The 72,089-nt window shown below is 33.9% G+C and overlaps 1 protein-coding gene, 1 long non-coding RNA gene and 1 other non-coding gene across 4 annotated transcripts; all 3 read right to left on the bottom strand.

The window, feature by feature from the left end:
* Nucleotides 1-17,751: 17,751 nt before the first annotated feature.
* Nucleotides 17,752-17,858, bottom strand: LOC121218757 (small nucleolar RNA R71). The gene has a single exon (XR_005915234.1). It is a non-coding gene; the product is annotated as a small nucleolar RNA R71 (small nucleolar RNA).
* A 9,877-nt stretch (nt 17,859-27,735) lies between these two features.
* On the bottom strand, nt 27,736-28,626 carry LOC107900232 (uncharacterized). The gene is made up of 4 exons (XR_005914930.1): nt 28,427-28,626; nt 28,125-28,325; nt 27,945-28,053; nt 27,736-27,817 (listed from the first exon to the last, which is right to left on the bottom strand). It is a non-coding gene; the product is annotated as an uncharacterized lncRNA (long non-coding RNA).
* A 17,942-nt stretch (nt 28,627-46,568) lies between these two features.
* LOC107900616 (vesicle-associated protein 4-2) lies at nt 46,569-49,400 on the bottom strand. Of its 2 annotated transcripts, XM_016826280.2 has the most exons (8): nt 48,985-49,400; nt 48,574-48,644; nt 48,327-48,408; nt 48,063-48,181; nt 47,504-47,584; nt 47,322-47,399; nt 47,043-47,162; nt 46,569-46,944 (listed from the first exon to the last, which is right to left on the bottom strand). In XM_016826280.2, the coding sequence occupies exons 1-8, from the start codon at nt 49,226-49,228 to the stop codon at nt 46,885-46,887; spliced, it is 855 nt and encodes a 284-aa protein (XP_016681769.2). In that variant the 5' UTR covers nt 49,229-49,400; the 3' UTR covers nt 46,569-46,884. The 2 variants fall into 2 exon arrangements, with proteins under 2 accessions (XP_016681769.2, XP_016681770.2); XM_016826281.2 differs by lacking the exon at nt 47,504-47,584 and having other exon boundaries at nt 48,985-49,398.
* Nucleotides 49,401-72,089: the final 22,689 nt, after the last annotated feature.

The raw sequence follows: 72,089 nt of genomic DNA, 5'->3' as shown, positions 1-72,089 counted from the left end.
TGAAAATGGATGAACCGGTAAGGGTTTCGATTGATTTCACTACGACAATTTTAGAAATGTATGATGTATCGATGATCAAAGTATGAATATTCATGATTATGAAAAGTATGATTTAAGTGATGTTATGTTTATGTACCATATCTTACCATGTGATGATTTTGCTAAGTTATGTGTTTAATCATTAGCTTGTGGCCATGGCTAATGTTATGTTTATGTCTTATGTGTTATGCAAATGAAATGGTAAGTGTTCAATATGAACCAAAACATTTATGTCTGAAACTATTTGAAATGGTGATATATGGAAAACATGATATGTTATGAAGGATGATAAATCCAATTGGATCATGCCCAAGTATAATGGTTATGTATGTTAAATTCACATGAATTATGTGCAAGTATGCTAACATTTATTATTGTTAGTGCTTAGGCTTGTGCCAAGTTTATGATTGGATTATATCATGCTTAATCTTAATGAAATATATTGAAACGGTAAGTGTTTAATTGGTAATGTGCTTATGTTCATGAAAATGTGTTATAAATCAAAGTATGTAATTTCTTATGAAATGGTTTATCATGTAATTGATTCCAAAAGAGCTATGTTTAAATGCACTAGCTTGTAGTCATGGTTGATGTTATGCTTATATCTTGTATGTTATGCATATAAAATGGGTGAGGAAAGGTAATGAAATGATAAATTCATAGTTGAAATGAAATTTGATGAAAAGGGACTAATGAGTTTGAAATATGTACTTATATGTGAGAAATTTACGTATGCTATGGATGAATATACCTATATCATGGATAAATACACTAAGGGTGAGTTTGGATGGGCGGTGCGTTTACCTGTGGTTAGTGTAAAAACAGCGGTGGCGGTGAGATTAGATACTGTAGTGATACTGTAGCGTAAGATAAAAAGAAAGCTAAATGCACTGCACCGCACCCAATCGCCGATCCAAACCCACCCTAAGTCGGGAATTGATAATGTCGTTTAGGCTTATGATAAGCATTGGGAACGGAATAGAAAGTAAGTAAATTGAAAGGTGTATAATCTTATAGAAAGGTTGATGATTATATTTTACGTCCCATAAAATCCTATCATGGTATGAATGATAAAAATATGCGACATTAATGAACTTAATCATTTGTGAGTCTATGATCATAATGGTTATATAGATTTACGAATCTTATGGCATTGGCTTAGGTTTATGTTTATTCTATAAAGTTTATTATGGAAATAGATTATTATGCTTAAAGTTTTTATGAGTTTACTAAGCATACATTGCTTACGTAGTTATTTTCCTTTACTTTACAGATTATCGAAAGCTCGATCGGGTTGGAAGCTAGTCAGAGATCCATCACACTATCCATAGATTTTATTGGTAGATTTTGATGCTTTGGTCGTGGTTATAATGGCATGTATAGGTGGACTTATGTCTAATGTTTAGTTAATGATATTGGCATGTAATGTTGCTTTGAATTTGTGAAACTTTCGTTATTTTGATGCCTTTATTGTTGGTGTGCTTTTGGCACTTTGATGCTTAATGGTTGGTGTTTATATAATCAAATTGATGCATGGTTTTATGGCCAAAGTGGTAAGTGTTGGCATGTTTTCAAAGTGATCATTTAGAGCATGTTTTGATATGGAATTTAGTTAAGTATGTTTGTTGAATTATGACCATTTGGACACAAATTTAGGTATGTTTGATTGTTCTAATTGAATTATGACCTTTTGGAATATTGGTTGTATGGGTAGATGCCATATTGAATTAGCCTTGTTATGCATATTCTAGATATGTTTGAAAGCTTGATTGTATGTGCAAATGTCTTGTAGGTGTGAGCTTGAAATGGGTGAAAGGAATGGCTTGAAATTTGTCTATTTCTTGTCCATACGGCCTAAGACACACTGCCACGCAACACGGCTGTGTGTCTTCTGTAGGTTTTAAAGGTTGTATTTTGAATGTTACACGGCCTGACACAATGGCGTGTGGTTTGGCCGTGTGACCCGAGTCAGAGAGTTATACGGGCACTAGTTGGGAAACAGCCGTGTGAGTCACACGACCATGTGACCCCTGTAGTTTAAATTTTTCTAACTTTTTCCTTAATGTTTCAATTTTTTTTGATTTAGTCCTAAACTGTTTCTAAAGTGTTTCTAGAGCCTCGAAGGTTCGATTAAGTGACGATATACATGTGTACGAATGGACTATGATATGTCTTAATGAAATGACTGGAAATGTATGTTTTTATGTTATGGTTTTATTGTAATGCTATGTAACCCTATTCCGGTGATAGATACGGGTTAAGGGTGTTACAAAAGTAACAACTTGATCAACAATTTTTTTTAGGTATGAGTTCCAGTATGGGAACAATTAAGGACTCATGAAAGACCTGGGTGAAGAATGTAAGTAATGCAATGAATGTGCTAAGGGTTAGGAATGGTCACAAAGCAAGACATGATGTTTATGGTATGAAGAAGAAAAATATTTGCCAAAGTTAAGACAAAGAGTGAAGATCAATGAAATGTTGGTGGAATTACTAGATGCATTGGACTGAGTCAATACAGGTAAATGAAGGTTAACTTAGTTAGTTCTCATGAACTTTCCTCTGTGTATTGTGTCACAAGTAAGCAGATTTGAGTCTGCTCCAGGAAGGACAATGCCAGGGCTATGGCAAATGAGTGACGAAGTGGGCTATTATGCATACAGAGCAAGTCTGATGGCTTGTTCGATTTTAAGTTGTTGTAGAAGTCTTTTACATAGAATAATTTTAATGGACCAAGACATCAAGTCCATCATGGTTGCAAATAAATTTCTTGTGTATATTAATTGAATTTTCTCACAGTTCACACTTATATATTTCAGAGAAAATTCTTAATTCAAACAATTGTAATTGAATGTAATATGCATGAATAGATTTGAATTTCATATGCACTTAAGTTGTTAACACCCTATGTTTAGATCTGGATCATTGGGTCGGGTCTGGGGCATTACAAGGAAAGCAAGAAACAACCTTTACAGAAACCCATGGTCGTAGGTGCAAAACAGGAGCCTTTAGTACACTTTAGTACTGTGTCCAGGGATGGATCCAGGGGGGCACGGGGGCGGTCGCTCCCTTGGAATTTTTAGATTTTCTAACTTTATATATAAATTATCATGCATTTTAGGTTTGGTGTCCACATTGTGTAACATCGTTTCCCTTGGCCAAATTGTATTCCATATAATTCTCCCCTCAAGCCATAAGGTTATAATTTATATAAATGATAAGTCTAAATTATATAGGTTTATTTAGCACCTTTTTACTTGGAATTATGCCTATGTTGAGCATTCAGATAGCTAATTGTGTAATTTTAGTTCATATTGAGACATTGGGCACAATTTAAGTAAAGTTGGTAATTTTATAAGATTAAGTGTTAATTTTACATAATTTCACTAATTTATGCTACATGAGAATTTCTTTCTCAAAATGTTGTAGTATGGACCATTAAATTACTCAATTTTGGGAGCAAGTAAGGTAACACATGCAACTGAGATAACTATCCAATATTATGGACGAAAAAGTTGATGAATTAGGCTCATAAAAGTTGTCTTGATCCAGCTTGGAAGATGGTTGCTGAAGAGAATAAATTTTCTTTTTAATTGGGTTGCCAAACCACCCAAATTGGGGAAGTGAAGCCCAAATTTGGCAAGACATCAAGCAACCCAATAATCAGCTTTGGAATAATTAAAATTAAGGCCCCTACATGTATGAAAAATTCACAAATCAGCCCCTAACTAATGCCTTGATTGCTGTCCAACTCCATGCCATGAATCGAGGGAGAATCAGATAGAAATCAAGCAACCATCAACCCCTCATCCCACAAATCACAGCCGACCATGCTTAGGAGATTCTCTAGGGATGTGCATGCTATTTTTAGCAAACTCCCATCATTCCTTACATCTCTCAACATTATACATTCTCTCATCTTTCTCTTCTCTCTTCCACGCCTAAAGCTCTCCATTTTCTCATTTCTTTTAGCTAGCATTTCCTTGAGAAAAAATTTCTTGACCAACCACTTTGAGGAGCAATTTGCAAAGGAGCAACCACAAGAATTGGAGGAAGCCACCACGACCTGTAACAGCTCGATTTTGACCCTAATCGGACATAGTGGTTTCTGGACAACAAATCTGAGTCAAAAAATATTTTAATATTATTTAATGTGTTTATTATGTGTGACTTTGCTTGTGTGAAAATTTCGTATTTTAATTTCATGGTTTAAGTGTCCGATTAAATAAAAGGACTTAATCGCGTAAAATGAAAATTTGAAAGTTAAATAAGGATGTGCCTAATTGTTGTTGTCTTTATAAAATGGAGGATTTCTGATGCAATAAGGCCAAAAGATAGTTAGTGAGTGGCATTTCGAAAAAACAACCTTGAAGAATATGTTATATAATATTATTATTAAAGGTTAATTTAGTAAAACAATAATATGATAATATATGTTATAATTAAAACAAAAAAACAAGCCATTATCATCATCCATTAGTGCCGAAACTAAAGAACGAAAAATTAAGGAAAAAAACAAGCTTCATTCAGCTAGGTTTAGGCTTGATTCAAGGTATGTTTTACTTCGGTTTTTGATAATTTTTACGTTTTTGAGATCGTTGCTTTGTGTACTACAAGACCCATGCTTGAATTTTTGATATTGATGATTATTTTGTGTTTTTCCATTTATGATAGCTTGTGATTTTTGATGATGAATAATGAAAGATAGGTGAAAGATTAACATGTTTTATCTTAGGATTTTTGATGAATTTGAACAATTAGGGCTAAATTGTGAAAATAAATTTTTAAGGGACTAAAATGTGAAATAAATGAAATGTGTGGACTTGTATGAAGCTTATGAACATTCGACCCTAGCATAGTATGTGCGAATTTGGTGTATTTTGTGTTTTATGCAATAGGGACTAAATTGCGATAAGTGTAAAATGTTAAGCACAAAATGGTAATTTTCCCAATTTTGTGTTTTGACTAAATTGAATGGAATAATATTTATACTAGTTCATTTTGAATATATTTAGATCAAGAACTATAGAAATCGGAGTTAGATCGAGGAAAAACTAAAGTCATCGAGTATTAGCCCGATTTTGATTTTCACTGTCCGAGGTAAGTCTATTAGCAAAATAATGTTATTAAACTAGAATATATATATGTAAATCTATCATACATTTAATAAGTTGAATTAACTTTGTTAATTTCATATTGTTAGCCGAATATACAAGTTGAAATTGGTAGGTTGAAATTTTATTGTACAAATACTGTATATGTTAGATAAGGTATGTTTGAGTTTAATAAGATGAAATTAATAGCATAAATTATATAAATATATGATAATGTTCGAATGTATAATACAAATTCTTTGAGTTTAACTTAATGTTATAAATTGTATATATATATGTGGTTCGAATAAATGATGCAATGTCTTTGAATTCAATGCAATGTTATGAAATATATATATAAGAGGTTCGAATGTAAGCTACAAGTTTCTTTGAGCTGAACTTAATGTTAGTAATTATATATAATTATACATGTGGATCAAAAATAGGATTTGAGTTTCTTGAGTTGAATTTAATGTTATGAATCATGTATATGTGGTTCGAATTTAAGGTTGCTATGAAGAATTGAATATAAAACAATTCTTATCGATATATAGTTATTGAGAAAGATTTATGTGAATCATAAAGAATTATATGAAAGATTAACTTTGTATCTAAGTTATTCTGGCTCTGTGCCTAGCAGGCTTAATGCCGGTAAAATATTTTGGACTTTACGTCTAGCAGGCTTAATGTCGGTGAAATATTTCAGACTTTATGTCTAGCAGACTTAATGCTAGTGTTCTGAATCAGGCTTCAAGCCTAGCATGCTACATGCCGATGAATCATTTTAAATTATGTGTTTAGTAAGTTCTGTGTCAATGTAATAACAAAAGGACTATGAAATTATAATAATCAGGTATGTGGTATTTTATATCTTATTTGATATTAGGTAAGTACATTGATTGATTGTAAATAAAATAAAAGATTGATGTATATATATATTCGATGAGTATACATATTCAATTATGTACAAATGGCAGGTACATATTAGTTAAATGAATATAAGTGATAAGGTAAGTTGATTATTTGAGATGATATATTATAAGTGATTATGGTTTTGAAAGTTATCATGTTTATTAATAGTTATAAATCGGTTTTAGTTGTTAATTAAGTTGCCATGGTGATTGTATATAGATATACATGTATGTTAAGGTATGTTCAGTTTAAGAAAAGGCATATGAAATCAAAGGTGTAATCAAGAGATGTATATTACATTTATAAAATAAGTTAATTGCTTTTTAATTTATCTAGTTAAATTATTTCTATGCTTTTGACTTACTAAGCTCTTAGTAGCTTACTTTTTGTGTTTGTATTCGTTTAGTTTTGTCTTATAGATTTTGAAGTGTTATGAGCTCGGGGATCGTCAATAAAGTTTATCACACTATCGACTAATTATAGTATTTTAAGCTGAAATATCCTTGGGACTCTGGCATGTATAGACTAGGTTTGAAGTTTCTTAATTTGAAAGTATATATGTATTAAAGCCATACGAATATGGCTTAGTCAGCTTGTTTTGCTTGGTTTTGGTTAGAATTATAGATTATGTATATTTTGGTTATGGTTAAGCATTATATGGAAATGAATTATTTTCATATTATATATAGATTAAATGAATGTTCAAATGTTTAAGTGTGTTTTGTTTGGATTTGTGTTTGATCATGAATATGCAAATAAGAAGATTAACTCGTGGGGTTGATTTTAATTGATGGTATGTATGTATAAAATAGGATATGAAATGTTTATTTTGTAAGGTAATGTAATATAAACTTTTGGAAGTGATTTAGGTATAAATAATTAAGTGTATGCAAATTCGGTTTAGGTATATATATATTTAATAGGTAAATTTTGGTTTTGTGGCTTATGACATTTTAGGCTAATATGATGTTTTGATTATGTATATATTCGGTTTGGGTACAACTTAATGTTATGTATAATTATTCATAGTTTAAGTGTGTAATCATTTGATATATATAATGGTGATTTACTAATATGTTCGGCTATAGTGATTAGATGATTAATGATAATAATAAAGCTTGTATGTAAACTTATTTGGCTTGATATGTATATGATATAAGAAAGGCAAAGTTGAATTTTTACGTGTGGTTAATGAAAAGAATGCATTAGATTATTAAGTTTAGAATTTATGCAGGGGATGATTTCGAATATGACATATGCTGAATATGTATTTGTAATTATTGTATATAAGTTTTGTGAAATTGATATGGACATGCACATATGTAAATCGCAACTATAAAAACATAAGTTTAATATTAGATGCATATATAAATATATGTCACATCATGATGTTATTTATAAGATTAGATTGATAAGTTGTACTCGTATTATCTTGAATTCGACAAGTATGGAAGATGTTCTATTGTTTAAATGCAAGATGTTTGAATAAGTGAAAAACTTTTGTTTAGTGCTGATTTGTACATTATGATTTCGTATTTAAATCTGTTTGTGAATAGCTAAAATTGTTGAAGTTATAAAAGTAGCATTGTTCTTGAGTGATTAAGAATGTTCAATAATTGTATTTAATCGTGCTATGTTCGATAATGCCTTGTAATTCTAATCCAGCAACGGATACGAGTTAAGGGTATTACATTTTATTAGTATCAGAGCTACGGTTTAGTCGATTCTAGGACTAACGTAGCGCGTGTGAGTCTAGCTATACATGCCATAAATTATACTATGATAGTGTGATGACTTCTGACAATTGAAAATATGTTTTTTGTACAATAATGGATCCCGATCGAGCCGTAGCCGATAATGTTGAAAGTATAACGCCTGTTCCCGCGCAATGGACAGTGTCAGTTGATTCTTGACCTACGTCGAGTAGCCAAGAGGGTGAGGCTAAACAAGCCTTCTATCAAATGATGAACGATTGATTTACTCAGTATATTCGAACTATCCGGCTGTTCAACAACCCCCACCCTGAAATAATCCATCTTCGATACCTGTGATGCCTCCGATGGTTGATCAGATGAGATTCAATATGCCCCCTATTGATAAAATTAGAAAATACAGGGCCGAGCAATTTATGGAAACATTTAATGATGATGCTGAGCGGGCTGAATTTTGGCTAAATAATACTATTCGTGTACTCGAAGGACTGTCATGTACACTCGACGAGTGTTTGAAATGTGCCATATCTTTGCTACGCAATTCTGCCTATCATTGGTGGAACATTTTAGTGTCGGTTATGCCTAAAGAGCAGGTCACATGAGAATTCTTTCAGATTGAGTTTCGCAAGAAATATATCAGTCAGAGATTCATTGATCAGAAACATAAAGAATTTCTTGAGCTTAAGCAGGGTCATATAACTATTACTGAATACGAGCGGGAATTTGTGACACTCAGCAGATATGCCCGAGAGTGTGCTTCGACTGAAGCTACAACGTGTAAACGATTTGAAGACGAGTTGAATAAAGATATTAAATTGTTTGTTGGTATACTTGAAATCAAAGAGTTCGTGGTATTGGTCGAGCGAACTTGTAAAGCTGAAGAGCTGGGGAAAGAGAAAAGAAAAGCTGATTTTAAATCTAGAGATTCTCGTAAAAGATCATCAGGTAAGACTTTTCACTCCGCATCGAAGAAGTTTAGAGAGGATTATAGCCGATCTAAAGCTACTGCAGGCTTTTCTAGATGAGATCGAGATCGACCTCCTGTGAGTTCACGAGCCACTTTAATTGCTAGTGTTGGCAATTTTTGGCAAAATAGGTTTGAGTTCAAGCATTGTGGTAAATGGCATCTTGGAGATTGCAGATTGCATGATCAGTCTCGTTTTAAGTGTGGATAGAAGGATCATTTTATCCGGGAGTGCCCAATGTTAGCCTAGCAAAATACTATTCAGAGTGTCGGACCAAGTAATATGTCAGTGCGAGGTAGACTAGCCAGGCATACTGGTAATGTAAGTGGCAGTCAGAGAGGGACAAAAGATACGACAGTTCGATTTGAATCTCGTGCACTTTCAGAGCATATGCTATACGCGCTTGCGAGGAGGCTTCTTCTCCAGATGTCATTACCGGTACTTTCACTCTCTATGATACTAATGTTGTTGCATTGATTGATCCTGGTTCGACTTATTCATATGTGTCTGAGACTTTAGTATCCAGTAAGACTTTGCCTGTTGAGTCTACTGAGTTTGTGATTAGAGTATCAAACCCCCTGGCTCGGTGTGTTTTGGTTGACAAAGTGTGTAAGAATTGTCCGTTGATGATTCGAGATTCGTGTTTTTCGGCTGATTTGATGTTGTTGCCATTCGACGAGTTCGATATTATTCTGGGTATGGACTGGTTGAATTTACATGATGTTGTGGTTAACTACAAAAGAAAGACTATTGATTTAAGATGCCAAAATGACGAGATTATTCGGATTGAATCTAATGATCTGAATGGTTTACCGACAGTAATATCCTCGATGTTGGCTCAGAAGTGTGTAAGAAAAGGTTGTGAAGCTTACGTTGCTTATATGCTCGACTCTAAAGTAATTGAAAGAAAGATTGAATTAGTACCAGTTGTGTGAGAATATCTGGATGTGTTTCCTGAAGAATTATCGGGTTTGCCACCTATTCGAGAGGTAGAGTTTGGTATTGAGTTAGTATCGAGGATGAATCTGATTTCGATGGCTCAGTACTGTATGGCACCGACTGAATTAAAAGAGTTGAAAGCACAGTTGCAACAGTTGACAGATAGAGGCTTCGTACGACTGAGTTTCTCTCCTTAGGGTGCGCCAGTTCTATTTGTGAAAAAGAAAGATGGAACGATGAGAATGTGCATTGATTACCGGTAGCTCAATAAGGTGACTAAAAAGAATAAATATCCATTAAATATCCATTGCCGCAGATAGGTGATTTGTTCAATTAGTGGAAAGGGGCTGCTGTGTTTTCAAAGATAGATCTGAGATCAGGCTATTATTAGTTGCGAGTTAAAGACTCTGATGTGCCAAAAACTGCTTTCAAAACGAGGTACGAGTATTACAAGTTTCTGGTCATGCCTTTTGGACTTACTAATGCACCTGCAGTTTTCATGGATTTGATGAATCGGATCTTTAGACAGTATCTGGATCGGTTTGAGGTAGTATTCATTGATGACATTTTGATTTACTCTCGTGATGAGACCAAGCATGCCAAACATTTGAGACTTGTGTTACAGATTTTACGAGATAAACAATTGTATGCAAAGTTTAGTAAATGTGAGTTCTGGTTACGTGAAGTCAATTTTCTGGGTCATGTTGTGTCAACATCGGGTATTAGGGTTGATCCAAGTAAAGTTTCAGCTATACTTGATTGGAAACCTCCAAGAAATGTCTCTAAAGTTCAGAGTTTTTTAGGACTGGCTGGTTACTATAGATGGTTCGTGAAAGGATTCTCTATGATTGCAACCCTGATGACAAAGTTATTACAGAAAGATGTTAAGTTTGAGTGGTCAGAAAAGTGTCAAAAAGGTTTCGATCAGTTGAAAGCTCTTTTGACCAAGGCTCCAGTGTTAGTTCAACCAAAATCTGGTAAAGAATTTGTTATTTCTAGTGATGCATCATTGAGTGGGTTGGGTTGTGTTTTGATGCAAGAAGGAAAGGTTATAGCTTATGCCTCGAGACAGTTAAAGCCACATGAAAAAAACTATCCGACGCATGATCTCGAATTGGCCGCTATTGTGTTTGCTTTGAAAATATGGCACCATTATTTTTTCGGTGAAAATTGTCATGTTTATTCTGATCACAAAAGTTTGAAATATTTGATGACTCAGAAGAATCTAAATCTGAGACAGCGACGGTGGTTAGAGTTGCTAAAAGATTACGAGCTTGTGATTGACTATCATCCGGGAAAAGCTAATGTTGTTGCTGATGCTTTAAGTTGAAATTCACTGTTTGCTTTGCCTGCAATGAATGCGCATATAGCTATGTATGATGATGGTGCGATAATGGCTGAGTTAAAATCAAAATCGCTATTTGTTCAACAGATCCGTGAAGCTCAGAAAACCGATGAGGATTTAATTGCAAAACGGGCTTAGTGTGACTTGAATGATGATTCAGAGTTTCTAGTTAATGATGAATATTATTTGAGATTCAGAAACCGATTATGTGTTCCAAAAAATTCAGAGTTAATTCAGATGATCTTGAATGAAGCTCATAATAGTCGATTATCCATTCATTTGGGTAGCACAAAAATGTATAATGATCTAAAACAACACTATTGGTGGCGCGGTTTGAAACGAGACATTTTTGACTTAGTTTCGAAATGTTTAATATGTCAGCAAGTAAAAGCCGAGGATCAAGTACCTTCTGGATTGCTTCAACCGATCATGATACCTAAATGGAAATGGGACAGAGTCACGATACATTTTGTATTCGGTTTACCGTGGACACCAAGCAAGAAAGATGCAATCTGGGTTATTGTTGATAGATTGACAAAATCGGCTCACTTTGTTCTAGTCCGTATTGATTATTCACTTGATAAACTTGCTGAATTATATATTTCTCAGATTGTGAGATTGCACAGGGTACCTATTTCTATTGTTTCGGATAGAGATCTGAGATTTACATCACGGTTTTGGAAGAAACTGCAAGATGTACTAGGTACGAAACTACACTTTAGCATAGCTTTCCATCCGCAAACAGATGGTTAGTCCGAACAAATCATTTAGATACTTGAGGATATGTTGAGATGTTATATTCTTGAGTTTAAAGGTACATGGGAACAATATTTACCTTTGATTGAATTTGCATATAATAATAGCTTTCAATCTAGCATTAAAATGGCACCTTATGAGGCTTTGTACGGTCATAAATGTCGTACACCATTGTATTGGACGGAGCTTAGTGAAAATAAGATACACAGGGTTGATTTGATTAAAGAAACAGAATAAAAAGTGAAACTGATTAAGGATAGTCTGAAAACAGCATCGGATCGTCAAAAATCATATGCAGACATGAAAAAGAAAAGATATAGAGTTTCAAATCAGGGAAAAAGTGTTTTTGAAAGTCTTGCTGTGGAAGAAAATACTCAGATTCGGTCGTAAATGCAAATTGAGTCCGAGATTCATTGGACCGTATGAGATTAGAGAGCGTGTCGGACCGGTTGCTTATAGATTGTTGTTGCCACCTGAGCTAGAAAAGATTCACGATGTATTTCATGTTTCGATGATTTGTAGATACCGATTCGATCCTACACATGTGATTAGTCCGTCAGAGATTGATATTAGATCTGATATGTCATATAAAGAATAACCGATTTGCATTCTAGCTTGTGAGGTTAAAGAGTTACGAAACAAGAAAATTCTGTTAGTTAAAGTACTGTGGCATAAAAATGGAGTTGAAGAAGCAACTTGGGAACTAGAGGATGCAATGAAAGAACGTTACCCAAACCTATTAACTGGTAAGATTTTCGGGGACGAAAATCCTTAAAGGGGGGAGAGTTGTAACAGTCCGATTTTGACCCTAATCGGACATAGTGGTTTCGGGACCATAAATTCGAGTCAAAAAATATTTTAATATTTTTTCTGTGTTTATTATGTGTGAATTTGCTTGTGTGAAAATTTCATGTTTTAATTTCATCGTTTAAGTGTTTGATTAAATAAAAGGACTTAATCGCGTAAAATGAAATTTTGATGGTTAAATAAGGAAGTGCCTAATTGTTGTTGTCTTTATAGAATGGAGGATTTATGATGCAATAAGGCCAAAAGATAGTTAGTGGGTGGCATTTGGCAAAAACAACCTTGAATAATATTTTATATAACATTATTATTAAAGGTTAATTTAGTAAAACAATAATATGATAATATATGTTATAATTAAAACATAAAAACAAGCCATTATCATCATCCATTAGTGTCGAAACTAAAGAAAGAAAAATTAAGAAAAAAAGCTTCTTTTGGCTAGGTTTAGGCTGGATTCAAGGTATGTTTTACTTCGGTTTTTGATAATTTTTACGTTTTTGATATCATTGCTTTGTGTAATACAAGACCCATGCTTGAATTTTTGAAATTGATGATTATTTTGTGTTTTACCATTGATGATATCTTTTTATTTTTGATGTTTGATGATGAATAGTGAAAGATAGGTGAAAGATTAACATGTTTTATCTTGGGATTTTTGATGAATTTGAACAATTAGGGTTAAATTGTGAAAATAAATTTTTGAGGGATTAAAATGTGAAATAAATGAAATGTGTGGACTTTTATGAAGCTTATGAACATTCGGCCCTAGCATAGTATGTGCAAATTTGGTGTATTTTGTGTTTTATGCAATAGGGACTAAATTACAAAAAGTGTAAAATGTTAAGGGCAAAATGGTAATTTTCCCAATTATGTGTTTTTGGACTAAATTGAATGGAATAATATTTAGACTAGTTCATTTTGAATATATTTAGATCAAGAACCATAGAAATCGGAGTTGGATCGAGGAAAAACTAAAGTCGTCGAGTAATAGCCCGGTTTTGATTTTCACTGTCCGATGTAAGTCTATTAGCAAAATAATGTTATTAAACTAGAATAGATATATAGGTAAATCTATCATACATTTAATAAGTTGAATTAACTTTGTTAATTTCATATTGTTAGCCGAATATACAAGTTGAAATTGGTAGGTTGAAATTTTATTGTACAAATACTATATATGTTAGATAAGGCATGTTTGAGTTTAATAAGATGAAATTAATAGCATAAATTATATAAATATATGATTATGTTCGAATGTATAATACAAATTCTTTGAGTTTAACTTAATGTTATAAATTGTATATATATATGTGGTTCGAATAAATGATGCAATGTCTTTGAATTCAATGTAATGTTATGAAATATATATATAAGAGGTTCGAATGTAAGCTACAAGTTTCTTTGAGCTGAACTTAATGTTAGTAATTATATATAATTATACATGTAGATCAAAAATAGGATTTGAGTTTCTTAAGTTGAATTTAATATTATGAATCATGTATATGTGGTTCGAATTTAAGGTTGCTATGAAGAATTGAATATAAAACAATTCTTATCGATATATAGTTATTGAGAAAGATTTATGTGAATCATAAAGAATTATATGAAAGATTAACTTTGTATCTGAGTTATTCTGGCTCTATGCTTAGCAGGCTTAATGCCGGTGAAATATTTTGGACTTTACGTCTAGCAGGCTTAATGCCGGCGAAATATTTCAAACTTTATGTCTAGCAGACTTAATGCTAGTGTTCTGAATCAGGCTTCAAGCCTAGCAGGCTACATGCCGGTGAATCATTTTAAATTATGTGTTTAATAAGTTCTTTGTCAATGTAACAACAAATGGACTATGAAATTATAATAATCAGGTATGTGTTATTTTATATCTTATTTGATATTAGGTAAGTACATTGATTGATTGTAAATAAAATAAAAGATTGATGTATATATATATTCGATGAGTATACATGTTCGGTTATGTACAAATGGCAGGTACATATTAGTTAAATGAATATAAGTAATAAGGTAAGTTGATTATTTGAGATGATATATTATAAGTGATTTTGGTTTTGAAAGTTATCATGTTTATTCATAGATATAAATCAATTTTAGTTGTTGATTAAGTTGTCAAGGTGATTGTATATATATATACATGTATGTTAAGGTATGTTCAGTTTAATAAAATGTATGTGAAATCAAAGGTGTAATCAAGAGATGTATATTACATTTATAAAATAAGTTAATTGCTTTTTAATTTATCTAGTTAAATTAATTCCATGCTTTTGACTTACTAAGCTCTCAGTAGCTTACTTTTGGCTTATAGATTTTTAAGTGTTATGAGCTCGGGGATCGTCAGTAAAGTTTATCACACTATCAACTAATTACGGTATTTTAAGCTGAAATTTCCTTGAGACTATGGCATGTATAGACTAGTTTTGAAGTTGCTTAATTTGAAAGTATATATGTATTAAAGCCATATGAATATTGCTTAGTCAGCTTGTTTTGCTCGGTTCTAGTTAGAATTATAGATTATGTATATTTTGGTTGTGGTTAAGCATTATATGGAAATGAATTATTTTCATATTTTATATAGATTAATTGAATGTTCAAATGTATAAGTGTGTTTTGTTTGGATTTGTGTTTGATAATGAATATGCAAATAAGAAGATTTATTCGTGGGGTTGATTTTAATTGATGGTATTTATGTATAAAATAGGATATGAAATGTTTATTTTGTAAGGTAATGTAATATAAACTTTTGGAAGTGATTTAGGTATAAATAATTAAGTGTATGCAAATTCGGTTTAGGTATATATATTTAATAGGTAAATTTTGGTCTTGTGGCTTATGACATTTTGGGCTAATATGATGTTTTGATTATGTATATATTCGGTTTGGGTACAACTTAATGTTATGTATAATTATTCATAGTTTAAGCGTGTAATCATTTGATATATATATATAATGGTGATTTACTAATAAGTTCGACTATAGTGATTAGATGATTAATGATAAATAATAAAGCTTGTATGTAAACTTATTTGGCTTGATATTTATATGATATAAGAAAGGCAAAGCTGAATGTTTACGTGTGGTTAATGAAAAGAGAACATTGGATTATTAAGTTTAGAATTTGTGCTGGGGATGATTTCGAATATGACATATGCTGAATAGGTATTTGTAATTATTGTATATAAGTTTTGTTAAATTGATATGGACATGCACATATGTAAATCGTAACTATGAAAACAGAAGTTTAATATTTGATGCATATATAAATATATGTCATATCATGATGTTATTTATAAGATTAGATTGATAAGTTGTACTCGTATTATCTTGAATTCGACAAGTATGGAAGATGTTCTATTGTTTAAATGCAAGATGTTTGAATAAGTGAAAAACTGTTATTTAGTGCTGATTTGTAAATTATGATTTTGTATTTAAATCTATTTGTGAATAGTTAAATTTGTTGAAGTTATAAAAATAGCATTGTTCTTGAGTGATTAAGAATGTTCAATAATTGTATTTAATCCTGCTATGTTCGGTAATACCTCGTAACTCTAATCCGGCGACGGATACGAGTTAGGGGTGTTACATGACTAGTCTTCAGGAAATCACCAAATTCATCAAGAGTTTCTTCTTTTATCTTTAAAATTATTTTTAGTTATTCAAACATGATTGTAAATTGTTTAATTGTTTTTCCATTAATGATGATAAATTAAATTTTTTTAGCTAGAATAATTGCAATGATTTTATTAAATTCATTCGGTTCATGTTTATGTTGTTCTGAGCCTCAATTTTTCATGCTTCCAATTAAAATAATTCATGTTATTCATGCATTAAAATATGTTTGGATGCATTAGAATTAGTTTCTTAATCCTAATCAGGTCGTAATTAATGGACATAATAATTGGAGGGGGCATGCTTAATTTATATCCGACCCAGAATAAATTAAAGGTTTGTAATAATTCTAAAGAACACTATTACTTTGCATAACTTTAGGTTTTTGTGATTAAATTGTTTCAAACCTAGTCCGTCCTTGTTACTTCACATAAATTCTAAGGAATCTTTAGTTAAATATGAACATAGAAATATACATGTTTTTCTAAGTATAAGATTTCGAAAGAACTTATATAAGATTCCAAGTTAATGAATGATCGAGTTGCCATGGAATATTTTTTTGAACATTGTTAAACATGATAAAGAATGAATTGAGTAAAGTGTTGTAGTTATTCTAGCTTATTCATGTTATTGTTATTAAAACTTGTGATTTGCTGCTAAATCGTCTCATTGCATTTAGGTTAATTCATTTGCATATAGTTTATTAATTTAATTTTCACGTCCATCACCTTAAAAATATTATGTTTTATTAACCAACTTGTTAATATTAATTTTGAAATTATTGATTTAAACACAGTCCCTGTGGACACAATACTCTTTTTACTTACTTATGACTTGATAACATTTGTGTATACTTGCACATTTCGTCGCGAACCAAGTTTTTAGCATCGTTTTCGAAAACTATTAAATTAATCATTATTTTTGAAATTATTTCTTGCAATTTGGTTTATTTATTTTTATTCTTATTTAATTTATTTTTTATTTCTTTATTTTCTTTTCAGGTGTCTATGAATATAGGCCGAATCATCAATTTACTCCTCGTAGACCTTGAAATCGAGTAGACATTTAGACAAAGGAGACGAGAAAGACTAGCCCAGAGACAAGCTGCAGAACTGGACCTTTAAAATAAAAAAAAAGTTCAAGGGAATTGAGTCGTTAACTCTCATAATACAATCCTTATTGCTGATGATAGGGATCAAGCTATAAGACAATATGTTGTGCCACTTTTTAATGAGCTAAATTCGAGAATTAGGAGACCGGAGATCGAGGCACCATAGTTTGAATTGAAGCATGTGATGTTCCAGATGCTTCAAATAATGGGTCAGTTTAGTGGAATGCCCACAGAAGATCCGTACCTTCACCTTCGACTGCTCATGGAGGTGAGCAATTCCTTCAAAATAGCCGGTGTAATCGAAGACGCATTAAGATTGAAGTTGTTTCCATACTCGTTGCGAGATAGAGCACGAGCATAGCTTAATCTTTTGATACCAAGCTCAATTTTTACATGGCAAGAATTAACAGAATGCTTTCTGGTTAAGTATTTCCCACCTAGCAAAATTGTAAGGTTGTGGAATGAGATCACCACTATTCAACAATTGGATGAGGAATCCCTATACGAGGCATGGGAAAGATTCAAAGAGTTATTACGTAAATGCCCTCACCAAGGGATTCCATATTGCATCCAGCTGGAGACATTTTATAATGGTCTCAACCAACACACTAGAATGGTGGTAGATGCTTCTGCGAATGGTGATCTCATATCTAAGTCTTATAATGAGGCTTATGAAATCATCGAGAGTATAGCTAGTAACAACTACTAGTTGCCAACAAATCGAGCAACTTCAGGAAGATGAGTAGCAGGGGTGGATGAAGTAGACGCCCTCACTTCACTCTCAGCTCAGGTATCTTCTATCTCTTCAGTGTTGAAATAGTTTACTACTAATGCTTTTAGTGATGTTGTAGCCCAACCACCACGTCAATTCGACAATATTTCTGGTGTTTATTGTGGGGATGGACATTCGTTTGAGAATTATCCATCAAATCCCGAGTCTATTTATTATGTAGGGAATCAAAACCAGAATAAAAGTGGACAAGGACCACAATCCAACTTCTATAATACTTCATGGAAAAACCATCCAAACTTTTCTGGTAGTAATTAATGAGCTGACCGAATAACAACTACATGCAACATAGATCAAATCAACCTCTTGGTTTCAATCAACAAGTTCAGAAACCATCACAAGTTGAACCGTCCAACAATTTAGAGAATTTGTTGAAGGTGTACATGGCTAAGAATAACGCCCTAATCCAAACTCAAGCAACAACACTCAAAAATTTGGAAAACCAAGTGGGTCAATTAGCTACAGAGCTTCGTAATAGACCACAAGGAGCCTTTCCCAGTGACACAAAAAATCCAAGGAATATGGGTAAGGTATACTGTGAAGCAGTTTCTTTACGAAGCGGAAGGACTTTGGAACCTAAATAAGTTGAGGTTTAAGAAGGACCTGTCAAGAGAAAGGAAGATCAACTGTCAATTGAAATTCTTACACCAGAAAAGTAGGACACTGTAAATTTTGAAGAGATAAAATTTAAAATAGTCAATTCTCATAAGCTAACACCTTCATTAGAGGCAGATACAATACTTTAGAAAAGTTGTCCGATCCAAGCTAAGGTTCCATCACCTTCGTATCCACAAAGACGCAAGCAACAAAAATGAGAGTTCCAAGACAAGAAATTTTTAGATTTTCTTAAGCAGCTTCACATCAATATCCCATTGGTAGGAACGTTAGAACAAATGCTCAACTATCTCAAGTTCATGAAGGACATTTTATTCAAGAAGAAGAAGTTTGGCGAGTTTGAGACTGTAGCATTAACAAAGGACTGTAGTGTGTTCCTACAGGACAAGTTACCTCTAAAAATGAAAGACCCTAGGAGCTTTACTATAGCCTGTGACATTGGAGAATCTTACCGTGGTAAAGCTCTATGTGATCTAGGAGCGAGCATCAACTTGATGCCAATGTCTGTTTTAAAATGTTGGGGATAAGTGATGTTCGACCAACAACTGTGACACTCCAACTACTAGATCAATTTTTAGCACACCAGAAAGAAAGATCGAGGATGTTTTGGTACGTGTAGATAAGTTTATTTTTCTTACTGATTATTGTGTTACATTTTGAAGTAGATAAAGAAGTGTCGATCATCTTGAGAAGACATTTTTTGGTCACCGGGACAATATTAATAGATGTGCAAAAAGGCGAACTCACAATGAGAGTTCAAGTTGATCAAATAATATTTAATGTTCTTAAAGCCATGGAGTTCCCTAATCTGGTGGAAGAATGCTCAGTAATGGAGGAGCTAGAATCCTTAGTTTCTATGGAATGAAAGTTCAGTTCTATAGAAGACCCATTGGAAAACACCTTAGGGTATGAGCTATTGGAAGATGAACCAGGTAAAATATGACTTTGATGGAAGCCAGTTTGAAGGACTATGTTCAATTAGCACGATTTGAACCATTGGAGTTAGAAGCTCGAGAATTCACACATACAACCAAAGTTGTCAATCGAGAAACCACCCAAACTTGAACTAAAGGTACTTCCTTTCTCATTTGAAATACATTTATCTACATAATTGCTCTACATTGCCTGTGATTATTTCGGTACGACTAACAGAACACCAAAAAGAGCAGCTGATCGAAGTTTTAAAGAAATTTAAAAAGGTGATCGGTTAGACCATAGGTAATATCCGAGGAATAAGCCTATCCTTTTGTATGCATAAGATTATCTTAAAGGAGGGAGGAAGAGCTAGAATTGTTGGACAAAGAAAACTCAATCCTATTATGAAAGAGGTAGTCCAAAAGGAAGTCATTAAATGATTAGATGTGAGAATTATTTACCCCATCTTAGATAGTTCATTAATAAGTCCGGTACAGTGTGTACCCAAGAAGGGCAGAATTACAATTTTGAAGAATAAACGTAATGAGTTAGTCCCGACGAGGACGGTCACGAGTTGGAAAATCTATATCAACCATATAAAATTGAAAAAGGCAACTCTGAATGATCATTTTTTGCTACCTTTTATGGACCAATTGTTAGACCGATTGGCAGGTAATGAATATTACTCTTTCTTAGTCGAATATTTGGGATATAAATAAAGAGTTGTAGCCCCGGATGACCAAACAAAACAACATTTACTTGCCCGTATGGTACGTTTGCTTTTAGGTGAATGCCTTTCGGTTTATGTAATGCACCTGTAACTTTTCAACAATGCATGATGGCAATATTTGCTATATGGTTGAAAATTTTGTTAAGGTATTCATGGATGATTTTTTCTATTTTTTGTAATTCATATGATGTTTGTTTGAGTAATTTGGCTAAGGTACTTAAGAGATGTGAAGAGACAAATCTTGTCCTTAACTGGGAGAAATGTCATTTTATGGTTAAGGAAGGGATTTTCTTAGGACACAAAATTTCTAGAAGAGGGATCGAAGTCGATAAAGAAAAAGTGGATGTAATTGAGAAATTACCACCACCAATCACTGTTAAAGAAGTTAGAAGTTTTTTGGGCCATGCTGGTTTTTATCGAAGGTTTATCAAAAATTTTAAAAAGAATTCCAAACCTTTGTGTACTTTAATAGAGAAAGACACAACTTTTGAGTTTAACAAAGCATGCTTGGAAGCCTTTGAATAATTGAAAATTTGGTTAATTTCAACCCTAATAATCGTTATAGTAGACTGAAACTCTCCTTTTGAGTTGATGTGTTTAACTAGCGATTTTGCTGTGGGAGCTGTGATGAGGCAAAGAAGAAACAAAGTATTCTATCTGATCTACTATGCAAGTAGAACTTTGACAGGAGCCCAAGTTAACTATACTGTAACTCAAAAAGAACCTTTTTGCTAAAATTTTTTGCTTTTGAGAAGTTTTGTTCTTATCTTATAGGCATAAAAGTTACAGTCTTTACTAATCATATGACCATCAAATATTTACTCACGAAGAAAGATGCAAAATCAAGCTTGATTCGATGGATACTTTACTCTAAGAATTTGACCTTGAGATCCAAGATAGAAAGGGAGTTGAAAATCAAGTAGCTGGCCATCTGTCGAGGTTGGAACAAAATGAGGTAACTCACTCACTTGTTCCTATCAATGAAAATTTCCCAGATAAGCATATGTTTGAGGTAAGTTAAATCCTTAAAACTCCTTAGTTTTCAAATTTTACAAATTATTTAGCATGCGAAATAATGTGTAACACTCTTAACCCATCTCTGTTGCCAGATTAGAGTTACGGAGTATTACAGCACAAAACAAAACAAATGACATCATAATCAAATTAATTTAATATCAAATATTCAAAACCAATAATTATTCATAGCATATATACTAATACAAGTCCTAAATTGAGCCTACATAACCTTAAAATCAATTTAGGAACAAATAGAGACTAATTTGAAATAAGACAAAAAATGTGGAAAATTTTGAAAACATGGGTCACACGATTGTGTGGCCAGACCGTGTAACTCATTGTGACCGTGTGAACTAACATGTACCCAAAAATTAATAAAACACACGACTATATGAGGTGGCCGTGTGTGGCACACGATCGTGTGACAGCTCGTGTCGTAGGCCGTGTGCACCTAAAATGACTACTAAAATAAGAAAATTCAACTATCATTTCTTAAGCAACAAGCCAATCTATTTCCAACCATTTTACCGTTTAGATAGTTAATTAAGTAAAAAGGGCTAAGTCGAAAAGTTTTTTAAGTTAGTTGTATAAGCTTAATTGTAGCAAATGAGTAGAAAAACATGAAAAAGAGGCCTTAAGAGGTCATTCCACTTATTTTTATTATAGGGGACAGTAGTGGTATTTTTATAGCAGGAAATTAGGTTACTTTTAAAAGGATATATTCGTAAATTAATATTTAAATAATATTAAAACAAAACAAAAGATTAAGTAGGCACCATCCCCTTCATTTGTTTTTGTCAAAACCGAAATTCACCATTGTTAGTATAGGGAGCTTTCGACCAAGCTTGTTTTCTTATGCATGGTATGTATTTGACTTCTGTTTTTATTGATTTTTATGTTTTTGAGACCACTGTAGCTTAAACTAGCTAACTCGGGGATTAATTCGTAAAACTGTTAAATGTTTTGAAATGTGTCGTTGTTGAGTTTTTGGAGTTTCTAAAGGTTAATGATACTTTTGTAAGCTTGATGGTTAAATAAGATTATTTTGATATTTAGTTTATACTGACTTTGATGATTAAAGATCTAGTTGTTAAATTAGTAAATTTACATGGAGTTACTATGAATTTAAGGAGAATATGGGTTATTCTAGGCTTATGGGATATTCGACTAGCTTGTTTTGAACTTAATTGTGCTTAATTTAATATTTTCGGGGTAAGGACTAAATATATAAAGCATAAAGTTTAAGGGTAAAATTGTAAATGTAATTAAAAGGACTTTAGTGTATGAATTACTTATTTATGAGTTTTGAGTGATTTTAATTAAATTATATTATATTTTAGATCAAGAATCTCAACAAGTTGTGAATGTACAAGGAAAAGGTAAAAATCACAAATTAGTCACTATTAGTTGAATCAATTGACACGTAAGTTTCTACTATTGTTTTTGGTTATAATTCTATCTAAAATGATGTTAACTATATCTATATATATTTAGTTGACACTGTAGTAAGAATTTGATTTATAAGAAATAGAAATGAATTTTCTAGAATGATTTCGATGGATCGAGTAAAAGTTTCATACATGAGATTTCTGTCTGAATATTTGTTCTAGACTGAGCTCCTGCATGTGTTGCCGGTAAATCTTGAAAAGAGTTATATTTCATGCCCTTAGGCTTAGTTAATTGTCTGTACTTAGGTGAGTTTAGTTGCATTTTAGGATATTGCATTGGTATTTTTAAAGCATTGCATAAAAGAGCTCGAATTGTACTTAAGTGTTATTATATGTTGCAATGTGGGGAGGACTTGCTTGGTGGTTGATTGGTAGGTGTAGAGTGTAGGGAAATGAGTAAAGGATTAAAGGTTTGCCGTGACAAATTTTGGATAGTTTGCCAACACAAATGCTGTGGCAATGCTTGGAAGATGCCTAGTCAGCATTCAAGGAGTACTGTTCTCAGCCCCAACTGTTCTTGTACCTGATAAATCCACCTGAAAAAGAGAGAAAGGATTATGAACTCATGGACCTACCTTAGAAAGTCAAACTTATAAAAGCCAAAGGGGAAACCTTAGAAAAGAGGACAATTTTTGGATAGAAAAAGAGGAGAGCAGCTTTTGACAGAAAAGAAGGGAAGGATCAAGAAGGAAGGCAGCTGAAGAAGGAGAAAATGACTGCATCATCTTTGTCAGCTGTAAGACATTGCTCTACCAGTTTTGAGAGCTAGCTAGGCGAAAACTATTATCTCGAATTTTCTCCTTTGATTCTTATTGCATTTCTTTTAGTACTTATTTGTTAAAGATGATGTTGGCTACTGCATTAAACCCGCCTATGAGCTAAATCTCTTAGGCTCGGGATTACTTTGTTGAACCCTTTAATTTCTGTTAATGTTAAATCTCTTAGGCTCGGGATTACTTGGTTGGACCCTTTAATTTTATTCAATGATATTGCGTGCTTCATACAGCCTGTGTATTGACGAATGTGCAGCAGGTTATTAAAGATAACTTAATTTCGATAGGGTTAGGTTAACTGGATAGACATTTGATAATATGAGTGAATGATAAATTATTTATTCGCAGCAACCTCTAGACATAAAGCCTTTCCTCATACAAAAAAAAAGGTAGAAAATATTAGTGGTAGCCGAACTCAAGTCTGTAGACATATAATACCCTAGGGGAGGTAACCCGAGGTTTTGCTCTCGAAAGTAACAGACTGCTGTAGAAACCTATCGAGCAATAGAATGTTCAAGACTTTACTATGGCATTAAAAGTTGGAGAAGGTAGATGCATCAGTAATCCGAGTCGTCTTAATCAACATTGCAGTTCCTTAATCTTTTTGTCTATAGTTGCTCTATCGTGACATTCTTGTTTCATTTACTTGTTTTGTTTTGCACATTTTATACATCATCATATTCTCATTTTGCCACTACATTCTCACTGTTATTTTGTTTTAGCATTAATCAAGCCTAACTCTAATAACTCAACCAAATTATACCTATCTAATCCCTGTGGAGATGATCTCACTCATCACTTTATTACTTTTTTAACATGTATACTTGCACAATTCGCGCATCCTATTCACAAGCGACAAGTTTTTGACACCGTTTTCGGAGATTAACAATTAATGAAATTTGGTTTTGTTATTTTCTTTTGTTTCATTAGTTTTATCTAACTCAGTTGTACTTAATTTTTATAAGCTTTCCATAAGTGCACGAGTGGAGGCATTCCTATTAATGAAGAGTATCCTTTTGACCCAGAGATCGAGAGAACTTTGCAAAGAAGGAGAAGATAATTACGTAATATGGCTAGGGAAGGGAATGATCCTTGTCTGAATGATCCATTAAATCCAAATGGTCGGGATGTAAATCTTCTTATTCATCATGTGATAGATGACTGAGACAGAACAATTCGAGAGCATGTAGTTTCAGTTTTGGATGACCTGAATTTAGGGGATAGTCAGACCACACATACAAGCTCAGCATTTTGAGATGAAACCAATAATGTTTCAAATTTTGCAAATAGTTAGACACTTCGGGGGGTTTCCCATTGAAGATCTAAGACTACATTTAAGACTTTTTCTAAGGTCTGTGACTTGTTTAGACAGCAGGGTGTTCCTGAAAATGCCTTGTGGCACTACACCAAAAGCGCCGCTAAAAGTATTTGCGGCGCTTTTGAAAGTGCCAGAAAAACTGCCGCTATTGTCAACGCCGCAAACGTTTACGGCGTTTTTAGAAATAAACGCCACTATAGATCATGACCTTTAGCGGCGCATCTCCCACAAACACCGCTATAGATCAGTACCTTTAGCGGCGCTTTTTCCATAAACGTCGCTATAGATCAGGACCTCTAGCGGCGCTTTTACACAAACACCGCTAAACATCATGGCCTTTAGTAGCGCCTCTCCCACAAATGCAGCTAAAGATCGTGGCCTTTAGCGACGCTTCATCCACAAACGCCGCTAAAGGTCATGACCTTTACCAACGCTTCTACCGAAAACGCCGCTATAAAGAATGACTTTTAGTGACGCTTTTTCACAAACGCCACTAAAAACATGACTTTTAAAATAATATTTTAATTAAATAATATTTATTTCTATGACAAATGTTATATTTTATTTTATTTTTGAAATTTAAACTTTAAACTATATACTTTTAAGGATAAAAAATATTAATTAAATTAAATTTTCTATTAAAATTTTAACTTTAAAGCTAAATATAAAAATTAATGAATTTAAATTTAGAATTAAAATATTATGTTTAAATAAATGAAAAATCTACCTCACAAGCTCATCTGATATATATTAATTCGGCCAAATATAAAAGAAGCTACAAAACACGTAATAATTAACAATCATGGTTAAAAAAGCTAGTACACAAGGTAGCTACAAAACACTGTTTCAATAACACCAAATGCAAGTTCCGACTAAGATAGTCGACCATGGAATGCAACATTAAATAACACTCCACTTGAAGAAGTGCTAAGCCTTGCAGATACCTATCTCCACCAACCACGGGGCTTGCATTCCATTTGTAACATCATATTCGGCAAATGCTAATTCACAAGCTTGCATGAGTAGTGGTTTCTTCATAACATGAGCTACCCCGAATAAAGACTGCCAGGAAGAACACAAAATAGTACAATGAGCCATCTACGGATGAAAAAATTGCTTGAGTTGTCTTTTGGACCAAAATTAAGGTGAATTATCATAACAGAGAGAATTTGGATGCTTATGCAAGCTAGTAGTGATCAACCGAAGGTAACATAATAGCAGCATTATGAGTAATGACAATGTTACCATGGTCATGGCCGGTTAGCAACACACTGTACGTAAAGCTAAAATTAAGATAAAAATAAACATAAGCACGAAAATTCTAAAGAGGTAAAACTGCAGCTTACCTGCTTGAATGTAATTGATGCATAAAAATAAACCGAAGGAAATCATGAAGTTTAACACAGCCACTGCACGAAGAGATCATTAAAAACTATTAAAAGAGAATGGAATAGCTGCAAATGATTTTCTTAAAGGAAAGTAAACAATAATGTTGAACAATTCAGAATATAACAGATGTGCAACAAATGATAAAAAATAAAATATACTATGCTGAACAATTGTATGGAATTCTCACTTGTATAAACTCAAACATATCAAAGATATATATGTAAGTAGTAATCAAAACTTACCCTCCAAACAAGAAAAAACCTAGAAGTATATAAGCTTCATTACATGTTACCTTGGTAGAGCGAAGGATGACTCTAGTTGATGCTCAAGCTTCTTTGAGTTCAATAGACCCAAGTCTAATAAACGCGAAGATTCTTGTTGAATCCAAGGACCAAACCAGATTGCACATAAAATTGCTCTTATTCAAATACTTTTAGTAATTACAATCATGGAGTAAGTTGAGTATACACTTCTAAAAGGACTAATAGCCTATCAAACTAATATGGAAGTCCAAAGCTATGGTATGGTTGTAAGACTAAACACTTCTGAGTTCATTGCAGTTCCTCATATCTAGCTTTCAGTTTTAGGTACTCCCTGTAGCTGCTCTGTGACAACAAAGATTAAGAATCATATGTTTTAGATTTTTAATCAGAATTTTTACGACAATCTATCAAACAGTCTGGGGTGTGGACATATGCTGTAACTCGTGATCAAAGAAATTAAAGTCACTGGCCATAGTAGTACTGGCATATACACACAAACCAGATCAATACTAAGCTAAACATATATATATACATATACACACAAACCTCCAAAGTAGCATTGCATCTCGAATAGCAGCATTGGGCTTTTTCATCTTAATGTAAACACTGGCTGAAAGGAGAAAAAAGAACACTAAGCAACTGAAATCATTCTATCAAATATAAGAAAATAAAGATAAGTAAATAAATGGCTAAAATTCAATCCATGCGAATCTACAATCATATGGTCAAAAAGTTAAAATGCACAAATGGAAAAGGAATTTAATTAAATGGTAATTGACATTATCATAACAGCTAACCAGAACAGGGTCAAAAAATCATAACAGCAAATCCACACATGGCCTTTCAACTATGTTAAACAATAACCTATGGTACAACACAGTGATGTAACATGAAAGAACATAATATGCACTGCAGCACATAGATAGATGCAGATAGGTTATGAGAGAATTAGCATGGATTAAAATTGTCATTTTGAATTTTTCTAATTCCTAGACAATTCACTAACAAGAAAAAAATGCAAAAAAGTATTCAACAACTGTGAAAAAGAAAGATTCTCTACTTCAGCCGATGGTAAAAAGAGTGTGAAAAATCAGTTCATCTTCCATAGACATAATAAAAAGTAATGGTACAAACACTGCAATGAAAGGGGAAAACTAGGAAAGAGAAAAGTAAGTAAATTTTGCAAACCTTGAGATGCTAAAGTGGCAAGACAAACATCAGAGAGCCCGAAATTCTTTAGACTCATTGATTCATCAAGACTACAACAAATAACATCAAGGGAAAACATTGATTCCATTTTCATTAGTTCTTAATAATAAAGATTTTGCTAACCAGTGTGCAGTTAATAATAATAGTTTTAGATAACACGTAATAATTCAAGGATACAGTAAAGGATCCTCATCCAAGCTCTTAATTGCTGAATTTGTGACGGAGAAACATCTGTCATTTGAATCCAAAACCTCTTCTTCCTCTTCGTCATTTTCAATTTCAACTTCTAATTAAAATAAAAAAGTTAAAAAGTTCCACATTATTTTCTTAAAGGAAAGTAAACAAAAATGTTCGTACAGGGGAGATAACCCAGAGGCTTGAGGTGATTTTTGAGATGGAGAAGATGCGTTTGGTTATTGTTGAAGATTTGATAACAGTGACCTAAGAGTTCCTCGAAGGAAACGGTGTCGAGGGACATGGATTCGAGAAGGTTGAGGTCGGCAGTGGCGGTTGAAACGCGGCGGTTTAGGCATTGGACGAATGTCGATGAAGCCGAATCTGAGTCTCGAAAAGTATTATCAAAATAAAAAAAGAACAATTTCGTTAATAGAAGGGGGAAAAAGTACTTCAGAAAAAAAAAGACGGGGTAAGTGGGTAACCAAGAGGGATGGGGCGGCGGTCGATGGATTGCTTAAGAGCGTCGCAGCTGCTTTGAGGTGATTGCAGAATGAGCCGAGGCTTTTACTCAAATTTGTTATCAAATCTTCCATTTTCTTTTGAGATTGTCCCTCACTGTGTTTTGAAGGTATGAGTCCTTCTGAAAGGTATGCAAAAAGAGGGAGAGAGGGGAAGATGATGATGAAACGGTGGTGGCAGAGAGAATTTAGGGGGGGAAATTTAGGGGTTGGGGAATTTTGGGATAAAACAGCGCCATTTCTAAAAGTGAAATTATATTTTTATGGCGTTTTTATAAAAAACGCTGTTATTGTTTATCTTTTGCGGCGTTTTTTATAAAAATGTCGTAAAAATTATTTTATTTTGAACAAGATGACATTTTAATAATAAAATAAATGATAAAATGGTTGTAATTAATTATTAAGTTAGAATTATCTAAATTAAATAATTACCTATACATCCATATCATTTTTATTTCATTTTTATTTTTATATTTTTTTCTTATAATTTGGTCCTATCCAAATTAAATAATTACCTATATATCCATATCAAATATATCAAATGGTTTAGATTAAATATTTTTAAATATAAAAGCATTAATTAATTGTATAAAAATATTGTATCATTTAACAAATCTCAAATAAACCTTAAACCCTAAATTAGTCATTCAATATACGTAAAGTCTATATGTTATATATCTCTTAAATAATATAAACTATACTCATAATTTTAATATATTAAAATTATTATTATCTCTTTTACAATTATATAAAAACATATTTAATATAAAAATTAAAAAACTAATTAATCTAAACCCTAACCCGACCCTTAAATCCCTAAATCCTTAACTCTTAACCCCTAACCCTTAACTACTAACCCCTAAACCTTAAATCTCAACCCTTAAACCATAAACCCTAAATCCATATATAATTATTTGATCACGGCGAGGGTAAGGCAAAACATGAAAAAAACTGAACTGGATAAAAAAATTGAACCGAGCACTAAAAATACTGAACCGGGATGGGATAAGATAGGGATATCCTTAGATATAGCTTATATCGATTTTGAAGAACCAAATCTTCACATGATTTTGAAGAACCAAATTAATATTATCTCTTTTACAATTATATAGGAAATTATTTAATATATAAATTAGAAAACACTAGTTAATCTAAACCCAAAACCATAAACCTAAACCCTAAAACCATAAACCCTTGACATGCACATAACCTCTAAACCTTAAACCCCAACCTTTAAACCATAAACCATAACCCCTAAACCCATAATCTATAAACATTAAAATGGTAACACCTTAACTTTAAACTCTAAACCATATACCCTAAACCAAAAACCCTGAACTATAGTGATAATTAATTTAATATTTTAAAATTAATACTATCTCTTTTACGATTATATAAGAAATTATTTAATATATAAATTAAAAAATTAATAATGTATCCAAAAAACTTTAAAATTATTTTAACTAATAGTATTTTAATTTTTCCATTTTTAAGAAATATTTTAAATTATTTTAAATCCCTGAGCATTAGCGGCGCTTTCCTAAAAATGCCGCTAAATCCCCGAAAGCGCTTAGGTTTTTTGCGGCGCTTTCTCAAAAACGCCGCTAAAGCCCTGAGCATTAGCGGCGCTTTCTTAAAAACGCCGCTAAAACCCCGAAAGCTCACAAAATGGCATCGTTTTGGCTTAGGTTTTTTGCAGCGTATTAGCGGCGCTTCCATAAAAACGCCGCTAAATCCCCGAAAGCTCACAAAACATCGTTGTTTTGGCTTAGGTTTTTTGCGGCGTTTTCTCAAAAACGCCGCTAAATCCTTGAGCATTAGCGGCGCTTACTTAAAAACGCCGCTAAATCCCCGAAGGCTCACAAAACAGCGTCTTTTTGGCTTAGGTTTTTTGTGGCGCTTTCTCAACAACGCCGCTAAATCCCTGAAAGCTCACAAAACGGCATCTTTTTTGCTTAGGTTTTTTGCAGCGCTTTCTCAAAAAAGCCGCTAAAGCCTTGAGCATTAGCGGCGTTTTTAATAAAACGCCGCTAAATCTCCGAAAGCTCACAAAACGGCGTCGTTTTGGCTTAAGTTTTTTGCGGCGCTTCCTTAAAAACGCCGCAAAATCCCCGAAAGCTCACAAAACGGCATTATTTTGGTTTAGGTTTTTTGCGGCGCTTTCTCAAAAATGCCGCTAAAGCCCTGAGCATTAGCGACGCTTTCTTAAAAATGCCACTAAATCCCCGAAAGCTCACAAAACGGCATTGTTGGGCTTAAGTTTTTTGCGACGCTTTCTCAAAAACGCCGCTAAATCCCTGAAAGCTTAGAAAACAGCATCGTTGGGCTTAGGTTTTTTGCAGCGCTTTTTAAAAAACATCACTAATGCTTATTGTTAGCGGTGTTTTCCAGAAAGCGTCGCTAATGCTCGATCTTTAGCGGCGTTTTTTTATCCAAACGCCACTAAAACCGCTGCTAAAAGCCTATTTTGGTGTAGTGTGGCTTAAATTGTTTCCATACTTATTGAGAGATCGTGCAAGAACATGGTTTAATGTTTTGCCATCGAAAAAAATGGCATCATGGGAAATTACAAGGGATACTGAGAATTCGAGATCACAAGGGAAAAGCATTACAAGGCAATCACTTTCAGAAGTGGGACTCAATTGGATGAAATTGTTAAAAAAGAAACTACAGGAGAGGACAAATCATGTCTCAACCATGGAAAGAATTCAGAACAATCTGAACCTCACACTGCAACTGAAAAGGCTAAACAGAAAACTATTACAGCAGAATCAGATCATGTTGCCAATTAAAATGCCACAACAAAACAATATCAGCAAAGTTACTTAAACCTTTCCTAGATCGTTTTGTGGTTGTTTACCTTGATGATATTATGGTGTACAGTAAGTTGCTCAAGAAGCATGTGGAACATTTGAGGGAGGTATTCCAAACATTGTAGGAAAATGAGTTGTATGTCAAAGAGTAGAAGTGCTCATTTGCCTAACATGAGCTGTCATTTCTAGGCCACATTTTAGGAGGTGGCAAGATCCGAATGGATGAAAGTAAGATTTGAGCCTTTTTTCATTGCGAAGCACCAACCAAGGTGACAGAGTTGCAGTCTTTCCTTAGGTTGGTGAACTGTTACCGATGATTCATCAAAGACTACTCTAAAATCACCGCACCCTTGATGGACTTGTCGAAGAAGGGTAAGGTGTGGGATTGGGACCTTCAATGTGAAAAAGCCTTTAATTGAGTGAAAGAAATGATGGCGATGGAAACCATACTTGCTTTTCGAAGTCGTACAAGGTACACATGGATGTATTAGATTATGCGGTTGGGGGAGTAATGATGCAATATAGGCATCCAATTTCTTTTAAGAGTCAAAAGCTTAATGAGACAAAGCGACGATATATAGTCCAAGAAAGTAACATGATCGTTGTGGTGCATTTCTTGTGCACATTGAGGCATTATTTACTAGGTTTCAAGTTCATGTTCTTTACCGATAATATTGTAAACAGTTATTTTTTAACCCAAAAAAAGTTGTCTCCCAAACAGGCTCGTTGATAAGTTTTCCTAACAGAATTTTATTTCACGATAGAGTATAAGTTGAGGAGTGCCAACATTGTGGCTAGTGCAGTCATTCGAAAGATGGATTTTGTGGCAATCAGCCAACCTGATAGCTCTCTATTGGAGCACATTCGAGAGAGATTTTCCCATGATCCCACAGTAAAAAATGTGATCGATCTTGCTAATGAGGGGAAAACAAGGAGATTTTGGCTTTGATGAAAGTTGCTCCACTCATGGGCACTGCCTTTAGGTGCCTTAATACTAGAAATTGCGCAAGGAAGTCATGAATGAGTGTCATGCCTCGGGATAGGCTATCCATCTAAGAATGCACCAAACTTTTCCCTTTTGGAGGTCATTACTATTAGACTCACATGGAGGATGACGTGGAGGCCTGTGTGAGAACTTCTCTAGTGTGCCAACAAGACAAGGTAGAGCTAAAGACTCCGACTGGATTGCTACAACCATTTCCCATTTCGGGACGACCATGGGAGAGTGTATCCACAGATTTCGTTGTTGGTTTGCCTAAGTCTAATGGGTTTGAAAGCATTTTTGTTGTGGTGGACAGGTTTTCAAGGTATGGAACCTTTATTCCAGCAACCAATGAGTGCCCTGCTGAGGAGGTAGCACTTTTGTTTCTTAGACATGTGGTGAAATATTGGGGAGTGCCATAGTCTATCACTAGTGATCAAGATAGGCGGCTCACAGGCCGATTTTAGATAAATTTGTTCAAGATAATGGGCTCAAACTTGGAATTTTCCACTAGAATGCATTCACAAACTGATGGGCAAACCGAACGAGTTAATGCATTATCGGAGACATACTTTCGCACTATCTATGTGCCACCCAAAAAGACTGGCCAAATTTGTTGGATGTGGCCTAATTTTCTTACAATTTGTAGTGAAGTGGGGCCACAAATCAAGGCCCGTTCGAGATAATGATGGGCCAACAGCCATTCACACCCATTGTTGTTGTGACCCGTTATAGAGGACCAAATCCAGTAGCTTATAGATTTGCAAAGGAGTGGCATGAGCATAATGATTTAGCCAGAGGTTGTCTACACAAGGGTCAAAGGAACATGCAATTTCAGGTTGGTGATTCAGTCCATGCTAAACTATACTTGATTTTGTGACATAATGGCTTGCACAAGGGGCTTGTCCAATGGTATAAGGGACCCTTTCGAGTTTTGAAGAGAGTAGTCAAAGTGGCCTGGAAGCTTAAGCTACCAAAAAAACTCAAGGTCCACCTAGTGTTTCATGTGAGCATGCTTAAGCCATTCCAAGAGAATCAAGAAGATCCAAATCGAGGAAATACTGAACAAGCGCCAATAGGGATAAAGGTCTCCTATGATCGAAAAGTAGATTGCATCATGGTAAACCGCGTGATCAGACGAAAGTACTATTGGCTAAGGCATGAGTACTTAGTAGAATGAAAGGGATTTCCCGATAGTGAAGTAAGTTGGGAACCTACCGAGGTCTTATGGTAGTTCCAAGACAAGATAGACTAGTTCAATTCAGAGGACGTGATGAGGGCATCGCTAGAACAGGTGGGGGAGAATGTCATTGGTTGCACATAGGAGCCCACAACCATGGCACATTTGTGTGATCCATCAAGTTCAAGGGAGGTCATTTGGCCCATCCAAACTGGCCCATTGCTTGGAGAGATTGAAGGTTCATCTACAAAGCATGGCAATTATGGAACGTAAAATTCGAAGATATACAATCTTAAAGATAACTTGTAACCTTAGAAGATATGATTCTATAATCTTAGAGATTTGATTTTATAAATAGCTTTTAATATTAGTCATTGATGTACTTTAATTTTACTATTGAATTTGGGGAGGCTCAATTATAAATAGAGGTCTCTCCCCTTATTGTAAATCACTTTAGTTTTGAGTAATAGAATTCTTGAGAGCATTCACTCAGACATTCTCTCTTGTGTTCTTAGCTTTTCTGTGGCTTTGTTCTTATATTTCAAGTTTGTTCATCTTCTGTCAACTTTGAGTTACTTCCGTTTTGCGTTGGTGCCTTAGAGGATTTTTAGTTGAATCCTCAATTATTGAGAGTTAGGTTGACTTAGGCATTTTTGAAGCGAAGAATTTGCCTAAGGCCGTTTGGATTGCGAGACTAAAGTTCTAGTCCTGTGACAATAGTGTGAGCTTCTCGACAATTCGCCTAACACATTCCGCAAGTTATCAATTTACAAATAAACAAGGGAATAAGCATTACAAATGCTTAGTAAGTTCACTGGTACTTAAACAATATCTTACCTCATTTTATGATTAAACACAACAAGCTATTCCACTGGAAATTTTTTTTCCTAAACATGGCAATCATAAATCAACAAGGTGAGTTCATTATATAACCAATATATATAGTAATCCAAGTATATAACATTCCAATTTACCTATAATCAACATTTCAATGTCATTTTCATAATCCATCAACATTTAATTCGTAGGCAATTTAGTTTATATCAATTATCACTTATAAGTATGAACATTTACTCAATTATGCATTATATGAATCATATGTATATTACTTCAATCAACCAAGCTAACGAACATAACATATCATCATCTCATTACTAATGCATTGCACATTTATTCAATATTTTCACATTTCATCACATCACATTACAAACCAAGCTCCAAATTGAATCATTTGATTTGTCATAAATTCATAACTGCCCTTCGGATCTTAAATCCAATTTGCATTATGTTTTGCATGTTAATAATATTTATATATATCATAAATCGTATTTATATTACCAAATCACTTCATAAATCCAATCATATATATTATTTATCAAATATCACATTCATATCCCTATTAACCTAACTGGAACTTGAATGGATACACGGATCCAACCAACACGCCATTTTGGCACCCAGTGCCTCATTGGACGAATCCAAAGTAATAAGTTGTGCCCAATGCTCATCAGTATAAACAAAGTAATTTGGCACCTAATGCCTCATCGACTTGTAGTCAAACTAACCTTCAACTCTTTCTATCTTATGGCATACCAATTATATCCGACCCTACCCGAACAGTTAATAGGGTAACCATATCTCAATTTCTATTACAAGGAAAAAACCAATTATTAAAACATATCAATATATCAATACAATTCTTCTCAATACAAAATCAATTTTTGCATTTACATCAATATACAATAATCTCAAATCAATTCAATTCAGTCCTCCATAGACAATCAATCAATTTCATACCATTACGATTCGATCTGTTACGATCAACTATCAATTCATTTTTATCTCAAATTCCAATTCACCATATTAAATTGTATCCGTCATTTTATCATTTCTCTATGTCATTTTATCAAACTACTATTGAGCAAATACAAATTCACATATCAAATAAAAAAACAATTTAAGTATAATCATACTGTGTGAACTTACCAGGAAAAAATAGAAAACGGTTAATTCTCTAAGGACTAATCAGTAAATTTACCTTTTTCCTCGATTAATTCTAATTTGGTCCAATTCTCGATATATAAAATTATTCAATTTAATTTATGAATTTAAACCCCCTTATTTCATCCAATTATAAACATATATTAGCTCAGTTTCATTATTCAAGTGCCCCTAAAGTTTTACATTTTATTCAATTTAGTTCTTAAAACCGAAATAGTTATAACTTTCAAATTTAAGCTTCATTTTTAAATATGTTTTTAATTTCATCCTTCCACAGCCCTCTACAACATATATTTATAGAAATTTCATGCTAATTTTGAAATAATTACACTTTAATCCCTGTACTCAAAACTAACAATTTTTATTTTACAATTTAGTCCCTATTCATATCTAAGCACTAAATCTAACAATTTAACACTAAAAGCTTAAAAAATCATCAATGGAAAACTATTAAAACTTTAACAATTTTTCGATCTAATACTTGGGTTAGTTAGATTAAACTACAACGATCTCAAAAACATAAAAATTACGAAAAATAGACCTTGATTGTACTACATGCAATGGTCGATTCTTGGAAGAATGTTGAAGCTTTTATCCTTTCTTCAATGGTGAACATTCGGTGGAGGAAGATGACAATAAAAATTCTCTTTCCATCCACTTATGTTTTCTTTAAGTTTTATTTTATAATTCATTAATTTTAATAAAAAAATTTAATAAAACCAAACCAACTTCATGCACTACCAGTCCAACCTAACTTATTATGGTCTAATTACCATTTTAATCCATTCACTAATACCATTTGACTCATTTAGCTATTAAAATTTAATAGAGATCAAACTTTTACTACTTTTACGATTTGGTCTTTGTGTCCTAATTAACCATCCAATCACTAAAATTTCTGGACCAAAACTCAATTCACTTAAATAATATAATAAAAATATTTATCGACTCGGTTTATTGAAACGAGGTCTCAATACCTCATTTTCCAAAACCACTGACTTTAGGGTCGATACACTTGTACCTTAATTAAACTTTATAATAACCTTGTAAATATTAAATAATTAATATTTATGAGCTCAAATATCAGAAATAGAGTTCCGAAACCACCGTTCCCGACACCACTGTCTTTCGGATTGTTACATTAAAAATGTCTTACAACAAAGGTATTAGGACTAAAGGTACAAATAAACCTAAGCTACAGTGATAACTAACTTAACTAGCACTAGATCAACTAAAACAAGAAGAAAGTTGCTTGGAAATATAAAACCTATAGCTAAGGAAATGAAAATAAGAAACCCTGAAAAAGGAAAAAGATGAAGAAAAGCTAAGGAAAAACTTAAAGAAAACGAAGTCTAAACTAAGGTAATGTAGCCTCCTCTCTCTCTTAGCCAAATTTTGGCTAATATAGCAGCTATTCTAACCCAATTTTGTGTGCTCAAAATACCCTTGAATTGGCTTTCAATGATTGGTGTTTCGGGTGGATAAATACTACCCTTTTTGTCCAACATTTTCCACTCATGATATCGATATCGCGATACCTTGAAAAGTTTCAAACTTGGGGGGTCTTCTTAGAGGGTGGATATAGTGATATCCAAAGTGGCTATCACGATACCATTGAAAGATGGTCTCCAATCTTGAGTCTTTTGGAGGTATCTCGATTCCAATGTTTGAATATCGCCATATCGTCTCATTTGGTGTCGTTCTCGCTCATTTTCAACCTCCAACACATCCCTACATCACTCAACCATATGTTAGGTCCCCCAATGACACTATTGGCCAATTTGGGTCTCAAAATGAGTAAAAAAAAAGTGTGTACACTTATTAACTTAAAATCTAAAAATTAAGAAAAACTACAGAAAAGACACTACTTTGCTTGAGAATAAGCTCTTTCAGCATACCAGGAAAGCCTAATTTGCCATATCAAATTACAATAGATCAATGTGCAAGTTGTTGCAAACGAGAAAAACATTGTTGACAAAACTTTCTTTATCCTTAACAATATTTCTTCTAAAGATGGTTAATGATGTATTTATTATTGTTATTTATACATGCAATTTTTAAGTATTTATTAGCATTAATCTAATTTCCTTTTTTTATTTTATTCATAATAAGATTGGTTTGGGGTTTCATAGTGCTATTGATTTGACTTTCATTTGTAATGAAATCAGTTCGAAACTTTGTTGTGTTATTACTTTTTTTTGTGTAACACCCCGAAATTTGGGCCTTAAGCAAGGAAATGGTTAGAAAACTGTGTAAAAAATTATGTCTGCTTTAGTGGTTAAGGGTTCTGAGAGGAGTTGGAAAAGTCCTAGGTTCAAACCTGAGCTTTAGCAAAAATTTTGGTTTTAAGTGGATAAAACCTTGAATACTTGGATGTAGGCCTTTTAAATTATTGTGTTAAAAAAATGACATAAGGAAGCATGTGGTCTAGTGGTTGTGGCATCATTAAGGTTGCAAGGGAGCCTGGGTTCAAGTCTTGGTTCTTGCAATTTATTTTGGTTTTTCTTTTAAAGGAACCTGGACTTTGGCCTTTAGAGCTTTTATTTAATTGGAGATAAAATGTGACAAAAAGAGCTTGTGGCAATGATGCAAGTGGCGTAAATTGGCTGATGCGAGAGCTTAGGTTTGAATCTCTTGGCAAGAAAAGGGTATTTATTTTATTACCCTGTAGCTTGAGAAGTGGAGTTAGATTGAAACTCTGCAAGGTGAAGTTTGAATTGGTCTTGGGGGAGAGATTCAAGGGATATGGATGAAGGTTGGTGTTGGAGGGCTTTGAAAGTGATGCAAATTGGTAGGTTGAGAGATTGTCGGGGTGGATTATGGGAGGTTGGGGAGAGTGATAGTAGTTGGCTGAGAAAGGGGATTCCCCACTATGCAAATTCGATCATAGGCTTTTAGGTGCCGAATAAGTAAGTGAAGACACTTTTTGTTTTTTTTTTTGCGTTCAGCTAGGGGATTGGTTTTTCGGGAAATTGGTCTTGGTTATGCCTATTGATCACGTTTTGGTCACTTTTCTTTGGGAGCCAAAATTATCTTTCTTCTCTTTTTCATCCTTTCGGGTTTTGGCTTTTCTATTTTGGTTTACTTATTGCTCTTCCTATCTCCCTTTTCTCACTGGCTTTTGTGAACTGATTCTTTCCTTCTCCTCTTTGGTTGCTTATGCACTCTCTTCCTCTTTCCATCCTTTAGCCATTGTGACTGAATTCATCCTTCTTCCCTTCTTTATTCATTCTTTTCAATTGCTCTATCACCATCTTCCTTTTTAATACCTTGGTCGAATGCCTTATTGCTTGGTAAGTGATTATACTCTTCACTTCTAGTTAAATCTATTTTTTGTTCCATTCTCGAACCCCTGACGGTTTAGTCTTGGTTGAAGGCATTCTCTGTTCCTACATTTCGTACTCTCTCCATTCCTGTTTTTGATTTGGCAAGTAATCTTTGTTAATCAATAAGTCTCTCGGTTCCTTTTAGTTCTCTCTTTTACTGTTTAAGCCAAATGGTTCGATCCCTTATTACCGATTCTTCTCTTATCTCCTATGTGTATGTTCTTTTGGGTTCTAGAACTTCTGATGGGTGAAGAGGGTGCTAGTAGTAAAGTGATAGCAAAGGTACCGGCTGAATTTGAGCACGTAGCCTCTACTCCCAAGTTTAAGCGGTGTCAGGTGTCAACTCTTCGAGATTTTCCACCAGGATGTGGAAAGGTGGCTGCACCGAGCTCTGGATCAAGTAAGCAAATCACAGTCGACCGATCTAGTCAAGGTTCCGGCGCTCGTGGATTTTTAGTACTCCACGTAATCAGGTGTGTATCTGTGCACCGTAAATCATTACTGTCGCAAAGTCGAAAGAGTGTGTGTAATCACACTGTCTCTTCTATGAATCGGTAAAAGTCGAAAAGCAGGAAATACGACGATTGAGGCCACATCAGCCTACGAATGCTCATATGGTAAATCGAGCCCACAAAACATGGCGTTAGATCGTAGAGGCCACCACGAACGATCTCGTGCTCTTGGGCCTTTATGTGCCTCGCTGGGTTGAAATGGGTCGTGTGGGCCTAATGGGCTCGGGGGCCCCACACGAATAAAATCCACGTTAAGTGACAAATACTAGATGGGGCTATGTAGTTCGTATAGTCGTAACTGAATTTGGGCTAAATGAGCCACACGAGCATGTGGGTCCACTTGGGTCAAATATGGGCCTTGGGCCCATTTACACCATTATGACCATTTAGGTTATTTTTGTTGCTTGAGGCGACTATAGACCATCAGAAAGGTTGTTAAATGACCGAAATACTCCTGAAAGGTAAAATGACAGAAATACCCTCGAAGGGTAAAATGATCGAAATACCTCCGAATGGTAAAATGACTATATACCCCTAGGAGTTGAAACATGTGTATGAATGATTTGCTCTATAATATATATAACTGTTATTAAGTACGACATACTGCATATACGTATGATTTATGACATGACATGCTGTATGGGGTTGGGATCTTATATTGGAGAAAGTGATTGATATGTGAAGGTCACACGGGTCGCATGAGACGATTGTGGACCCACCGATGGCTTTTAGCCGATTATGTGGTTGGCAGCTCTGCTGCAATATTGGTTAGTGCAGCAACCGGTGCTACATCAGGAGTGTAGGGATGGGTGGGTCGATTAAATCCCTATAGGAGTGTAGGGTTGGTATGGGTATTTATGCATTGCATATATTGATTCTTATATTGAGATGGGCTTAGGCCCAGATGTATGTGATATGTGCCATTTGATATGGGCTCAGGCTCAACCGAGTCTGATGGGGGCTAAGGCCTAATTGCTACCGTTACTATTTTGGGATAAAGTCCTCACTATACTGTTACTATTAAAGGGCTCGAGCCTAGACTGATTATGTTTGTATATACTGGTTGTTTCTTTAATAAGGGGATTACACACTGAGTTTTCGTAAACTCACCCCGTTTTTAACCTTTCAGGTAATCCTTAGCATTAGACGATTCGGAGCTGCGAAGGACTCGGAGAGGGCCACACAACTGCACATGTTTTATTCTATTTTTCTCATTTACTAAAGCACTTTGATTTTGATTCGGGTTGTAATAAGGCCTTTATAATTTCTGGATTTTAAATTTGGGATTTGATGCGATTATGAATTATATCTGCTAGAAGTAGAACACGATTTTCCAAAACAATAACTATTTCTAACATTACGTTTCCGCAACTCAATTTTTAAAATATCACGTTTTCGTAAATCATTTGTTTTAAATTAAGCTTCCGCAACAATAAGGTTTTGAAGGTAGCAACTTTTCTTTAATAAACCTCGATTGAAAATAAACAAACGCGAACTGAGCTTTTGTACAAGTTTTAAATGGCAAGAAGTTTGAAATTTCAAGAAGGGTTTCCAATGAAAACATGGTTTGCGAAAAACACTTCAATGTAATGTGACACGCCAGATTTGGGCCTAACTTCTAGGCCGAGTTTGGGGTGTTACAGTGTGTGTTCATGTTTTGATATTTTTTAAATGGTCGTATTGCATTATCTTCGACTATTTGGGAAGAGATATGTTGAACTTCCTTTTTCTTCCTGCAAAGCTTGTGCATCCCTTGACTAGGTGAAGGTGTCACTATAACAGCCCGTTTTTGGGTCAAATCAAAACAGTGGTTTCAGGACCACAAATTAAAAGTTTAAATTATTATTTTATTTTTTATAGCATGAATATATGATGGTGTGAAATTTTCGTAAATAAATTTTACCATTTAAATGCTTAATTCGATAAAAATGACTAAATTGTGTAAAGCGTAAAAGTTGTGTTCTATAAGCTAAAGGTGTCAAATAGCTATAGAATATTAAAGTAAAGGTCCTTATGCGATAATTAGCCCAATTGTGAGTTAGTGGATGATATTTGGTTTGGCATTTGTGTAAATATGAATTTTTTTTAAAGGCAAATTAGTAAAGTGTTAAATATTGTTTAATTAAATAAAACAAAAACCATTTTTATGCTATCATCTTTCTCCATAGTCGAATATTGAAAAGAAAAAGATGAGTTTGGGAGCTTTGAGCATTCGGTTCATGCATGTTTCAATTGTAAGTCGATTTTGACTCGATTTTTGATGATTTTTATGTTTTTGTGATCGTTGCAACTAGTACTAGCTAGCCCGTGTCTTCGATTTCAAAAATGTTAAAGTAATTGAATGTTGCCATTGTTGAATGCATGACATTTTATTAGTTGATGATGGAAAATAAATCATTGTTATTAGATGTACAAGTTTTGTAAAGTGAATTTTGGTAAAAATGTCAATTTTAGATTAAATTGTGAAATTTAAAAATTTAGTGGTTGAATTTTAAAATAGATGAAAAATATGGGCTGATATGAGAATGGGTAATATTTGGCCAGCATGAATTTGTATTAAATTGAATGAATTGTGATTGTTTGTAACAAGGACTAAATTGTGATAAATGTGAAAGTCTAGGGGCTAAAGTGTAAATATGCCCAAATGTGTGTTGTGGACTAAACTGAGAGATTATGTGATTAAATGAGTTGAATCTGTTATAATATAGATCATGAAAAGAGAAACCCGGACTTAGATCGAGGCAAGAATAAAGTACTCGACTAATCAACTAGTTTCGTCATTTTTACATCCGATGTAAGTTCGTATGTAATACGCACTATTTTATCAATTTTTTTATAATGTTCTGGAATGCATTAAAATGTGAATGTGAGGCTATAATACCATTCGATGATGATTCGAAAGTATATGGCACTAAGTATGCGAATTTAAGATAGCTTCGGTTGAATAAATGGCACTAAGTGTGCGATACCGAGAGAGATTCAATTTAATGTGATGACACTAAGTGTGCGACATCGTTATAGCTTCGGCTAATCATAGAGCATTAAGTGTGTGAATCGTTAAGCATTGAAAGGTTTCGGGATGGTTTAACATATTGAGCGAAAAGGTGAGAATGTGATAAATAAATACAAGCTAGTACAGGTACTTACAAAACCTATGTGGTTGTTGATACTATGTGTATGAGGTTTGATGGAATATAGATATAAATGAGTAATGATCATATGAAATGAAATGGAAAGTTTGTGTATTGATATGCAAATTATCATGAAATGCTTATTGAATGTATCGTATATCCAATTGATAGATTAAGTTTAATTGTATACGAACTTACTAAGCTATAAAGCTTACTTTGTGTTTTTTGTGTGTGCCTTGTAGTGAAATCAAGGTAGCTCGGATCTGGGAATCGTCAGCGACTCAATCACACTATCGGATATTTTAGTTGGTACTTTTGAAGCTTGTATATATGATATATGTCATGTATAGACTAGTATCAATAGGATACGTTTTGAGATATGATATTAGCCACGTGAGTTGGCTTGTAAATGATGTATACGCTAGTTTTATTATGGATAGTTTTAAATTGTATATAAGTAGCCATGCGAAATGGCTTGAAAGTGAAGTTAATGATGATGTATAATCAACCATGTAAATAGATCAATTTGGGAAGTATGTTATGGTATATTTTGTGTGATGGATGGTAGCAATTCGGTTTGTGTGATGACAAGGTAGTTGATGGATGTGTTTTTGATTTTTGGTACACGTTCCTATAAGTTATGAGGTGATTATGTCATTGCTTGTGAATTGGTTATTTTGGTACGTAGTTAATGGTGAATGATGATCATGTTTTGTGAAATATATATGGTCATAATGATGATTATAAAGTGTCTTGTCATTAGTATTATTTGGTTATGAGATGATATAAAATTTGTGAGATTTAATGGTTATATTGGTATGACTTTTGTGGCTAATTTGATAGCCAAATAGGTGAGAAATGAATTGGTTGTGTATATGTAATTTTGGCATATGCTCGGTATATGAAATGTAATGATATATGCTTAAATATATTTCAAGTATTCGAATGACATGAATTTGATGGTAATAAGGTTCGAACATTGGATTTATGAAGCACATGTAATGTATTATTGATGTATGATAGTTTTGTTTGAAAATTTGATTAGGCAAATGGTAATGAAATGGTTCAATTTCGAAGCATGATTTGAAAATGTGATTTAATTAGTAAAGCATGTTTGTTTAAATTAGCTATGTGTTTTAATTTTGTGTTTTATTGATCTAGTTAAACATTGAAGTAAGGTTCGATTATGTGAAATGATTAGTAAAGCATGATTGATTTTTGTTGGCTATGAGAATCTAATATGCGAATTTGGTTTATGTGAATAGGAGAATTGTGGCTAATTGAGTTTGGTAAATTTTGTAAATAAGTGGATATAACTTTGTGCATGAAATGTAATAAATGACTGTGCTAAGCTATGTTTTGTTAGGTAATGCCTCGTAACCCTAATCTGGTGATGGATACGAGTTAGGGGTATCACAGTCACTTTTTCTCTTAGCTGGTACACTCGTCATGCACTGATCGGCATGCGAAACCTTCGCCTAGATGGAGGAATTAATGGTTCAACTTCGCTAAGTGACTAATCTTGAGGGGAACCTAGTCTCTTCCCCCCTCATTGATCTTTGTTCTCCCAAGGGATTGAACACCGTTGATCTACATTATAAGATTACCCCTTATTTTGCACCAATACTTTAAAACTTTTAGGATATCCTTTTCCAAAACCTTTTTTTCTCACCTCCTCCTTATAAGGAGCACAACGCCTTCTCTACTGTTGTTTTGATATAGGCATTTTGCCATGGGTTTCCTCTTGCAGGGATCGTATGGCATAGGCAATAGAACTCCCAATATTCCTCTATTCCCACTAAGAATTTCTCATTGTAGATTGTACTCCTTTTAGATGTGCTAGGTAATGGTAGTTGTGACGCCCCATCGCGGTTTCGTCTTTTATTTATTGGGAAAAGTAGCAATTTAAATGTTTTCTTAGGTCAATGATGCGGAATAGCCTTAGGGATCAGCTTTGGTCCCAAGACATATTTTTTTATACTTTCTCAGGTTACTCTTGCTCCTCCAAGTTTCTTCTTGGGCATATTTTTGGAGCTATGACAAGAAAAACTCATTTTGTTCTTACAATTCCCAATACTTTTGTATAGTCAAGTGAGAGTCATCCTCCTCTTCGAGATCGTGACAATTTTCTCCTTCTTGGTGGTCTACTAAAAGGCCAAAGAATAAAGTATGGGCAAATCCATCATTCCATTGTTAATGTTACAGTTATAAGGGGTGGTAGGCTTCCATTGTGTTGTTCTAAACTCATTCTTCAGACTTATTTTGGTATGTGTTATGGGGTGTGCTCTAACCTTCTTTCTCATGATGATTATAACCTTAAAGGGGCAAATATGTAGTTTTTTTTCTAATTTCTCACGAACAGTGTCAATTGTTACAACACAAAAATGGGGATGTTTGATTATGGTGGTTCACACCGTAAGAGGTGTGGAAAGTTGCTAAGATGAAGGTTGTTCACATCGAGCGAGGGGTGAAAAGCTGCTAGACTTAGAGGTTCAAAACTGTATAGATCAAGTTGTTGGCAAAGTAATGACTAGGTCTTTCTCTTGTGTCTTTACATTGGTGATGAGGGGGTATTTATAGGGGATAGAAGCTAGGCGTAGGCCTCAGCCATCAAGTTCCCCTCCCTTCGGTGTTGTGATAGGGTGGTGTGTGTTAGCCTAGGACACTATTGGAGCTAACTTTAATGGATTAGGCGATACTGTCGATTGTGATAGATTATAGATATTGTTAAGGATGTTTCCTAATATATGTTTTGCAAATTGTGTGGCCCTGTAAAGTTTGATGTTTAGGTGAGGCCATGAGATCGAACTCTTTTGGCAAAGCCATAGCAATCGAACTCTTTTGGCAAAGCCATAGCAAGATTGTGCATCGCCAAGTATCTATAATGGTCGATTATTCTGGCGAGCTAGAGTCTAAGATGAAAGTATAACAGATTCTTTATCTTTTAAATTTCATCTAGAAAATACCTACAAAGTTCATGCACCACGCATCTGTGGCTCATTCTTATTCATATAGAACTAAAAGCATTGGATATGGATACAAGTTGGGCTTGTTGTCCTTATTCATGGACTTTTGAATCACAAGAACAACTACTTGGCTTATTCATGCTTTTCCAGCAACACAAAGCCATTGACCAACAAAGAGAGAATCACAGTCGAGGTTAGGGTTCACTGAATCGAAGAACGTCGTGGTCAAGTTAAACACCTGTGTTACACTGAAGCATGTGTCGCCACTCGCTACGCCATACACCTCGTTACAGCTTGGGGTGCTCTTCTTTCCTATTGGAACTGCACATTTTTCAATACATTTTTTAATCATTAAATTCTAATACCAAAACATAAAAGAATGAACATTACAAAATAAAAAAAACCAAATGATTATAATTCGTCGTGTTTTAGCTCTTGATTTGAGAACTTACTCCCAATTCCACGGCTTTCAACCATAGAAACAATGACCAAAAGAGCAATGATCAACACAAAGTTGGTGAGCATGGAAATTTTGTTGGACTTGGCCATTTTTGTTGGTTTTAGCCTTTTTCCTGGATTAAACTCCTATTTATAGTAAAAATTAATGTTGGAAACCTAGAAAAGAGTGAAGAAGCCGATAATATCCGAGGGATTCCCAATTGGAAACAGGTGGCCGCCTTTACATTGTGATCTATACATATCCAGATTCCCATTCCATGGCGGATTAGACAATGACGAAAACAATGCTAATTACTAAGATGGTGAATATTGAAGCAGCATGTAAAGGAGAGGACTAAATGACTGCAGTTTCCATCGCTTTGTTAACGGCCGCATTGCCCTCTGGGTTAAATGGTTCAATGCCAGCTTTAGTCAATTTCAAGCATAAACTTCAATTTAATCCCTTTTACTTGAATAGAAACATGTCATTTTTTACCTCACTCAAAGTTAAAAATTCAATTTAATACATAGCTTTAGCTTTGGCCCCTCAATCTTTTAATTTTTATCTCAACCTCTATCGCTCAATTTCATGTTCAAAACCACCCATCTGACCCGATTTACCTATGCATTCACACAGATGTGAGTATGTCATCCCGTACTTGATTTGCTTTTTAAGGTTACAAGAGCACTGGACGAAAATTGTTCAAATGTGACATTTTCCTAAAGGTAATTGATTCAGAACATTATTGATTATGTATGCATTTAAATACTCCTACTCCGTTTGATATCCATTTAGTGTATTACACCCCATGAAGAACAGTTTTATTCCCCTTAGGGAGGCGGCAAAATCACATTATCTACAATGCAGATGGTAACTAGCTGATTTCAAGTCTCCAATTACAGAAATTTCAGCTTCACTCTTCTTTACAACCACAAAATATTTCGAAATTTCCAGATCATTCTTCTGAGACAACACCCTTTGCGTTACATGAAATGATTTGATGCACATAAGCACGAGACGACTATATAAAACTTCAACCATACAACGAGGAAACTGATGAAGAATTACCACTTTAAGCTGAGTCTACTCCTTCAATCTGCTGCCGTGCAAGGTATCTTTCCCTTCGCTCTTTCTGCATGACAGAAATTTACAGTCGCAAGTAATTCCATATCATACAAGTAAAATATCTATAAGAATAATTTTTCATCAGATGATTACAAGAAAGCTTACCCATTCATCTATCACAAGTCCTTCCCCAATTATCCTTGGACCTGCATCCTCTGGAGGCTTTTTGCGTGCCTCAACTGCAGCATCGGCATCAGCTAATTGGCGCTTCAATTTTTCCAGAGCCTTAAACCCATAAAAATATTTAAGCCGTTTAGTTTGCTATGATTTCGATAATTTGGCATGCATGTCAAACATCATGCAGGCGGAAAGCATTGACACGCTAACATGAATAAGGGCACATATATCAGTGACTTATGGTGGTAATATGGTAGCGGTACTTACAGGACAAGGGCGCTTGGGATCTAGAAAAACAACCCGCAAAATCTGCTCTATTGCCACTTGATCCTTTTGCTCATCAAACTGCAAAAGACAGGCACCTAAGATTGATTACACAATTTACAAATATCCAACCTCAAATAAAAAGAAAAAAGATCAGACAGGCAGAGAAGCAATCAATAGCGTACATGGTAAAAGAATATTCTCAATTGCGCATCAAACAAATGCAGCCAAACAACCCATAAAATTGATTGAAAATCATGCTTGCCCTATCAAAAATGGGCCCAAAATCAGCTTTCCAACAAGAGATTATTATCTGATTAAGCATGATAATTGGGCATATGTCGGCTTCAAAAGTCAATTTACAGCAACACCAGGACAACTCAATGACAAAGAAAAAAAAATCTGCCTATAAAGCACAGTAGTTTCTTTATGTTGCAGACAAAAGGTACAAATCCCAAAAAAGAAGAATATTGGATATAGAAGTTCTGTTCCACAGTGACATTTTATGCTTCAGATTAGCACTGCTTATCTATCTGTAAGGTCACCCCATAAAGTTACGTGTTTGTAGAGAAACTTAAACACTATTAGCCACAAAGTAAATATTATATGCATCACCAGAATATTACTTTATGTTCATCATAAGCTCACTAACATCTAAATGTAGTCAAATTAAAAAGTCTTCTTATTGGTTGTCATCATGTGAATAATATGAAAATACAGTTTTACAGGAGAAGTTCAACTCACCAGCTCGGGAACATACTCCATTGGACCCTTCACCTTGAGACTCATGATTTTAAACTTAACCTTGCTCTTTTGATCCATTGGCTTTTCATTGTTCTCAGGTTGCTCAACAAACTTAAAGACTAGTAAATCCATTCAAACGAGGAAGAGAAATTCATAAGAATCTTTCAGAAGATAAGACAAACATTAAATATATATTAATAACAAATTGTCAATGCATAATCAAAACTAGAATTAACGGGTGTGTGTACAGAAGGAAGCAATTACCGGTCGCAATGATGCTCTCCCCAGGTGCAAGAATAGCACCTGGTGGGCGCATGAAACAACTCTTGGGCGCTGTAGTTTGAAACTAAACCAACAGAAACAAAAGGGTTCATTACAAATCAAAGCAATTGTCATAAAGCACAACATCATTCCACTTCAGTTTCTAATGTATACAGCAAACATAGACAAATAACAAAGACTAATACAAACAAAGCAAAATTGAAAATTTTCAAAGGTTTAAGGTTTTTACCTTGAAAGCTGTATATGACTTGCTCGTGTTTTTTATCCTGACCGCGCTCCTCACTTGTTTGCCAGGTTCATCTTCGAAAAAGAAAACGTAATATACAATCAAGAATAAGAGAAAAGATTATTTCCATATACTTGGAAAAAAATTATACAATTTCTTCCGAAATAAATCGAATTGAAAATTTCCTGATTTAAGTCAAAAGTATTTCAAATAAAGAGTAACAACAAATTTTAGTCCGCTTATATCAGCTACTTTAATCAACAATCTTGATTCTGAACAATCTCTACTATAAAATATTTTTTTTCAACTTACTGTTAATTGCAAGAAATAAGCATCAAAAGTTTTGCTGAATATTGAATCAAACAAACGGGAAATTTAGAATCAGATAATACAGCAAAGAAGAATAGTACTTACATGGAAAATAGAGCTTATTAGCCGGATCAAGTTTAAGCCGGCGACGAGTCGGCAAAAGCGACTTGGCGACAGAGGAAACGGAGTTAGCCGAGGCATGATGGTTGGATCCTTCAAGGTGAGGCTGAGTTTGAGCGGAGGAAGAAGACGTCGTACTGGTGGTGTTCCTGGTTTGTCTAAACGGCAGCTTAAAGAACCCCCAAACTTTGCCGTCGGACGATGACTTCTGGTCGGTTTCTATAGCCATCTTATCTCAAAAGAATCACGAGGGCATATAGGACACCGTTTCTTTACGTTTCGCAGAGGAAGGAACTTCCACTGGTACTCGAATCGAGAAACTCGTGACAAGGAAATGAGGCAGAGAGCGAGAGGGGGGGGGGTCGGATTTTAGAGCTTGGATTGTACTGTATTTGACTTGGGAGAATTTGAAGTCCGCTTTTCCCCTTTAAAAGTCAATCGATCTCTCAGAAACGACACCGTATCCAGTTTCAATTATTTATTTTAAAAAACCGTTGTTTCGCAGCTAATTTCGTCGTCCTTTCTATTATAAACTGCCGCGGGAAGTAAACGGATTCAACCACGACTTTCAGGGCTTTGGAATGGCTAAGTAATTTTGGATTGTACTTTTAATTAATTAAAAGATTCACGCGTTTTTCCGTCTTCTATTTATTCAACAGGAAACAGAAATGTCAAGAAATTTGATTTTAAAATACCAATAAACCCTTTTGTTTAATTTAGAAGGATTGATTAAGTTATGTATTCTTGTGTTTGAAAGTTAATTAAGGATATAATAACAGAAATAATTAGTGGGAGTAACGCGGAAATTGAATCATTGCCTTCATCTGCTCGTCTTTAAGTCTTAAGCAACTAGCCTAGATCAGGAAAAAAGTTGTAATTTACCATGTTTCTTTTCTTTTGCGCATACCATGGATCAACTTAAGTTATGCTTCAAAGGGACTTATTTCTATATAAAATTTGAGCTTAAAAATTAAATAGATTCAAATGTTGAAATTTTAATTTGTTTTTAGTTTATTTGTAAAACAAAAAGAATTTATAAAATATTGTCTAGTAAATTTTGATATTTAAAGAAAATGCAAAGTCAAGAGTTCGGATTAAAAACTATTAAATTCAAAAAATATAGTTTCCACATTCAAAATCTAAATTGATTTGTTTTTTAAATAAGCTTAATTGAATAATAAGCCATTAAATTATACCCTTCCTTTCTTTGAGTAAGGTACTTGAGTTTGATCTTTAATTGTTATTAATTAGATACCTAAGTTATAATTTCGTTAAAAAAAACTTTTCAGTCAATTAAGAGTTGACTCGTATTTAGGAATTAGTTTTTTTTATTTCAGTTGAAAAAAGAAAAATAATTTCTAAATAAAAATGGGTAAACTACAATAGAGGTCACCCAATTATGGTTTATATTTTTTTTTGGCTACTCAACTATGAAAAGTTACAAAATGGTCACTCATTTATTAGTAATTTTTTTTTGTCACTCAATTAGTCAATTTTGTCTTTTTTTTTTATCACCCAACTATCTACTAACTATCGTAAAAATAAAAAAACCAAAAAATCCAAGATAATTAGGTGACAAAAAAATAAATTGAATAGTTGAGTGACAAAAAAATAGTAATGATTAGGTGTCTATTTTGTAACATTTTATAGTTGAATAATAAAAAAGGAAAAAAAAACCATAGTTTTTAGTTTACCCGAAAAAAAACACATAAATTGAAAAAATCTCCCTTCCTCCCCTTCTCTATTTGAAGAAACTAAATTCAAGATAAACTAAAAATAAAAATCTAATTTTTTTTAGTAGATGTTAGTTATTTGTTTGATTTTCTATTAGATCTGATAATTTTAGGTCTTTATTTTTCATGTTTGGCTTTGTTTTTTTCAATTGGATCTGATAAGCCAGAGTTTTTTTGGTTTTTTTTCAAATTTGAACAGTGTTAAACATTTAAGTCATTTTGAATGCTTTAGGAGATTATTGCTATTTATCTTTGGAGTTTAAGGTTTGGTCAATAAATAACAAGCAGTTGTGTTCGAGTTAACAACTTGACAAGGCTGTCGGAGGAGGTGATGATGCTTTTAACAACATTTTCAGTGAAACTAGAGTCGGAAAGCACATCCCTAGTGCTGTGTTTGTTGAGCTTGAGCTCACTGTCATTGATGAAGTCAGGACTGGTACTTACCTCCAATGCTTCCACCCTGAGCAATTCATTAGCCGGGAGAGAGATAGAGAGGCCGAAAGGGATAGGGAGAGAGGGGTTTGGTTCTGTTTCAGAGAGGGGAAGGCTGAGGTTTTCTTTTTCTTATTTTTTTTAATTTAATTTTTTTTCAATTTTTCATCACGTGCTATTGGTTGACTGAGATAGCAATTAAGGCTATAATGATTACAAAATTATATATTTTGAATATCTTATTAAGTGGGTGTCCATAAAGATCAAGATAAGTTTTGATATTCTTTAAATTCTTATAGTCATTAGAAGTAGATCTCTACTTCATTTATACTTCATATGCCTATAAATAGAGATTTTGAAGAAGCTTTATAAATATTCCGATTGAACAATAAAATACACTTTCTCTTTACTTTCTCATACTCTTCGCTCTTTACTTTCTGTCCTTTTATTTTATAACACGTTATTAGTATGATTCTCTTTTAATTGTTTTTTTTATACTTTCTCTATAAGCCACAAAATTTTTTCCTTTTCACCAAGCCTTACCCCTTTCAAGCAACAACCAATGCAATAGTCGGTCACCCAAATTTGCTACACAAGTTGTAGTCGATTGCCTTCTAAAGCTACTATTATTTTAGTATTCAATTGAGGCCTGCGCATTATAGGTAATCATTATGCAAAGAAATTTATATAATCCTTACGTGTGCTTGTAATAATAATCAGGGTGATAACAATGAAGTTAAAGAATCTCATGTATATTTTACTATGATTTATTTATTATATCATGTTTATTATAATTGGAGACTAATCATGACAACATGAATAGATAGATTATGATTTGAAATCCACACATGTTTTGCAATGTTGATTATAAAATAAAGAATCAATGGAGACATTTAGAAGCCTATCCTACCAGATTTGTTGCATTCCCCGAAGTGAATGCAAACATAAAGAAAATCAAAGATATAATCAGGGACCACTAAAAGTGGAAAAATAGTAATAAATAAGAAAAAATGAGAGTTCTCAAGATAACTCTTCAAAGGGTAAAGATAATCTATGTTATCAATGTGATATGAAAGATTATTGGCCACACATGTGGCGTATGCCCAAATATTTTGTTTCTGTTAATATTCTTTGAGGAAGGATATGAGAATGTAGTAATGTATTCTATCATTACAAATAGAAAATATTTATCTTATTTGGTACAAGATTAGTTGAAAGCTCTAGAAGAGATAATATATCAATATCTAAAAAGCACAAAATTTGTGATGGTTAATGCATTAGTTTTAAAATATATTCATTATAATGGATATCATATTGAGATTGTGAATGAAGAAAATATTATTTTCACATGAATCAAAAGAGGGTTGGGTTATTGATTTATATTTATTACTCTTGTTATAAATTGAATTGATCGTGACTATCTTTGTGATCTTCTTTTGTCATCATCCTCATTAAGGGGTTGAAAGTGAAATATTTGATTGTGAAAGATCTACTTATGAGCAATAGAATATGGTAAATCTATCTAAAACTATTACGGTTGAATGCACCTAAAGTTGCAAGTTTTTTAAAGCTGTGAGTATAACTCTACAGTATTCAGAATAAGTTCTCAATTAAAATTACGTGACAAATATTACTGATAAGAACCTTACAAGAGAGAACTTATTGAACTTTTCAAGATTCAAATGTGCTCTTATGGTAGCAATATCATGAAAAAAATTTACTTATGATTGAACAAAAGTTTTTAACCACGAAACCTAATCATTCCTTGAAAAGAATGTAACAATATGAAATAAATTCGAAAGACATAATATTTGACGTGGATGTAGTAAATTGGACTATAATAACAATAATGGGGAATTGTCATAATAAATTTTCTCAGCACCAGTTGTGGAAAATGAAGAAAGCAAGAAAAGAACAAAAATTTCCAAAAACTTGTTAAGAAGAGAGAATTTATTTATGAAGAGTCATTGGTTATGTGCCTATTGTACACTTGGAAAATAATATCCACTCTCAAAATTTTCTATCAATGGTACGTCTATTAAATCAACTTGATATATGATTTAAATATTTTAAGATGGTCTTCTTTTTAAGTTTTGATTACATATGTTACATATTGTTTTAAGCATCTCATTTTTGTTTATGAAATTGAATATTAACCGATTTATTTATGTCGTTATAGTAGGTTTTATAATTAAATAATATATTTGATTAAACATATCTAGTATGCAAATTTATGTTAACAAACCAATGAATTTTATGGTTATTCAGATTTGATTTAATTTAAAGAATTGTTAAAGGTAGTAGTTCATACGTTTTATATTATTCCATTTGTTAATTATTTAGATAAATGACATGAGCAATTGTAAATGAAAATTTTTATGAGCTTGAATGGTTGGATTTTGAATTAAATTTAATGTATGTTTATGATTATGGTTATGAAAAAAATTGCTAGTTTTTCATTGTGTTATATTTTTATGTTTGAGATGTGACGTTTATTAATATATTTAGTATAAGTTTGTTTCTATATATGACCTAGGCAGTTATTCTTGGTAGTTAATTGATTATGCAAAACTCTTGTTAAAATGGTTTTAAAAGTATTTAGAATTGAACTCGGGACTTCTCGCATCCAAAGCGAGAATCATACCACTAGACCAAATACACTGCATTTGAAGATTTTGGCATATTCCTTGAAAAAATATTGCATATAATTATTTGAAAATTACATTTATTGACTTAGTGGCATTATAGACTTCACATTGATTGTGACATTTCCAGTAGTAAATGTCACGATATTACTTAAATGTGGATACAAAGTAAAATGAGTGATACTAGAATTATCAAATTGTTACAATTTAGTACAATTGAAATGTATGTTAAAGTAAACCAAAAGTTTACTGATACAAATGCATTTACTACTTGGCGTGACCAGTTAGACCATCCTGGATCATATATAATGCGAAAATTAATTGTGAATTCATATAGAGATTCATTAAAGAACCAGAAGATTCTTTAATTTAAAGAATTCTCATTTGTTGCTTATTCTCAATGAAAATTGATTGTTAGAAACTCACTACCTAAAGTTGAGATTTAATGTCTTACATTTCTGAAATGAATATGGGCCCATTCATCCACCATGTGGATGGTTTTGATATTATATAATTTTGGTAGATGCATCTATAAAATAATCATGTATGTGTTATCAACTTGCAGCGTGTCGTTTGTAAGATTACTTGTTTAAATAAATTACAGATCATGCAATTTAGACAATTCGTCTTATTTATACTAATGAGTTTATATTTCAGTCTTTTATTGATTGAGTTTGATTTTTTTTAAAAAAGTTTGCTATTTATACGCATAATGGTTTAGAGAAATTATTGATTGAATGCCTCTGATTAATGTCTAAACCATTACTTATGAGAACTAAACTTCCTATTTCAACATGAGCTTATGTTGATTTACGTGTTGTACACATCAAGCCAATAAGTTATAAATACTCCCCATTACAATTGGTTTTTGATCAAGAGCTCAATATTTCTTTTCTTTGAATTTTTGTATGTGCGTATATGTTCCAATTGCTTCAACATAATGCACAAAGATGAGTGAATCATTAAAAAAAGTTGGGAATATATATTAATTACAAGTCTCTTTGTATTATTAGATGATTTGAATGTATTGGAGATTCAATTATGACATGATTTGTGATTACTATTTTGATTCGATAGTTTTCCCGACATTAGGGAGAGAGAAATAATAACTTGTAATGAGTTATGGGGAGAGTAATTTGAACCAGAAGTTCAACAAGGATAACTCATTACAAGTTAACTGTTAGATGTATTTACAAACTTAATGAGAATAACTAAGTTAATATTTTAATTTGAATCAAAGTCCCAATCGGACAATCAATTAGAATAAATAATAGATTAATCGGTTCCAAAGATAAAAATTCTTCTAGATGATATAGTAGAGGCGGGTGCTCCAGAAAAGACCCAAGGCATAACTAATAAGTAAAACTCTAGAAGAGATTTAGGTACCTAAAACTGAATTTTAAAATAATAAAAATAAGAGATCTCGATAAGTTATGTCAATTCGAGAAAATGTAGAACTGAATAATAAAAGTAGTCGATAATGATTTTGCATGCAATATTATTATTGAAATAATAAAATAAAATGTAATACTCCAAACCCGGCCTAGACGTTATGGTCGAATCAGGCGATGTGACATGGTAATGTTTTTCGAAAAAGTGAGTTGACGTCAAAAATCTCTTTTCTATATAACCTCTTTACAAAATCTTATGTTAATTTTAGGACGTGTTGTTCATTTTCAAAACAGAATTCATTATCACAAAGTTATTCTCTTTTTAAAATGTTATAAATTTCAAAATGCCACTTATTGCGGAAGCTTTTTAAAACCGTTGCGTATTTGAGTGATTTTATTATAACTTTTGATTGATTTTAAAAAAAACTCGATTATCCCTACTGATACGACCCTGCCCCAGAAATGTCCTTGGTTCAGCTCATCAGGCGCCATTCGCAAACTCTTGCAAGCTGAACTAGCTTGTTACAGCTCAATGGAGTTCAATTCGAGCTGATTCTAGCTCATTGAGCTTGAACTTCAATTTATTTAATTTTATGCTTTTAGTTTGCTAGAATAAATTTTACTTAATTAAGTTAGTTAAAATAGTTTAAGTTCAGCCCCAATAATTTCGTGCTTAATGTGTCTAAATGCTGAACAAATTAAATCAAAGTTTAAATGTGTTCTTAATTAATGCATGTTTTAATGTGTAAAGCTAAGGACAAAATTAATATTTGTAGATAATTAATTTGTCCAGCCGAATCTGCCCATTTAAGTTGTCTTGTGCAGCCGAATTTTTATTGTGTCTTGATATCATTTATTTTGTTGTATTTATTGTGTCTCCAACTAATATTTAAGTACAGGTTCATGGACGACATTAAAGAAGTGGTTGCTACCGAATTTAATGTGTGCATGGGTACATGGACGGAAATTAAATGAGGAAGAGCTGATGGTTGTTTTTCCTAAGAAAGTTCTCAGTCAATGCAAAAGCAAGCAATTAAGAAGGCATGCAGACTTCTCTTTTTTCAAGCATGGAATGACATTAAAGGACCATCAATTTGTCGCCCCAATTGAGAGAATGCATGAGCAGCATTAAGGAAGACCTGCAATTAAGATAAAGACTGTTGGCTGCTATTCCCTAAGCAGCCCATCGTGCATTGCAAAGGTCACCAAAGCTTCCACATTTGTTTAATTCGACTGAAGGTTCTTTCCACACCTAGAGACCGTTCGGCTTTGAGCTTTCACACCCAAAGACTATTCAGCTGATATTGTTCACACACAAATGACCCTTCATAGCCAGCTTTTAACACTTGGCTACTCAAAGACCCTCCTTAATTCTTCCAACTATTTAGCCAAAAGGTGCTAATTCAATGAGGCATTTAAGGGCTTGGCCGAACCTAGACAATGTCCTTAGCCCACGGGTGCATTCATCTTGCAAGATGCATTTACTTAATTCTTAAGCTTGCCAATGAAGCTCCCATTCAGCCGAATCTCTCTAAGACATTTTAGTGAATTAATTCTAGAAATTATTAGTTTTTCTTAGCCTTTAAGTTTGACTATTCGGCTAGCTTGTAGAAGGCTATAAATATTTTACTTGTTCATTTGTAAGGGGCTTTTGAACCTTTGATTAATGTTTATAACATTTTGTGAGTTTTTCAACTCTCTTACTTCGTTTTAGACTCAAGCTAACTTATCTAGCATAGCTAGTGTATCTACCTTGTTTCTTTGAACTTATCACTCAATCCCGAGTGTGGCGTTCACCCCATTATACCTTTGGTTCATACTTACCTAGGTATTAGGTCAAGGTCCTATTCCATTATCTTTAAGTGTCTTATAAGATCTGGGTTGGTACTCCATTTTAGTACTGGTTCTTTCTTGACCTTAAAGCCAATCGAGCCATTCGCATTTCCATCTCCAAATCACCTTAGTCTTTTTGCTTAACCGAATCCATTACATATCTTACTTAGCCATTTTGAACCTATTTTGGAACTTAAATAGCACACTTAGCCGAATTTAATTTATTTAACCCCCTTGTTGATGATTTGGCCTTTAGAAGGGAATTTAACCCCTTTGTTCTAAATCGAACGATACTTCTCATTTTAACGATCGGGCACATCAACGACTCGACTCAAATCATCGAGCCGGTTCGCATCACTTACTACTAGCAGTTGTAAATCAAACAAAGTAAAACCCCAATTTAAAAGTTAAAATCCAAAGAGGCCATTATTACAGTATTAATATCCCAAAATAAAAGCAAAACTATAATTAGGTACTAAGTCGAATAAAATAGGTACTGTGGCCACCGCTAAGTCCTCCATCGCACCCATCCGCCTATGTTTGGGGATTACCTATACAGTCAAATCAAAAAGGTGAGTTTAAGAAAACTCAGTGTGTAATCCCATATAAAGCAAACAGACAGAATGCAATCACAATCTAGGCCTAAGCCCATTTCAGTAACAGTTTCAGTTTCAATTAGGGCTTTAGCCCATTACAATACAGAAGCAGCCATACATTTGGGTTTTGGCCCATTACAGTATCAATATTCAGTACACTAGAAGATATAATCAAATCCTACCCAGCCAGCCTCTACACTCTAACTCTGTCCAACCCTACACTCTATATGGGGGATATAATCAACCCACCCATCCCTACACTCTAAAAAATACCAAATGCGGCACTAAACAGTAATTTTCAGTGGAGCTACCAGTAATCTAGGCCCGAGGCCTGTCAGTACACTTCCTTCGAACATTATAAAACCCCATCCCAATGCAATACAATATATAATAATGACATGCTATATCATGGAAACAGTGCATGCAATACCAATTTGGTAAATATCATGATGCTCAGTAACATGTATATATAAATATCAGCCACATAGTCATTTTCAGTCAATTAGGGGTCCAGGTAAGCTTATCGACCATTCAGTAGGTCCACAGTGGACTCGAGCGACCCATGCAACCTTAGCCATCAAACGGTGAAAATGGGCCCACAGGCCCATATTGCATGCACATATGAGCCCACACGCCCGTGTGGCCCACACGGCCCAAAATGGCCTTGGCCGTGTAGATCACACGGTCTGGCCCAATATTCCCACACGTCCGTGTGATTCACCCGTGTGGGCCCACACGCTCGTGTGACCCACACGACTTAATTCAGCTTGGCCCATGAATCGGTCACGGCCAGCCTCATCGATCACATGCCCATGTTCGATCACATAGCCTACCATACGGTGACCACACATCCGTGTGCTATCGACAGTCCCATTTTCTGGCTTTTCCCCGATTACCGATTTTCAGTATTGTGTTTACACACCTGATTTCTATTTGCTAAGAAAACTGCCCGAAGTCTTTGAAACCTACATTTGACCGATCAATCACCAATTATTCACTTAAACATTTACTCAATCGAAAACATAGAAGTTGACCAAGTGTTAAACTCACAATAACAATACCTTCGCTAGAGTAAGGAGGGAAGTTTCGCCCACTTAAGACGTCAATCAGAGACCTCCAGCCTTTGGTCAACTCCTAAACAACCAACAGACAATCCCCTTAAACCACTTAACCAAACAAAATTTAATCAAGAAGTAGAAACAAAACTTACTGTACCACGAAAACGTACGCTTACTCACGGAACGAATGAACACAATGAAGCAAATAGGAAAAGAAAATAAGATAAAGGGGAAAGAACTTTCGGTAGCAATTTTGGCAGCAATTCGGTAGCAAAGAGAATAAATTCAAATCATCCAAAGATTAAGAGCAACTGAGATTTGGAAAAGAAGTAATTATCATTCGGCTTGGGGAGAAAAAGAAAAAAAGGAGCACGTAAATTTCAAAATTTCGGCAGTAGGTGGAGGTTGTGAAAAACCGAACGGTAGCAAAAGTAAAAGAAACAAAAAGAAAAATAAAAGAAGAAAGTAAAGAGAAAAACCAAAAGCTATCAAAAAATTAGGGAGAAAGAGAGAGAGTAACCGAAATTACCACTACTAGTTTCAGTTCTATCCAAATTCTACCATCCAAATAACCCCAAAACACTCCCCTCAATCCCTCAAATCCTTCAACAACCGAAATTCCCTCAACAATCTCCTAAAAATCGGCCACAATATCCCCACAGTCCTCAAATACTCAGAATTTTACCATATTTCAAACTCCTTCACGACACATGTACAAAAAAACATCCCCCTTACAAGTACAAGGATTCGAACTCATGACCTCTAGCACTACAACACACCACTTAACCACCAGACCAGAAGGCCCATTCTAACACTTTTTTTTTCAATATTTATTTTTAAGCCTACTGACTAAAGATGGGGGTTTATTCAATTAAAACAAAAATTTTGCCCAAGCCAAGACTTGAACCCAAGACTTCTCAGACACTCCTAGAATACATAACCACTAAAGTAGACATATATTTGTGTCACAAACATACGAAAACAAATATATAAGGGATTTTTGGGGTGTCACATAAAAGGAGGATCTTGAATAAATCTATTAAGAAATATAGATATGGAATAAATTGATCAAAATAGAAATACACAACTCAAATACAATTAAATTTGAGGAGTTTTTGGACCAATAGTCAAAATATCTAAAGGTATATGTAATCGGCCCAATTTGCCCGGGCCCGATTGAAATAAAAAACCAAATAAATAAAAAAATAAAAAACAATAAACGCGCAGTCCATTTACAGTAAAAAGAAACCCAAACCTAATTTAGTCCAAATTACAATGCCTAATTACAATTAACCCCAGCCCAATAAACTAAACCCAAATACCTAGCCCAGTAACCCTAAATAGTTTCGACAGTAACCCTAGCAGCACCCTCAGCCGCCACTCCTCTGCCCGCCCTCCACGCGCACCACGCTTTCCACGTGCGCCTCCAGGCTGGTCGTACCTGCAACGTAACAAATGCAACAAAGCAACAACAAGCAGTATAACAGAAATACAAAAAATAATAGCAGAAAATAGGAAAAATGTAAAAAAATGGTTTCGAGAATTTCTTTTTTTCTCTGTTTCGGCTATAAAAGGAGCCGATCAAATCTGTAAAGGGGATTCGAAAAATCAATAAAAAAGAGAACAAATAGCAATGAATTTTGAAAGGTGATTTTCATTTTTTTCCTCTTTCGACGATTTTTTTCACTCTTGAATCATTTTTATTTATTAATTGTATATAAAAAAAGAGAAAGAAACAGTTAAGGCACAAGGTTTACTTGGTGTTGCCCACTCCGTCGCAATCGGAGATTGGGCGAGGATCAGAGGCCTTAGAACGGTTGCTGGCGGCGGCTTAGAAAGAATTTAGAAACCCTAGTAGAGAAAGCTAAGGTCGATTTGTTTTTTTCTTGTAAAAATGGTCAAAAATTATTTTTTTAATTTTTTTTATTTTATAATAAGTCTAAAACGATGTCGTTTAGGGCCTGTTTCAGTGGCCCTAAAACGGCGTCGTATAAGGCATGATTCGCGTGCCGACCCGATCCGATCCTAGGATCCGCGCGTTTTCTAATGGAGACGCTAATTGCACTTTTATCCCTTCCATATTTTATGGTTTTGGAATTAAGTTTTTCTTATCTTTAATTTGTACCCTATAATTCGTTTCGATTTCAATTAGGTCCATAATCGAACGATGTCGTTTTGGAAGGCAGGGATTAATTTCCCTTTGGTCCCTCTTTGTTATTCGTGAATTCAATGTGGTCCTTTTCTTTTTATTTATTTCAGATTTGCCCCTAAATTTCCGTTTTAGTTTCAATTTTGTCCTGTTTGTTATTTTTGCTATTAATTAATTTATTATTATTATTAATTATCACTCTTATTATTATTGATATTATTATTATATTTGGTTATATTTTCATTTACCTATTATATATATATTACTATATACTATTATTTATATAAAGTTTTTCATTCCATATGTATTACTTATTTAAATTAATATATATTATTTTTTGTATTTTGATTTTCTTTTTATATAATATTTATTTTAAAATTTATTTAGATACTATTATTTTATGTAGTATTTATTTTTAACTCTATTTTTTATTTATTTCAAACTTTCATATATGTATATATTATTTATTTTAAATTTATTTTAATGTATAATTTGTTGATTATAATTTCCCTTCTTTCATGTTATTTGGTTTTTTAGTTATTTTAAAAACTTGTTATATTTTATTTGTGTTAATTTGTTTTGTACTTCTTTCAAAATTGACTTTTAATTCCTTAGCTTTTAAATGTCAGTATTTGCATGGTATATAATAGTAAGATTATTGCCCTCATGTGTATTGTATTGCTTATTGGTATTGATTGATTATTTGTTCATTAGTGTACATTTTGGCTTACGAATTATCATTCCGCGTTATACATTATCGTTCCATCGCATTTTATTCGTTTAAAAGTTACGTTTAATATCATTTAAGTAGCGAAATCATTTTTATTCAAAAGTTTTCAAAAATAACGCAATACTCGGAATTTGGGGTCCTCGAGAAGATTGTGTCCTAACTTACTGGATTATAATTTTCCTCGTTGAATCTAAGTAACCGAGTATCCTTTTTCAATCAAAACGTATAAATTTCAAATCAAAGTTTATCTCGAGAATTTGAAACATTGTATCCTAACTCATTGGATATGATATTTCGTTATCTCGAGACGAGGTTTTTTTAATAAAAGCAAACTCATGTGTCGTCTTTGGAACTGCGAAGAATCATGCTCTAACTTACGGGGTTTCGATTTCCTCATTGAACCAAGATGGCCAAACATTTTTAGTTTTCAAATACACAAAGTTTCAATAAAGGGTTTTAAAGGTTAGCTTATGCTCGTGAATTCAAATGTTGCATCCTAACTTACGGGATACAAATAGTTATACAAATATTTAAAGATTTATCATTAATAAAAGGGGGATCATTGTTATTATTTTTGAATTTTCGACATTCGACTTTAAGACATTAAATAATCAATTCGGTACAAATTTTGGGCATTACGAGGGTGTTAATCCTTCCTCATACTTAACTGACTCCCTAACCCATTTTTTTCTAAAACTCGTAGACCAAAATCATTTTTAAGGTGATCCGATCACACCTCATTAAAAGATCGGTGGTGACTCCAATTTTTATTTTTTAAGTCGACACTATTTTTGTTTTCAAAAAGTGGTTTTGACAGCTTGGCGACTCCACTGGGAACTGGTTTTGAGAGTCGAGTCATAAATTGATTAATTTCTGTATTTTTGTCGAAAGTTGAAAATTCAATTTAAATTTATGATTCTTTCATTGCATTTTTATAGTCTGCATCATTGTGGTATGTTTGCTTTATTGGTTCAAGTTTTTAATCATTGCATATTGCACTGTATGACCGTTCAATTATACCCTCTTAAGTGGGAGTGAGAAACTATTTCTTCATGAGGTTTTTACCTCCATATAGGATAGTGGATCACTTTCGGGATACATCCGTACCTATGCCTTCGTGAGATTTTCATCTCCGTATAGTCATAGGGAAATGTATTCCCCTAATCTGAACTCGATCCATATGAGCCTATAATGGGTGATGATCGATGAATCTGCTGGTTTACGTACCTTTACTTTAGAACCAAACCACATATAGTGAACCCTAAGAGCCTACCCTAGGTAGAACCACGCCAAACCCCTAGTGGTAATCCAAATATGTACTCTTTTTGTTATTTATGTTTTTGTATTGACCTGTTTTCTTTTGTTTTGATTATAATTGCATTGCATTTTCATCATAGAAAAGAGGTGTTGATTCACACTCAATTACTAAATAGAGAGCTTGTCATGGAAAATGGATTTCTTGATCAAATGGAAAATAATACGGCTGTCCGAATATGTTCCGAGAAAATGTGACAAGAGAAAAATGATAGTCTAATGGAGGACTACATGACTTTACTTCGTTGCCCGAAGATTAAAGTTGATAAAGATCATTCGAGAGTTGTTAATGTCCCGACCTTTTTAAAGAAGCTAACGAGCATTATGAGGATGAGTGAGCAATGAGTTGTGACCTAGATCAAGCAAAAAAGAGCTAGTAGAGGCATCCATTGGAAAATTCGTCGGATTCATCTTAACATCCGGATGAAGAAAATGATCGATGTCTTCGCTTAGAGTATAAAGGCAAAGCCGTATATATATCAATTTTATGTAAAGAGATTTGTTTTCTAATAAAGTTGTTCTAATAGAATTGAACCAGAATCAACGTCTCTTTTTGCATTCATGCATTTGCATTACATTACATCATATGCTTTAAATTCCACCAAAAGAGCCTAATTGATTAAAATTATTTCAGTTAATCTGGAAACTAACAATAACCTACCAACCAAACACCGTTACGGTACCGGGGCAAAAACAAAAGACATAGACCAAAGATTGGAAAGACTTGAACAATTCCAAAGGGAGATGCAAGACCAACTGCAAGCACAGATGCAAAAGTAGTTAGCTAAAATTTAGCAAGATATGACAAAAAAGATGTTGGAATCTCAAAGAAATATGATGGCTCAGTTGACCCAATTATTAGCCAAAGAATTAGATAAGGGAAAGAGTCCCGTGGCCAATCCCGAGGAAGATAATGAGGAGCCATTGTATTGTCTGGGTTTTACTCCACCGAATGTACAGACCCAAGTTGAAATGTACCCAAGAAGACCATTCGTCATAATTAGGCCTCGACAATTTCAGGCTGGTGCTTCAATGCCAATGAACTTTCAAGCTGGATCAGGTTCAAACCCAAGAGATAACCTAAATAATCCTGTTATACCCGATTTTGATGAAGTGGCAGAAAAGGAAAAAATAAATGCGGAATTGCCAAAACAGTTAAAAGATATGTGTAAATGGTTGGAGGAAAAATTTTAAGCAATGGAAATCACTGATAGTCATCATGGAATCAACGCTAAAGAACTGAGCTTAGTTCCAGATTTAGTACTTCCTTACAAGCTCAAATGCCAGATTTTAAAAAATACAATGAGACCAGTTGCCTTAAGGCACACATTACCATGTTTTGTAGGCGGATGACTGGATACGTTAACAATAATCAGCTGTTAATACACTACTTCTAAGATAGCCTGATGGGGGCAACATCCAAATGGTACAGTCATACCAGAATTGGCTCATGGAGGGACCTAGCATAAGCATTTATGAAGCAGTGCAGTCATGTAACTGATATGATTCTTGATAGAATTACTTTGCAAAACATAGAGAAGAAATCGAATGAGAGTTTTAGGCAATATGCACAGAGAATGTCATAAATAGAAGATCGATGCTGGAGAAAATAACAAAAGGTCAACCTCGAAGAAAAAGAAAAATAAGGTGAACAACACGAGTACATATAATAATGGTTACTCTAAATCAATAAAGGTGGTTGCTGGTCAATAAGGTTCATCAAGACAAGAATTCGGCATAAGGTAAAACACTGAGAAACTCTAATTTACGCCAATCTCAATGTCGTATAGAGAGCTCTATCAGAGTTTATTTGATGCCCACGTTATTTCCCCTTATACTTAAAACCCTTACAACCTTTGTATCCCAAATGGTATGACACGAATGCACAATGCGACTACCATGTGGGAATTATTGGGTATTCTATAGAAAACTGCACTTCCTTTAAAAAGCTGGTCGAAAGGCTCATCAGTGTGGGCATTGTCAAATTCGATGATTCATCCAGTTTAGAAAATCCGCTACCCAATCATGCTGATAATAGGGTAAATATGATGAGTGAAAATATGAAGAGAAGAATCAAAACAGATATTGCAGAAATAAAAACTCCTTTGGAATGGGTCTGGAAGGAGATGGCAAGAAGGGGGTTAATTATTTCGGATTCAAGAAGAAGTTACAGAAAGACAAGGAATTATTGTGAGTTTTATCATGAGGAGGGGCACGAGATCCAAGAGTGTGTAGAATTCAGGGCATGATGGACAATAAAGAGATGGAGTTCTATGAAGAAATTAAAGAAGAGAGAAGCATATGCACAATGTTGGGAAATGTTCACATCAATGTCATATATGAAGACACAACTAAAAAGGGACCTTGTTAGATATCCGCCCTTATAAACCTGGGAGTGTTCTAAATAATTGTACTGCAGAAGAAATCCCTATAGTTTTTAGAGCCTACTCAGAGTAATATTCAGAACACACTTGTTGCTTTTATCCTAGAAGCAATAAAAACTCCTTTGTGAAATAAGCTCATGTCTGAACATCATTATTTTAATGAAATACATCTTTGTGATCATTTTTGAGCCAATATTCTTTCATTCTTTACGAATAATTATTTTAGATTCTTTTATTCTTTTGGATTTTCTTTCAAATTATTCTTTCATTCATAACCATACCATACAAATAATTATTCTTAAATTCATACATTCTTTGTATATTCTTTTTAACGTACTATAGGTCTCTGGATATCAATGAAATGAGTGACGCTACTACAGACTCAGAATTTCCTTTTGAACAAGACATGTGTTTAGAGGGATCTCATGACTTTGAAGATGACGTAGATTGTAGCCTATCTCCGGACTTGTTGAGGATGGTAGAATAGGAATAGAAACAAATTTTACCTCATGAGGAGACAATGGAGATTGTGACCTTGGAGGAGGGAAAAGTAGTAAAAAATTAGAACATGCATAATCGAAGAAATGAAGCAAGACCTTGTTGAGTTACTTCAAGAGTTCAAAGATGTCTTCGCATGGTCATACCAGGATATGCCTGGGTTAAGCACTGACATTGTAATCTGACAATGCATTAAATTTGAACAACAGCACGATATTAGAAATTTGCAGTATGTTCAGTGAAAAAACTCTATCGGGGCAACGCCTTTCTCTTTGGCTTATTACAGTTTTGCCCATTAAAGTCGAGTTTCCATTTCTTAGAGTTTTTGTTGGATTTTATCCTGATTGAAGAGGAAGATCCAAAGTTTTTCATCATATTAAAATGTACCAAAAACAATTTTTCCCTAGAAAACTCTATGAGAGAAACCTGATACCAAAGAAGATCATTCGCATACAAAATGAAAGTGGATAGGAAAGACTTGTATGGATGACTTTATCTGGAAAAGCATTGATTCTAATCGAAAGAGATAACAACGACTTGTTCAATCCTAGGAGTTTCATAAAAAAATAAAAAAATATATTTTAAAAAGAAAATGAAAATGAAAATGATGGAAAAAGAAAAGAAAAGGAAAAGAAAAAGGAGAGGCCAAAGCGAAAACCCGCAAATGGCGCTTTAAGACTATAGGGGATTTAAGTTGAAAACCCGAAAAAGGGCGGCTTAAATTTTGAGCAAAGTGGGGCATGGATGTCATCGAGCCAATATCATCGAAGACTTCTAATGGGCATCGCTTCATTTTTTAGATTATTAATTACTTCACCAAACGGGTAGAGGCTACTTCATACGCCAATGTCACTAAGTAGGCAGTTAGCAAATTCTCGAAAAAAGAGATCATATGCCAGTATGGAATACCAGAGAGGGTTATATCTGACAATACGTTGAATTTGAACAATAACACAATAGCAGAAGTCTGTAGTCAATTCAATACAAACACCATAATTCTTCACCGTATCGCCTAAAAATGAATGGCGTAGTAGAGGCAACCAATAAAAATATCAAGAAGATTGTGGGGAAAATGACTGAGACTTACAAGGACTGGCATGAGAAATTATCATTTGCCCTCCTTGCTTATCGAACATCTATCAGGACATCCACCAGGGCAATGCCTTTCTCTTTGGTTTATGTGATGGAAGCAGTTTTACCCATTGAGGTTGAAATTCCTTCTCTACGGGTATTGGCTGAGCTAAAGTTGGATGAAGCTGAATGGATCCAATCTCGATATGATCAGTTGAACCTAATAGAAGGAAAAAGGCTAAAGGTTATTCACCACGGTCAAATGTACCAAAGGCGAATGATGCGAGCCTACAACAAAAAAGTTTGTCCTAGAGAATTCCATGAAGGGGACCTAGTGTTGAAAAAGATCCTTCATCTACCAAAGAATTTTAGAGGGAAATGGATGTCAAATTGGAAATGACCTTATGTTGTAAAAAAGACCTTTTCTGGAGGAGTATTAATTTTGAGCGAAATGGATGGTAAAAACTTGCCTAATCCTGTAAACCCAGATTCAGTCAAGGAGTACTTTACCTGAAGAATGAGAAGGGACCAAGGTGAAAACCCGCAAAGGGTGCTTTAAGTCCTAAAAAGAAACCAAGGTGAAAACTCACAAAGAGCGCTTTGAGTCCTAAAAAAAAAGAGGCCAAGGTGAAAACCCGCAAAGGGCGCCTTGAGAAGAAAGGGGATTTGAGTTGAAAACCCGAAAAGGGCAGCTCAAATATTGATCAAAAGAGGCATACAGTGATCTTGCTATACTAGAATAAACAGGAAAGGGTAGGTGACATCTTGGGACATAGACAAAGTACTCTAGATCTCCTAAACACATGTCAAACTCAGAATAGTCTTCAAAAAGTTTGTACAGAGAAGTTCAAGCTGCGATAACTAGGGCACCTAGTCTTCATATTATTTATATTGAATTTTTTGTTCTTGGAATACTTCATTCTTTTTCAAGATACGTGTTCCTAATCAATTTCTCTTTTATTTTTACTATCATTGATAATTTATTCGTTTCGAGTCATGCTCCCAAATCAATTCTATTTTTATCCATTGTTATGATCTTTTGTAAGCATGTTGCATTGGAATAATGATTAATAGAGTAATAATACTTTCACAAAGGAAGTTTTGCATATTACTCTAGAAGTTTCTAAATAATACAGGAACTTGAAATAGGATTATTGTTTAGAATTCACCAAGTTTAAATGTTGAAATATCTAAGAAGGAAAAGTCTAAATTAAGAATATCTCTTTGGATTTTGTTGTCAAAAGTATTGATTGAACAAAACGATAAGATATCGTGTTGGTGATAAAGCTTCAATGAACAAGCAAACAATGACTACTGAGTAATAAAAAGAGGTATTTCTTAGAGAAAAAATTCTACAATTGTGCATAAACATTTGGTATGACACCCTGGGAATGGTGTAGGATACCAAAGAGATTCAGATCCTGTATCCTTGAATTGCATTAGGAGAGGATTGAGAAAGAGCCAGATCTTATACTCCAAAATTATAGTGGGAGTAAAATGGTTCAAATTTTATGTCCGAAAAGGACAGTGGATTGAACCTTGAATATTACAGTGGGGGCAATCTGATTAAGTAAAACATGAGTGTTTATGTGGAAATACTCGCTGAATAAGATGGCGTTCTGACATGTCGGTGATAGAGCCTTAATGAACAACAAGCAATAATACATCAAACATTAAGGGATCATTTTCATGACATTTTGCATTCATGCATACACATCTAGTTAGGAGATTTTGATTCATTTCGATCATAACATCCTAATCACTAGGCATAAATAGGCCCATGAAATAGATTCTATAGGTCATGTTCCCTAGAGAATAGATCGATGAAACCACAAATTCTATACCACTAAAGTTGCAATGGAATAAATTGAAGAAGATGGCGAATCTTATCTCCCTGAAGTTGTAGTGGAGCAGATTAAAGCCAATAATTCTATCTCCCTGAAGTTTTAGTGGAGCGGATTGAAGTGAAGTCTTATCTCCCTAAAGTTGCAATGGAGTAGACTGAAGATAGCGAATCTTATTTCCCTGAAGTTACAATGAAATAGATTAAAGCTATAAATCACAAATCTTATCTCTCTGAAGTTGCATTAGAACAGTTTCATGACAAATCTTATCTCCCTAAAGTTGTAATGGAGCAGATTAGAGCCAATAATCCTATATCCCTGAAGTTGCAGTAGAGTGGATTGAAGTGAAGTCTTATCTCCCTGAAGTTGCAGTGGAGCAGACTGAAGATACCGAATCTTATTTCTTTGAAATTGCAGTGGAACAGATTAAAGCTATAAATCACAAATATTATCTCTCTGAAGTTGTAGTAGAGTAGATCATGGAGAATCTTATCTCCCTGAAGTTACAGTGGAGCAGATTAAAGCCAATAATCCTATCTCCCTAAAGTTGCAGTGGATCAGATTAAAGTGAAGTCTTATCTCCCTGAAATTGCAGTGGAGTAGATTGAAGATAGCGAATCTTATTTCCCTGAAATTGCAGTGAAATAGATTAATGCTATAAATCACAGATCTTATCTCTCTGAAGTTGCAATAGAGCAGATCATGGCGAATCCTATCTCCCTGAAGTTGCAGTGGAGTGGATTGAAGTGAAGTGAAGTTTTATCTCCCTGAAGTTGTAGTGGATTAGACTAAAGATAGCGAATCTTATTTCCTTAAAATTGCAGTGGAACAAATTAAAGCTATAAATCACAAATCTTATCTCTATGAAATTGCAATAGAGCAGATCATGGCGAATCTTATCTCCCTGAATTTGCACCTGAACAAATTAAAGCCAATAATCCTATCTCCCTGAAGTTGCAATGGAGCGGATTGAAGTGAAGTCTTATCTCCCTGAAGTTGCAGTGGAGCAGACTGAAGATAGCGAATCTTATTTCCCTGAAGTTTTAGTGGAATAAATTAAAGTTACAAATCACAGATCTTATGTCTATGAAGTTGCAGTAGAGCAAATCATGACAAATCTTATCTCCCTGAAGTTGCAATGGAGCATATTACATCCTACAATTCTATCTCCCTGAAGTTGCAGTGGAGCGGATTAAAGACAACAGTCTCCCCTTGAAGTTGCAATGGAGTAGACTGAAGACAGCAGATCTCACTTCCTTGAAATTGCAGTGGAGCAGATTGAAGATGGGTTACAGATCTTATCTCTCTGAAGTTGCAGTAGAGCAGATCATAGTGAATCTTATCTCCCTGAAGTTGCAGCGGGACAAATTGAAATCAAGTCTCATCTCCCTGAAGTTACAGTGAAGTAGATTGAAATTACTATTCTTATACACTTGAAGATGCAGTGGGTTAGAATGAGGCTATTTGAAGAAAAGGAGCACAAAAGAAGTTGAGGCTCGGTAGGACTGGGCAAAATTGGCCCTTTTTAGTCTTTGCTTCATTCCCGTTACACGATAAAGAGCAAAAAGGGGCAGTTGTAATCGGCCCAATTTTCTTGAGTCTGATTGAAATAAAAAATAAAATAAATAAAAAAATAATAAAAACAATAAACGTCCAGTCCATTTACAATAAAAATAAACTCAAACCTAATTCAGTCCAAATTACAAGGCCCAATTACAATTAACTCGAGCCCAATAAACTAAACCCAAATACATAGCCCAGTGTCGACAGTAACCCTAGCAGCACTTTCAGCTGCCGCTCTTCCGCCCTCCCTCCACGCGCGCCACTCTTTCCACGTGCACCTTCAGGCTGGCCGTACTTGCAACGTAACAAACACAACAAAGCAGTAACAAGTAGAATAACAGAAATACAACAAATAATAACAGAAAATAGGAAAAATGTAAAAAAAATAGTTTCGAGAATTTCTTTTTTTTTCTCTATTTCGGCTATAAAAGGAGCCGATCAAATCTGTAAAGGGGATTAAAAAATCAATAAAAAGAGAACAAATAGCAATGAATTTTGAAAGGAGATTTTCATTTTTTTCCTCTCTCGATGATTTTTTTCGCTCTTGAATCATTTTCATTTATTCATTGTATATAAAAAAAGAGAAAGAAACAATTAAGGGACGAGGTTTACTGGTGTTGCCCACTCCGCTGCAATTGGAGATCGGGCGAGGATCGAAAGCCTTAGAATGGTTGCTGGCGGCGGCTTAGAAAAAATTTAGAAACCCTAGCAGAGAAAGCTAGGGTTGATTTGTTTTTTCCTTGTAAAAATGGCCGAAAATGATTTTTTTAAAAAAAATTTGATTTTATAATAAGTCTAAAACGGCGTCGTTTAGGGCCTGTTTCAGTGGCCCCAAAACAGCGCCGCATAAGGCATGATCCGCGCGCCGACCCGATCTGGTCCTAGGATCCGCGCGTTTTCTAATGGAGGGGCTAATTGCGCTTTTAGCCCTTCCTTTTTTTATGGTTTTGCAATCAAGTTTTTCCTATCTTTAATTTGTATCCTATAATTCGTTTTGATTTCAAATAGGTCCATAATCGAACGATGTCGTTTTGGAGGGCAGGGATTAATTTCCCTGTGGTCCCTCTTTGTTATTCGCGAATTCAATGTGGTCCTTTTCTTTTTATTTATTTCAGATTTGCCCCTAAATTTTTGTTTTAGTTTCAATTTTGTCTTGTTTGTTATTTTTTCTATTAATTAATTTATTATTATTATTTATTACTCTTATTATTATTGATATTATTATATTTGGTTATATTTTCATTTACCTATTATATATATATTACTATATACTATTATTTATATGAAGTTTTTCATTCCATATGTATTACTTATTTAAATTAATATATATTATTTTTTGTATTTTGATTTTCTTTTTATATAATATTTATTTTAAAATTTATTTAGATACAATTATTTTATGTAGTATTTATTTTTAACTCTATTTTTTATTTATTTCAAACTTTCATATATGTATATATTATTTATTTTAAATTTATTTTAATGTATAATTTGTTGATTATAATTTCCCTTCTTTCATGTTATTTGTTTTTTTAGTTATTTTAAAAACTTGTTATATATTATTTGTGTTAATTTGTTTTGTACTTCTTTCAAAATTGACTTTTAATTCTTTAGCTTTTAAATGTTAGTATTTGTATGGTATATAATGTAAGATTACTGCCCTCATGTGTATTGTATTGCTTATTGGTATTGATTGATTATTTGTTCATTAGTGTATATTTTGGCTTACGAATTATCATTCCGCGTTATACATTATCATTCCATCGCATTTTATTCATTTAAAAGTTACATTTAATATCATTTAAGTAGCGAAATCATTTTTATTCAAAAGTTTTCAAAAATAACGTAA

The sequence above is a fragment of the Gossypium hirsutum genome, chromosome D06 (assembly GCF_007990345.1).
Source record: "Gossypium hirsutum isolate 1008001.06 chromosome D06, Gossypium_hirsutum_v2.1, whole genome shotgun sequence".
NCBI classification, from domain to species: Eukaryota; Viridiplantae; Streptophyta; class Magnoliopsida; order Malvales; family Malvaceae; genus Gossypium; species Gossypium hirsutum.
Note: the sequence above shows the minus strand (reverse complement) of the source record. Positions and strands in the feature narration are given on the sequence as shown.

Coding starts and splice junctions, on each gene's coding strand:
- LOC107900616 (XM_016826280.2), bottom strand. CDS start 49,228: ATGGCTATAGAAACCGACCAGAAGTCATCGTCCGACGGCAAAGTTTGG. Junction 48,645..48,984: donor TAATAAGCTCTATTTTCCAT/GTAAGTACTATT, acceptor TCTTTTTCGAAG/ATGAACCTGGCAAACAAGTG. Junction 47,163..47,321: donor ATCCCAAGCGCCCTTGTCCT/GTAAGTACCGCT, acceptor TATGGGTTTAAG/GCTCTGGAAAAATTGAAGCG.